The 70,914-nt window shown below is 42.9% G+C and overlaps 4 protein-coding genes and 1 long non-coding RNA gene across 6 annotated transcripts in view; 4 read left to right on the forward strand and 1 right to left on the reverse strand.

Annotated features, from left to right (window-relative positions):
• Positions 1–447: 447 nt before the first annotated feature.
• Positions 448–29,026, reverse strand: TTC9 (tetratricopeptide repeat domain 9). Its single transcript, XM_054635139.2, has 3 exons — positions 28,276–29,026; positions 6,703–6,885; positions 448–1,605 (listed from the first exon to the last, which is right to left on the reverse strand). Exons 1-3 carry the CDS (start codon positions 28,640–28,642, stop codon positions 1,526–1,528), a joined length of 630 nt encoding a protein of 209 aa, XP_054491114.1. The 5' UTR covers positions 28,643–29,026; the 3' UTR covers positions 448–1,525.
• Positions 29,027–29,842: 816 nt separating this feature from the next.
• LOC143694359 (uncharacterized) lies at positions 29,843–44,843 on the forward strand. 2 transcript variants are annotated; one of them, XR_013182793.1, is made up of 4 exons: positions 29,843–32,158; positions 32,625–32,744; positions 33,264–33,403; positions 44,708–44,843. It is a non-coding gene; the product is annotated as an uncharacterized LOC143694359 (long non-coding RNA). The 2 variants fall into 2 exon arrangements; XR_013182794.1 differs by lacking the exon at positions 44,708–44,843 and adding an exon at positions 36,530–37,975.
• A 607-nt stretch (positions 44,844–45,450) lies between these two features.
• On the forward strand, positions 45,451–58,452 carry MED6 (mediator complex subunit 6). Its single transcript, XM_054635120.2, has 8 exons — positions 45,451–45,564; positions 51,202–51,361; positions 52,536–52,627; positions 54,805–54,887; positions 55,620–55,728; positions 56,182–56,297; positions 57,060–57,087; positions 57,468–58,452. Exons 1-8 carry the CDS (start codon positions 45,543–45,545, stop codon positions 57,593–57,595), a joined length of 738 nt encoding a protein of 245 aa, XP_054491095.1. The 5' UTR covers positions 45,451–45,542; the 3' UTR covers positions 57,596–58,452.
• A 4,610-nt stretch (positions 58,453–63,062) lies between these two features.
• On the forward strand, positions 63,063–67,592 carry LOC129121853 (disintegrin and metalloproteinase domain-containing protein 21-like). Its single transcript, XM_054635363.2, has one exon. It carries the CDS (start codon positions 63,164–63,166, stop codon positions 65,474–65,476), a length of 2,313 nt encoding a protein of 770 aa, XP_054491338.2. The 5' UTR covers positions 63,063–63,163; the 3' UTR covers positions 65,477–67,592.
• A 1,614-nt stretch (positions 67,593–69,206) lies between these two features.
• SYNJ2BP (synaptojanin 2 binding protein) overlaps positions 69,207–70,914 on the forward strand; it is a 7,962-nt gene continuing 6,254 nt past the window's right edge. The window contains exon 1 of the mRNA XM_054634647.2: positions 69,207–69,502. Within this exon, the coding sequence (XP_054490622.2) occupies positions 69,436–69,502 (67 nt within the window). The 5' untranslated portion in view covers positions 69,207–69,435. The remainder of the gene's footprint in view (positions 69,503–70,914) is intronic.

The following is a 70,914-nucleotide window of genomic DNA, read 5'->3' on the forward strand; positions in this document are numbered from 1 at the left end:
AGCCAACTGTCTGCAGATACCAAGTCTGCTGGAATCAAAGCACACGGCACTTGGCCGAACTTTGTTTAGCTCTGTTTCAGTTTCTGTGTTTCAGCTGAGGGCCAAGTGAAATAACTCTGGCTACACTTACTTGACACTGACCACCAGGGGATGAAACCACTCATGTACATCCTGCAACTGGGAACATGTCCCTGTGGGCCACTGCTGGGGCAAGTCACACTGAGAATATGTTTGTGGCACTTACTGATCCCATTATTGGCAGTTTCAGAAAAGGGCCTTTGAGCCAAGGAGACAGAGCTTTCAGAGAAAATCAAACTGCTGGAGAAGGTCTAAACAGGCCCTCTGGACTGCCAAATAGGCTCCAAAGCTGTTGGTCCTGCCCTGTTGTCAGCACCACATTCTCCTACAAAAGAAAAAAAACAGGACACAGGAACAACCAACACAAGGTGGGAGAATCAAGACCTCAATCCAATGTACTAATAATACTTAGCACTGTACATCACTGTACTGTTACTTACAAACATTAACTGATAACATCCTCACAACACCCCTGCGAGGTAGGGAAGTATTATTATCCCTAGTGTACAGATAGGGAAACCGAGGCACCAAGAGGCTAAAAGTGACTTGCCCAAGATCACACAGCAAGGCATTGGTAGAGCCAAGGTAAGAATGGAGACGTCCCTTGTTCCCCACCCCATGCTGACCCCTCCCTAGATAATGTTTCCTGTCTGGACATGGGGAACCGAAGAGGCTCCTTTGAAAAGCAGTGCCCAGACTTGTTGCCTATGAATATTTTTTATTTGCCTTTAATGAATTATTTCACAGTTTTTCCCTCACACTGTACACCATGCTTTCATAGTCCATTCAGCGCTCTGTGGTGGCCCACAGCCTTCTCCTCTGGCACTGGGACAGCTCTGCAGGGGGTTCATAGGGTGCTCTGTGCTTTCATAAAGAGGATGTTTAGAAACAGTTTTCACTGACATTAGACTGGGAGCATGTGAGCTCTCACTGGAGACCAATAACACACACTGGAGAAGCAGGCAGAGGGAACTGATGGTAAAAAGGCATTTGCTGTTCCCTGTGGAATGACCAGTGGCTCTCTTGGTTTCTTAGCTCTTCCAAGCTCCAGTGATCACTCAGAGCAGAAACCCTCTGTCTCCAACTTGCCTGGTCAGGAAGTCGTTGTTCTGGGGGTTGCTTCCCTAATAAGTAATAGGCAGTCAGTTTAGGACCAGGCAGGTCCCCCAGCATTGCCTACTCCAGGTGTGTGACACTGTCTGGGAACAAGGCTGGCTGTAGTTGTTGTGCTCTTTTGCCATGGGGAAGGGGTATTACCATGGTTGGCAAGCAGCCATATCCAGCGTCCAAGTCTCTTTCATTTCAAAACTGGTATTCAATGAAGAGCAAGGGAGAGTGGATGGATGAGGAGATGAGGATGAGGCAGAGCAAATGGGAAAATCCACCAAATGAGCTTCTAGGAAGGAAATGTTCCCCCTTGGGCACTTCAGCTGAAGTGGCTTCATTTTCACAAGGTTTCCTTCTCTCTCTGGGAACATCTGCTGAGCTTCATCTCTGTCAGCTGGATGTATCGTATGACATTGGTATCTGCAGGGAAAGAACACACAGAGGTATGGTGGTTACACAGCTCCCTGTGGCAGACAGACAGAATGCACCCTCATCCCTGGGACATCACAGGGGAGCAGCACGGCTCCAGCGCTGTGTGCTGGAACAACACCAGTTGGAAAGGGCACTGAACCAAACTCAGAACCTTTGGTTTTGGAGAGCGTGGTCTGATTGCACTCACCATCCCTATTGCTCACAGTATTGCCTCAGCTAGTTTTTACTTTCTATCTGATTAGGCAGGTCGGCACAGTTGAAACTTTCCAGGTCATCCTTGCCTGTATTTGTGGAATGACACACGTCTAGTGGCTTCTCTTCCTGCAGTACCTGCATGCAAGCCCCTAAAGGCATTTTGTGTACAGTTATGCTCTGCCTTTTCACTCTCCCACTCTGTTTACAGCCTATTCCACTCTTTTCACATTTTTCCATGATGAATAGAATTGGGAAGAGCATCCTTCACATTGTCTTGTCTTCTTCCCTTAAATCTTCTGCTTGGATGTCCTTCCACCATGACACTCTTTCTGCAATTTTGTCATATGCAATATGCTGCATACTGCCTTGTCTATCTTGTCTTATGAAGTTCCTAGAGGTACAGAACAACTGATCCATCCTAGTAGAAAGCTGTGATATCCCAGCAGTGTGAAGGTGATAAGCTGAGCCTTGTTGTTCCTTCCAGAATTTCAGAGCATCAACACACCTCACAGACTATGTGAGTTTGGCTTTATCTCCTGGTCTGAGCCCTAGGGGAACCTGATTCACCCTGAATCACGGGTTGATCTAAATGAGTACATGTCTCCAGACAGAGCTAATGATTCTGCAGTCATGGTCAATCCTCTCTTTAACTCTTTAAGCTCTTTACGCTGATTTCTATCATGAGGAAAACTTCACACACTCATGGCACCCACAAAATGGCAAAAGCCATGTAGTACCAGAAGCAAGCAAGTAAAACCACAGCAACTTTCACTTCTGTATTAAAAAATGGTTCTTTGCTCACAGCCTTGCTCTGACAGCCAGCCAGAGTCACATTGGTCCCTGAAGTTATTAGATCCTGAGACACCAATCAGAAGTGCAATGCAGTCCAATCAGAGGACAATCTCGTCTCCTCCTCATTCAAACTGCAATGTGTTCCACACCAGCTAGGGAAATGAGAAGTGCTTCAGCTTTCAAAGTGATGAACAAATTACTGGGAACATGTCCAGCACTAGTGAGGGTGGGTATTGCACCCCCCAAAGCAGTTGTGGGTGCGAAGCTTCCTTTAAAGATGAGGACATCTCTGTTGTGCCCTCTGCCAGTGCTGAATCAGTGCCAGACAGATCAATTTCCTGCCACACAGAGCTATCCACAAACATGCCATGGGGCATCTGTGGGCCATGGCCATGCTGTTGTGACTTCTCAAGTTGTCTCTGGTGAGGTGGGTCTCCCTGCTGAGTCTTCTGCAGATTCAACTACATCATCCTAGGCACTCCAGAGGGTGGGATTTGATGACTAAGCTCCTGGACCCATTTGGGACATTTTAAATGAGTTAAGAATTCTGCTGTTGCTTCTGTCAACAAGATGCACCAGCTGTTTATGCATTAGCACTTCTTACCAGCCCAGCAAATTTTAAAGCAGCTCTTTAAAAAACAGAACTATTTCAGCTGTGCGGCCTCCTGGAACGAAGAAATTCAGTTGAGGTGGTAGTCCTGAATTTTAGGCTTAAAATGAAATGAGTGCAGTTGGCTGACTTAAAATGAAATGAGTGCAGGGCAGGACACACAGCCTGAGCAGGATCCTGCCATGCTGCCTGCATCTTACTGTGACCTCTGCTCTGTGCTCTTCTAGGCTCTGATGGGCTGTGCTCTGGGTACACATCCCTACCACCGAGTTACACGCTTGGAATGCCTGCCTGGTGCAGGTGAGAATGGATAACTGTGGGCATGTCAGGAGATCCCACCTGCCTGGGCCCGCAGGGACTGAGCATCTCACTGAGGGCAGAGGTGGGCTCATAATTGGGAAAAGCTGCCAGCCTCCTTTGGCTTTCAGGTAACATAGTGACTGCTGATGGCACAGCTTCACTCACCTGGGAGATTTCAACATGCCTGAGAAGCCATGGGCAAAATAATTTGTAGCCTGACAGAGGGTGGGAGACACTCCCATTGCAAGCTATTTATAGATCTCTCAGGCTGGTTTTGGCATGTTTTACTTCCTTTGTGAGGGCCATTATTTTACCAAGGAAGAATAATGAGAACAGCACTCTGTTTACAGGAGTGGAGCCCTGTCTTTGTCAAGTTTTTCTACCAAATACTATTGCATCATACTAGCTCTACCTGCAGAAGTATTTCAAAGTTATGTGGAAATGTTAATGAGAAAACAGATCCACTGATCTCTCAGTGCAGAAAAAGTGATCCCCATTGGCTGATGTGGAAATAGGTAAGAACAATTCAGATAAGGGGTCACACCCATGCAAAGAGGTACTGCTAGAGCTCCAACAGGAATGTGTTTCCTGGCTCTTAGGACTGTGCCTGTGTCTCTCCGCAGAGTGGCCTAATGCTATTTTAAAGGTCATTTCTGCTTCCCCTACAGCTTCAGAGCCCAGTTGCTTATCTGCTGTGCAGACACCATGGTCTGGGTTTTGTTCCCAGGATTTCTGAGTCGCAGGGGTGCAGGAAGGCAGTGCCTGAGTGCACAGCACAAAAAACATCTGGTCCGGGCTGCCCGCAGGATATCTGAACATGGGCTCCCAGCACAGGGACAGCAGGGACCACTGTTTGACAATACCAGGCCATTCCCACCTGATGGTCTGGTCTCAATCCCAGTCAGTCCCTGCCCTGACAATGCAGCCCCACTGGGAGAGGGCTGAACAAGGCTTGCAGCAAGGTGCATGTTTGGCTGCATGTGCTGCCCCAGCCTCTGGACACAGAGCTCATGGAGGGTCTATGCATGCTCTACATGACTTAACAGCAACTTCCCTCTTCCTTAGTAGGAGGGTTATACAACTATCTCGTGTTATTTCAATCTGCTTTTGTGATTTTTGTTTGGAAGTGGCACAAGAAATCAGGCCAAATCCAACCTTCCTTCACCCTGGGCAGATAGTGAATAGCCGTAAGGGATCTGCTGTGCTGACAGCCCTTTAGAAAACTAAACCCCTTTGCTAACTAATTTCTCTTTACCATTCAAAAGCTCTCCCATCAAAGAGAATAACTGCCAGTGATTTGTGCCAAAAACATTCCTTATTAGAAAAAAAAAAGAACACACAGAACATGACTGCAATAATAACCAGTGAGCCTGGTGAAACCTCAGATAAAGGAAAACAATCACACTTTGCAGATGGAGACATTTCAAGTGGAGACACTGACTTATTCCAGGTCACATAATAATTCTTGATAGTGCTACCTAATTCCTATTACTGCATTTTAACAGCCACATCCTTTCTTACTGTACATATTCAATTCTTTCCCCCTGAATGCCCTTCAAGTTTTCCATAATCATAAATAAAACAGTGGAACAACAGCCTTGAATGGTCTACAAATAACAGGAAAGAGTCTGATGCAGAGCTGAAGGCCAGAACTGGGTTTTGTATACATTAAGGGCCTTTAGGGACATTTTTTGGTATTTTTTTGTAGCAAGTAGTATTTGAAATTGTTGCTGTTGAATAAATTAGTATTTATTTCAAGAAGCAATGAGGAATACCAAATAAATAGTATCACAAGGAGAGGGTTGGTAAGGGAGCACAGAAACATATTTAAGAAATGGAAGCTAAGCTGTTCAGCTAAAAGAAATTTTTCACATCTAAATCTCGTCAAAACTTCAAGGTTAGGATAACTTATTTTCCACTGACTACTTTTCTCTTGCATATGCTTCTCCATTTCCTGGTTCTGGCAAGGGCTGAAAGCAGAAGGGCACACTGTAAACTAAAATAGGCTAAACTGAGCTTTGAAACACATTTGCTCAGGGAGTGTGGGGTGCACAGCTGTGCTGTCAGACTGCCCAGAGCCCATGGCCAAGCACAGCAGATGGGACCAAGCACCCTTAGGGGAGGTGGAAGAGGAAGGAAATCCCAGCACATTCCCAAGCACACCCTCCCTGATGGTCCTCCAGGGCACAGCCACTGCAGGAGCCCTGCAGGGCCAATGCCTGTAAGACATCAAGCACAGCCAGTCTAACAGCCTCCCTTCCCTCCTCTAGTTCAATGAATATCAGGTCCACCATGCTCCACCAGGACCCAGGCTTGCCCCTCTTTCCCACCCAGTTTTCACTCGTCTCAGATTCATATGAAGAGCTTCTCTGTAGGATTTTCTTTGCACATGACTTCCATTTTAATTTCTTGAAATTCTTTAATTTTGAGTTCTACAAAATTCCTTTATATTTAAAACCACAGTGTTGTTTTATCTCCCTATTATTTCTGAAAAATAAAAGCATCATCTCTGCCTCACCCTCTGGCCTTTCACCCATGTTCTGAGGCTGGTCAGGTTAGCATGGAAATGGTTGCGCTGGCAAGGCTCAGTTGTTTGGATACATAATTTCATTGCTGTCCCCAAATGAACTGTATGGTTTTAACAGATGGATGACAGACACTTAACAAGGAATTGGCTGATTTCATGGGAGAAGCTGAAGCATCCTGATGAAGCTTTGTGGGTAAATGTCTGTCTCCTTGATCAAAGCAGAATACTAACCCTTTACTGAGATGGCAGAAGGCTACTAAGGATGACAGTCTCCTGGCATTGCTAAGAGGAAAAAGCTTTTTCTCAAAAAGTCAGAAAATGTAATGGTTGGGGTACACTCTTTCCCTGCCCTGCTTTCTTCTTCAAAAATAAGTTAGTGTGGAAAAGAGAGGCAGGATCCCCTCCACACTCTCAGCATTCCAGCAATACTGTCTTCTTCCAGGTCATGCTGCAGCCTTGGCAGCAGTTAATCTTTGGGCACTGTGACCTTGCTGCACTGCCCACGAGTGCTTGAAGGGGAGTACAGGCAAAGACATACAGTGAGTCATGCATGCTCTTCCCTGTGGAAATCAATGCAATCAAGTCAGGGACAGATACATCTCATGGAAAGAAATACAAAAGCACTCAGGGCAAAGCCACATCCCTGCTCCCTTCCCCATACCTGTCGGCTGGCGGGATCTTGCTTCTTTCAGGTAGTAGAGGGCCTTGTTGAAGTCACCCAGGTGGTAAAATGCCACTCCCGATCGATAGAGTGCCTTGAAGTTCTCGCCTTCCTTCTGCAGCACTTTGAGGCAGTATTCCTTGACCCGCTCGTAATTCACCAGCTCCGCCTGGAGCAGGCAGGCTGCAGGGCATGGGGAGGATGACAGACAGGAAAACATTAGTGCTGGAGTTTCCTCTGCTCTTGCAATATGCACGGGAGAGCAGCTTAGGTGAGGGAAATGACTCAGCCCCGTGATTCAGAAAGGGATTGTTTGCCAAACCCGATTGTTCGTAATTTAAATACCAATGCTTCTATTTTTGGCATTGCAAAGCAAAGGGATTGTGTTTACTCCCGGGAGACACATAGGCACATGAAACACTGGGGGAGAGAGGGAAAATATAAACACCCCTCCACAGCTCTGGAATGCCACACAGTCTTGTGGCAGTGGCTGGCTTTATTTGTTGTGAAATCGCTTCCCGGACTGAGCTCTGAAAAGTACAAAAAGTTGGACTAACAATTATCCGACAAAGAGAAAGGGGGATAAATTGGATCAGATTTCGTATTTGGCTTAATCCAAGGCTCTTAGGTATAAAAATAATATGTAATTGTCTTTTATCCAGGAGATCCTGTACAGAGTTTTGCTATAGGAAACGACAAGGGGTTCTGCCCTGCTGGAATGTGCTGTCAGCAAACCAGAGACACCTGGAGTTGTAGTACAGGGAACAAATGTGCTATGCTGCCTGCTCTCTGCTAAGCACTGCAACACAAGTTCATTCTCAGAGGTGAGTTCTGCTGACTTCCTAAAGGAAAAGGCAAACAGTAAATAAACAATATGTTGAGAGTTCTGTGTGCTGAAGGACAATTGTTGCATAAATGTCTAGGAGCTGAAGAAAGTGCCCATTGTGAGTTTCCCACAACTAGAAATGATATAAAGGGGAAGATCCCTGAGCCACGCTTTACAGCCATGTTCATGGCTTTCTGTAGTGCCCACTCCAGTGGGCTAAATCTCATACAGGTGACCTGAGCATTATGAATGGCTTGGGGAACACTGACAAAAATAGGACATGATGCAGTCACAGTTCCAGGGAAATAAAGTTGTGCTGCAACACAAGCCCATCTAGTGCAGCAATCCAAGGCTACTTGGAGAATGACACAATTTGGGGAAGGAAGGCAGAATGCCACTGCAAGGATCAGTTCAGAGGCTGGCAGTCAAGTGCCAGGGCATGGGGAGAAATTTCCCATTGCAGGTGGTGTTACTCAGTGTGTCTCTGGCAAGGAGGAGACTCAGTGCTCCTGGAAATCCAAGTCATCACAGGTCAGGTGTCACCAATGAACAGCCAGATTTAATTTCTTGCATGGTAACTGCAGCTGAGAGGATACGGTACTGGGTCAGAAATGTGATGCACTTCTTCATCCCCTTTTCCCATACCCCAAGAGTAAGCCCTACAATCCTTTCTGTATGACACTTTACTTCATGAGAAGGAGGCTGGCTAGATGACCTCCTGAGATTCTTCCAAGCTAAATTAGTCCAAATCTATGATCACTTAATGTGGACAAAGTACATTTCTAATGCAAATACACCTTCAAAACTTAAACAGCTTACTGGGAACAATCATACACAGGCTTCTACCACCAGAGCACTGATGCTAGAGACATCAGTGCTCTGGTGGTAGAAGCAGATTTAACACGGATTTAACAGGGACTGCAGAACTTGTCCCATTGCAGGTACATTAAGTGACAGAGCCATTACTAAAAGAGCTTTGTCCTATTTGCTTTAATAATAGAATGGCAGTATATATTCTAACACCTCCTGCCATTATGTGCATAGGTATTTTGAAAGGTTCTGATTTGTTATTTGATTTCCAGTTAAAAACCACATATATTTCTAAAACTTTAATGGCATTTCCTTATCCAGAGTTTGTCCCTTCCTATTTGTCACACATTGATTTTTCTCACTCTGTTTCTAATGGAGCTTGAAATGACTGTGCCTTGTTTTTCTTTATTTTTTAAAGCTATTGAAAAGATGACTGTGTAAATTTACTGCTGGCTTCACTGCCCCAGAAACAGGATTGCTTTGTTTATCTGCTGACCAGTAACATGTACAGCAGTGGCAGTAGCTTTCTGCACACTGCCAATCTGAGCCAGCTTTTCACGTTCTGCCTTTCAGAGCTACTAGGGGGTGGATTTCAGTTTCTCTGTTCATTTGCTACTTGGTATTTCCAGTGAGAGTCACAGAAATTACTCTGGGAAAAATGACAGGTGGTCTATTAATGTATATTAACTCCGTAATTCCATACTGTACTTGCTTCACATATTCATTGAAAAGAGAAGAAAAACTTTCCCACATCCTGCTATTTCATAAACCCAAATGGGTTTCCAAATATCCAGCTGGATTCTTTCTGTGACTCATACTCACAGTAAAGCTTCTGCAGGGCATCCCCGCTAACTGTGCACGTGGCGGGGAGAAGTCAGCACCACATGGCCAGCATGAGAGACGTGTGTTTATCTGAACAAATAGAGCAGATGGATGTGCAGGAAACAGTTCTGCTGGAAGAGCTGGCCACTTGGAGAGCCACTGTTGGAAGCGGCTATTGGAAATGAACCTGAAGGGAGTACCTCCCTTATAAATATTTAGACATGCATGCTTCCAGTTCTTGGCGGCCTGAAATGATCTTCATCTACTGTGGTCCGACAAAAATACTGAGGCTGTTAGTAATTCAGCTTTCAGAAATGGAGAAGATATGGAATCTTTGAACTTCTTACCTAATTCAGTCAGGGGAGAATTGTTTTGAAAATGTGTTGTTTTCCTAAACAGATGTGTAACTCTGGCTGGGAGTGTTTCTTTACCATATCAAACACCTTATCACACTCCTTCTAATTTCATTTTAGGCCCTTGGTGAATCCCTCTGAGGAACAGAGCTCACTCAGAGAGACCAAATCTAGAGGTTTATCCAGATCATCCTCCTGCTTTCTTGAAACTGAATGGGCTTGATCCTACACAGCACCAGCTCTAGTAACTCTCTGGTGATTGAAGGGTGCTCTTTACTTGCAGAGGCAAACTATAGTTGCCCATTCCCAGCAGGTCTTGTCATTGTAATACAGCACCTGGGGATTACATCTCCCCCACTCAGAAAGGTTGCTTACCCTGCTTCCAGCAGCATGTGACAGTTATCCATCATATTTGGTTATCGGTCTCAATTTGGCAGCTGATTCATTGTGTCAGCTTAAGCTATAATTCTTAACTTTTAAGCCTATGTATGTCACATAGTGATGAAGAATCCCCATCTGCTGTAAAATAAAATCAAATCAAATAAAAGCCATCTTGAAACTACTGGGTGTAATGTGCCTTGGGAACAGGCAGAAGGTTAATGCTATTAGCTCCAGAGGAGGGGCCCTGTCCATCACACTTCCCAACTGACTGCTGATGTTTAAGCAAGGAAATAGAAAATGTGCCTGTTTTTCTTCACAAGAGTAATGTTAAACCTAGATTTGTACATTTTAATTAGTGGATTCAAATCTATGGCAGCCAGCTCCATTTTAGAGGTGCAGTACAGATCTGGTACCAGTAGATAAGTGAGCTAGTTTGTATAGCCCTGTTCAGCACAAGGTTGAGCAAAACCAAAGATTAAAGCACCTGTAGAGCCAAAATACATCTACACCTTTAACATTTACCAGCAGCTGTGGTGAGCAATGATGGGAAGTTGTAACTAAAATCCTGGCAATTCAAGGGTTTGGATTCTACTTTATTCCACCTTGAAATAATTTTGAATTTCAGAGTATCTTTCAGGATGCATCTAGGCTTGACAGGTACCAGTGAGAAGGAATCCATGACAGCTTTTTTATTTCAAAGGCTAATAACTTTAATGTTTAGGAAACATCACTACATTTCCATACTGATTTTTGTTTAGCTTCAATTTGCTAGCCACACGTTACCCTGAAAAGCCTGCGTATCCTTATTGTGTTGGTACTTTGAGACTCTGATCAAGTCCTTCATCTTCTCTTTATTAGCTTGTATAAAGTGTCATCTGGAATCTCTTACTAAAAAAAATTAAAAAAAAAAAAAACAAACTTATTTTTTCAGCTTTCCTTGCTTCTATAGCTACTCTCTGAACACTCAAAATGAAGTTCAACTGATAGTGCTGTCAGCGTCTTACTACAGAAACCTTTTCTGTGAGAATACCTCTGCAGGTTATGCAAGAAACTCAGTTTGGCCCTAACTTTTGGCTTCTAATTTTGGCTGAGCTAAAAACTAAGTCTGGGAGTAGCATGTCCAGGCTTTAACATGGAGATTTTGAACAACAACTTCAAGAGACTTGCTTAGCTGGGAATTTTCACCAAAGGGCAAATCTTCATTCCAGAGCAATTGTCCAGACACATTTTATGCCGGTGGCTAAATTCCCACTGTAGGTAAAGCTCAAGGCCTATCCATGTTACAGAAGACTTAAGAGAGTGGGCTGAATTGCTGTGCAAGCAGCATTAGGGCTGTGCAAGCATCCCTACCCTGTGGCATGTTCCTTGGGCTCAGCACACTGAGATGAAAATGCCTTCACCTTACAGGAAAATCTTGGGTTGCAAACTCATGTTTCACAAACTCCTGTTTTGTTTGCTTTCACTGAGGTAAGCTGGTTGCATTGCCTATTTTTAGGATTTTCTTGTGCCTTTCACTGAAAGAGAGAGTCAGCTGCTTATAAGCTGGTCCTTTAAGTTTATGACCTAAAATATTCCATGTGTGATATCCACCTTTGATATCTGCTTTTGGAAAATGTCGGACAAGACTGTTCAGGTATTTTTGAAAAACAGGCTAGGGAAACATGGCTTATTTTCCCCTTGTTAAAGATTTCTGGTGACTTCCTCTTTGAATGCATCTCATTCCCTCATCATTTGGCTTTGCAAACAGAAATCTGGCAGATATCCTTTGTGTCAAGCAAGTGCCTTCTGTTATCCCCAAGGTAATCTTGAGCTGGCCAACTGGTAACCTTCTGAAAATAAAACCAGTATGGTACTCAAATACTGTAGAGATATGCTTTAGAATCTGGTACCCAAATCCTTTGAATATTCAGTCCACCCTGGGCACAATCTGATCCAGAAAAATATTGTGATCTGAAAACTCTGAGATGCTAAAATACTGTTTTTGGCTCACTGGTCACAGGAATAAAGAGCAGAAAGTGGAAACCAAGCTAAGAGGCGTTGCTTCAGTTATGACAGAAAGATGGGGGGTCAGAGGCACAGAAAGGGGTTTCTGGTGAAAGCAGTGCATAAGTGAGAACTGAGGTCTATTGGGGAGGTAAAGTCTGGGTGGAGATGTGAAGTTAAGAGTGTGGGGCATTGTGCTAAGGACATAGCACACAGTGTATCCAGCCTGGAGACCAAGAGGAGCATTTATAGCAGTGCAATCCAGACAGAAGAAACCAATCTCCTTAGCTGTGTATGGCAGCAGCATCTCTAGCACACCACTTAGCCACAGTCACATCCCTGCTCTGAATCCCCTTTTCCTGTGCTGGGATATCACCAAGGGACACTAACCAGCACTGCTGAAAGGCTACCTTTGCAAGCAGGGCAAGGAGTAGGTGTCCTGTACAAAAGTTAATGATAAATCATGTGGTTGAACCACTCTTACATACCTGTGCAGAAAGGTCTGAATCCAAATGACCTTTCTTTTCAACCCTTAGAAGGAAAAAAAACATCCTGTATTGATTTGTTTAGTTGCAATGCAGAGAGAAGTAGCTAAACTAATTACTGCTTAAGCCTGAAGTGGATCTTCCCTCTTTACTGTATTTATTCTTGACTCCACCACTAGAGTTTAATAACATATGTGGATTGTTCCTCTTTAGCAAGTGCTAGGTACTCCAGCCACTACAAACTCAACCTGTATTTCACAAATTGACAGTGTCATTCCCAGAAATAACCGCAATTAAAAACTCTGCAAAATACTTCGCTTTTGGATATGATCTCACCTTAGGTATAGCAGCCAGCAGTTCACTTAAAATCTATTTAATTGCAGGAAGATGGTTCCTATTCTTGCTCTGGGGTTCTACTTTGGGAAACATGATTGATACTTTAATATAATTCCTTCAGGGTTTTATTCAGACATTTGATTAAGACCTTCATATATCATTAAACAGGCTTTGTTCTCCCATCTCTTTAAGGCTCAAAATAACAGGGCAGACTAAGAGAGTCCTGTATTTCAGAAGGCTTGGTGATGCTCTCCCTCAGGAAAGAGAAAACATGGTAGTGCTAAGTTCTAGTTTAAGCATTTGGGAAATTATTGGAATATAACAACAATAATAACAATAACAAAACCCAAATCAAACAGGAGGCAGCAGGGCGACAGGGGATGTGGAAAGAAAAAATATTTGTCTTGGATTAGACAGCAGCCTTCTAACCATGCCACTAGTGCACGTATCATTAATCTCTGTTTGCTGCAGACTGTGTAAATGGTGTTGACGAACAGCACATGGAGTTTACAATGTTCACTGGAAGAATTAAAATGGCTACCATTACTATATGAGACTGAAAATGTCAGTCATGTGTTAGTAATTTGAATATAATTAATTTCTAAAATAAATCAGGTAACATGTGACTCACAAGATGATGCTGAAAATGTAAAGGGTTATTTTAGATTTAAAGTCACCTTGGACTTAAATATAATTTTAATGTACAGCCTAAAAAGAACTGGCTACTGGAATGCTTATTCAAATTTCTCTGGATTCATTGATCCTGAGTTTGTAAACTGCACGGGCTACATGTAGAAGGCACAGCCCAAGCTTTAACCTATGTTTTAACTTGTGTTAAATTTTCAATAGATTGGCAGTAAAAGAAGCCATATAATGTGTGAATGTAAGAAGCCTGCAGCAGAGGAACTGAGAAAAGCATCCATATCTCCACAGAGCTCCATGTGTGCTGTGCCTTTCAAGAATGCAAACCAGCATTCCTCAAAAGAGGATGCTTAAAATATCTATTTTTTTTCAGAGAAATGCTGCATGCAGTTTCCCTACTAGACTGAGACACTAATTAGGACATCCAGTTTCCAAACAATCTATTCCATTAAATATTTCTCTTCTTTCTCTATAGTCCAAGCTTGCAAACAAAGAGAATTTTCTGGCTTCTCACCAATAAAAAGCTAATTATAGACAGCTTGATAATGTCTGACAATAATCTGGTCAGCTGACTCCTAGTTCCCAGACAACCTTAATGAGATGAAAAGGGAATATCACAATGACAGTACAACTTTTCAGCCAGTGGCTCTCATTTATTCCTCTCCAGGTACCAAAAAGGCCTAAACATACCCGTATGTTTCTGCTTGCAGGCAAATGGGTGGAAAATTAAAATCCAAACTGTATGACAGGTTGCCTCTCTCCATAGGGAGGGATTAATGCTAAATGAAGTGTGGATCCACAAATGTTTGTAGAGCCAAAGTGAGCCACCTCTTCCAAACAGCCTTCCCCTTCTTCTCAGCCTGACTCAATTTGTGAACAGATACCAACTGTTCCTCCCCCTCCTGCCATCCTGGCAATGCTTTCCTTCCAATACATAGCATGGTCTCTTTCAGTTCTCTGCTGCTCCTGAGTCCTTCATACCCATCAAGAAGAAAGATCCCAACTTCATCATTCCAATTAGCTCTTCCAGGAGAGAGAGAGGCAGTAGCAGTGACTGAAGTACGCTGGTGCTTCCACCATGGTACACATTAAAAGGTATTTAGTAGTTCTCAAAGGAGCTGCTGAGTCTGTGTGTTAGGCTTTTTGTGGCTGGCAGCCTACCCTAGGACTAATGTGAGCTGTCAGAACAGATCAGTTAAACTCCAGTCTGTGATAGGATGATCAATCTTGAAGATAAAGGAAAAACAATAGATATCTTGGCTTTTACACTAGTCTAATGACAAATTTTAGTACATTTTCTTAAGCAAGTTGAAGGAGCATAGTCTAAATGAATAGACTTCATTCTGTTAACAAAACGAAAGGCAACATTAAGTAGTTTGCACTGATGCGTCCTAGGCCCCATGGCATTTGGTATTGTCAATACAGACCTAAATGACAGACTGTAGACTGTCTTGTCATTTTGCCCATAACTTCTAGATGTGAGAAGCTAGTATCTGTTGGAAGGAAGGGGGCAGAATTCCAGAGGATCCCCACAAATTGGTGGTGGTGTTCTGATAAAAACAGGATGCAATTCGACAGTGGCAAGTTAAAAGTTCTACAGATATGCAGGAAAAGACCCAACTGTAAGTCAAGCAGAGGAACAGGTAGTTGGAAAGCAATTCTGCTGAAAATCCACAGGAGGACCCTGACAATAACAAGTGGTCCAGAGAGGACAGGGCCTCACCAAGACAGTGAGGGAAGAGAGGCTAACCTTATTCATCCACATAAAAAGAAAAGAAGCAACTCAAATGCAAAGAAGGTTATAACCAGGAAACTATCTGTTCTCCTTGTACTGAGAAAGTAAGAAGAGGGCTTGCATTTCAGCTAGGAAAAACTCTATAGCAGTGAAAAGAGTAAACCTTTGAAAGAGACTGCTTGGGAAAATTGTGAAGGTTCATAGCTTTGCAAATACTTAAGAACAGGTTAAGCAAATGTTACTTGAGATATGTCTTATCAGTACACTTGTACCACTCATGGGTATGGATAGAAGACTCTTGACAGCTTTCAGTCCCATTCTTGATTGTCCTGAACACTCAGAGCATGAACATCCTGGGTTGCCCTTGAGAGCTGCCATTTAGTTCTAATTCAAAAGGTCCTGTTGGAGGATGTCAGAGCAACATCCTGGCCAGACATGGGGACAGGTAAGCATTTAAGAACAGCTGGCATGACTGCTAACCTTTGTTATGTGATTATATTCCACTATCTCATACTTCTGTAGGTTTGAAGAGCCTATTTAAAAGTGTTCATTATTTCTGTACGATGGTTCTGAAGCTACTTGAAGATAAGTTCGTGATGCTTTTTGCTTCCTTTTTTTCACAAATTCAGGGATGTAGTACTGCAGTTTTCCTTCAAAGAGCCAAGGCTTTGAGAAGCAAGGAATTTCAGCCTACTTTTCATCTGATCCCCATAGCTTCTGTTTTGTAAGAGTATTTTGGCCTACCACTTCCTGTAGTTACTAGTCCTTCAAATCAAAACCAGAGGCTTACTGAAAAATCTTGGCAGTGGTAATATTAAAGCAGTAGTTAAAATCTAGATTTCTAGTGAACAAGAACTTTCTGAATCAAAATCTGCCTCTAGTTATGTATCAGCAAATCTTTATTTTACCAAAATAAAGAGCTTCACATGGAGATGATCTTCATATTGCACCTTTGTTTTTCTCAGCCAGGAGAGGTAAGAGCAAAGTCCATCAAAGCACGGATACAGCAAGAGATCCAGTCAGGTTTTAACTACTACAACATTTTGATTCTATAAACTCTAAATTATAGAATTCTATAAATTCTATAAATAAATTCTATTCTATAATAGCTCCTACTGCAGCCACATTAGAAGAGATGGAAGTTCCTTCTGGCTTTTTTTTGCCAAGGCTGTTATTGTTGATCTACCAGGTTAAACACCCTGGAGGTTTCCTCCTCTATGACTATCTAGTAATCTTTGACCTGTCTTTATCTTTTAGAGTCAGTGGTCATCTAATCCAGTCTAGTCCAGTCAACTAGACATGCTTGGCCTTGAGATCTGTTCCAGTTGCTATTTATTCCACTGCCTCTTTGTTGCTGTTTGCTTTTGCTCACCTTGTGTTGCTTTACTTTCTCACTGTGGCACCTTCTCTACACTGTTCCCTTTCCTCCTCTGGGTTCCTGTTGCTACAGACATCCACTGAAGGAATCTTGTCTCTTGACTTGTTTTCACAAGGGAGGAGTACACAGAATTTTACCAGAGATCAGCAGCAGCAGATAACCATCTAGTAAATGTCTAGTGTTCAGCAGCAGTCAACTCCAACAACTGCTATCAAATATTTATAATTCTTACTGTAATATATTAAACACTGAAATTAAGGTCTTAATGGAATTATGTTATTTTTTCAAAACCCATATGAGACAAAGAGGTCCTTCTGTAAATAGGGAAGCACTTTGGAGGACATGAGGGATTTCAAGCTGCTTTCTCTGCTGAAGAGAAATGCATACTTTGCTCATTGTAGGTCAGACAACGAACAGCAGTACTGTGAAATGCAGCTGGAACAGCATGAAGGCTCTCCAATGAAGTCTCAGACAGTTGTGCATGCCATGATGGCCTCAAGCCTGGCTTACTGCAGCATGCTCACTTTGGGATGAAAGCAGGCACTTTGTGCTGTACCATGAACAAGGCACGATGACGTGGCTGGGTAACATCTGTGTGCTGTGCCCTGTGGTGGCTCACGGTTCACCTCCCAGGACACAGGACAGAGCTGACCACTGTAGAATCTGCTGAGAGCAGGCTTACCATGGAAAATTGATTGGGACTGAAATGATTTTGGATTTTCCCTGAACTCTCCCTGGCTGAAATGATTCATCTGACAAGATGGAGATGTCAAATGAGGAGGAATATTTCCTTCATTAAATTAATTACTCATTCATATGTTTTATCCAGATCCAGTGTAGCCTAAAGCTTTTCCATTTTAATGATGTTTTGAAACAGAGAGAAACCTTTATGCCTTTGTGGGAGGGATGGAGAGAAGAACTGAAAGAATCAAAGAGGCAAATCAAAAGTAAACTGTTTTCTAACTGAAGAGAGGTATAAAACAAAGTTCTCAACCTTATTTTCCTTAAAAATGCATTAAACAAACTTACTGAGAAGAATGATTTGTCAGCAACAGCAAACTAACCCTGCCTGTGCCAGGCTGTCACCTGCCTGAGCTTTGACAGGCCACATAGAGGCAGTTAAAGCATCGCCCTGTCATGCAGTTGAGCCTCTAGTGTCCCTGCTTCTTCCCTATCTTCCATTTATACCATATTAGTTTAGTATCATTGATACATCTCTCTTCCTATCAAATCGAGCTGGCCAACAGCTTTGAAAGTTACTGAGAGGGGACTGACAGGCAGACAGCAGAAAACATATGTACTTATGACTCATTTCCTTTGGAAATCAGGCTGAAAACAAATAAACTTAAGACCAGAGGGATGATTCAGAATATTATTTGCTTAAAAAAGTCAGACTTTGAACTATGCAAAAGCATAAGCCAGTCCTCTAATAAGATGTTTGCTCTTTAATATAAGCTGTGGCAAAGTGCTTCAGGTAAAAATCTCAGATCACTCCCAAAGCCTTCATAAACCACATTTATGCAGTGAATTGCTGGCAGTGGAAGGATGAGGCAGGAGTGCATCTCTGACTGGGGATAATGTCCACCCCAATAGCAGCTGTGTTCAGGCACCAGGAACACCAAAATCATTGCACTGAACCAATACAATTCTCTGTCTTGACTGTGCCTTTTGGATTAAGCTGAGGAAGAGGAAGATACGCTGTAACAATTACATGATGAATGGGTTCTGCTGACAAGGATGCTGGTCTGAAAAGAGATCACTAGTAGGATATCTCAGGAATAATTTCAGAATGGAGGTTGTTTAGTGCTTTATTAATTGCCCTGTGCCAAAGTCAGAGTGACCTACTGACTGTCAAGTTCAAAGATACTGTCAAAAGGGATGAGGATGACAATGTCATATATAAAGAACTACATGACCTGGTACACAGAAGTAAATTTATTTGCAATAGAATTTGGTGATACAAAATTTAAGACCATACTAAGAATTTTTTGCTAAAATTTTTGAGCTCATGAGTTGGGAAAAAACGAAGAGGAAAAGGACGTGAATACACCAGAAGATCAAAGAATGACTGAGTCACTATGTGACATGGCCATAGATGGGAAAATTAAAATCTTAGAGAAGTTTATTCAAAAATTCAAACCAGTTAGCAGTGGTTCTCAAGCATGAAAATGTAATATTTGCTTTTCAATTTTTATCCTATTTAATAGGGCAGCGAATGTTCTGATTAGCTGTATGTCTAAGCCTTCTTTTCTAACCTTATTAGGTTCTTTAACTCCATGATACCTTCTGGCACTTTACTCCCAAGTTAATCAGACCTGAGGCTTAAAAATTATTTTGTATTAATCTATTAATTTAATTTACCACCCCACCCCATGAGCCACCTCACAGTGGAGGTGATGGAGTTTGAGCTCCATCACAGTAGTTAGGGAATGTAAAAAGGAAAATCAATCTATTTGCTTTGTACTTCCAGTATAGGTGAGGATCTTACACTGCTCTAGTTTCCTTGCAGCATGAACACACTACTGTGTCTTAAGCAATTAATCATTGCAAAGCATTTAAGAGGACAGTAATCTAGGATTTGAATTATGTTAGTATTAAAAATATATGGTGACTAAAGGAGTTGAGGCTTAACTTTCCCCCACATTGTTTGATGAAAGAATGATTGCTTCAGGTATGGTACAGAGATTCTGATTTGATCCTTTTTGAATCACTAGACAACAGAAAAGGTGCCTTTGCAGAACAACAGCTAGGGCTGACTTAGGATGATTTTCCAGAGCACCCTAAGACACTCCTTCTCTCATTCTTTCAGCTGATCTTGCAGTTCTGCTTCTTCATGATCAGCTGGGTGGTGTGATGTTCTCCCTGGGCAGCTCCTGTTTGCTTGGATTTATTCTCTGAAAGTGTGGATGAAATAAAATCTTTCTGCCCTCTTCCTCTCTGGAAGCAGAGGTGAGCAGAGGTATGTGAATTCTCACAGCTTCTTCCCTGCAGCTGGTTGAAAGATTCTTAGATTGTCCTTTATTTCATAAAGATGCTTTTCATATCACAGTACATTTCTGGATTTCATGGTGACTGCAGGGATAACACAGCACACTGGGGGTAGATGTTTGTTAGTCACATTGGTCCAGGAATAGACAAAGAAAACACAAAAAGTCTGGCATAAATTTTCAAGTCCCAGACATGTCCTCGGCTTTTCATTAATTTCAGGAGTAAATTTCCTCTCCCATACTCTAGGGAATGTACGGGGCAATGGATACCCCACTGCTTGTTTTGTATTCTCATCTCCTTCTGCTTCAGGTAGCAGTAAACAGCTTTGCTGTCTGGAGTAGAGTCTTTCAAACTGGAAAAGGCTGAAGATAAGCAGCATCCAACTGAGCTGATCTGAAAGCAGTCTTTACATGTTAGGCTAAACCTTACAGACTCATCAAATGGGCAGCAAATTTTCACCACTGCCTCATTGGGTTCTCCCAAGAGGGCCCTGAATGCTAAGGTGACATATACTCAAGGTAACTCATCTGAGTTTCATCAGGTAGGAAATGAGCTTTCTGTCAGATGTCTCTGATGTGGCCAGGCCAGAACAATGCCAGGGGCGTGGAAACCTTGTAATCGGGGCATCAAAGGAGCTTTGGAAGCAAAATTTGAGGAACACTAGTTTGGTGGCTCTTTGCTGGCTGACCCAGCTGTTTCTTTCCAGCAGCTCCCAGGCAACTGGTTGGACAGCTAGATTATCAGAGTTTTGCTGTCTGCCACTCTGATATGAAAGGAGTTGCTGTTGCCATCGATGCAGAACAATCTACATGACAGCCCTCTAAACTGGCAGCAAGTAAATGCAGTGGGCAGTGCTCCCACTAAAGAAAGAAAGGAATACTGAGCAGTGTCTATAAAAGTAGTTGCTTTAGTAGGGCAGAGATTTGATCTGTCAAACACAGATGTGCTGGAGAAGGAAAAATGATGAAGCCTTGAAAGCAACAATCAGTGTCCTGGGTCCTGAAAAGCTTCTGTAGCAATGTAAGTAAGGATGGTTGTTTTCTGCACAGAGGGACATATACAGGGTTGCAGTTCCTGCCTTGTTGATGGTACATGTGCGTGAAAAGGACTGAGATAACACCATAGTCAGGACCTTGAGACACAGGACTTGTCAAGCAATGTTTTTCTGGAAAATATCCACAACTACTAAAGGTGCAAACAGCATGGGATTGCTTTTTTCCCCCACACTTCTGTTGGGAGGCTATTGCAGAACTATTTATTGATGGTGACTTACACTGCCAAAGGCTTTCAAGTTAAGTATGTGCTACTGTGATGGGCAGAATTGTGGTCATGGCCACACAGGACATACATGTGTTAGAATTCATGGCCTGGACTGGAAGAGTTGGTCATTTTATCAAGGTGAGTGACACAGCATATAAAGATAGGGAATAGAGTCTCATGCTTGCACACATACAGTAGAGAGGTCACACAAAACCAGGTAACCAGCACCAACTGACTGGCTTCCATTTACATGTCACATCACCCACCGAGGGGATGAGAGGACCTCACTGGCATAACAGAGATGGGAGGTGTCTGGGAAAGAACAGAGCTTTGTGTGGGAGGTCAAAAAGTCTGACATAGCTGTGCTGCAACTGGGACAGCAAGTAAAGGAATTCAAAGGGTAGAGGCACAGACTATGCAAGCAGCCCTGACTTCTGTGCTGAGACATATGATGGGAAAACTGGGTACACAGGACAAAGACAAGGAAAAGCAGATGGTGCTATCCAGCCTATGAGCCTCAGGGCAATGGTGTGTCAAGAATTTTGGAAAGTGGGGAAAATGGGGCAGATTTTGAAGTTAAGATCATGACATCAGTCATTGCCTAGTAATAGATGAGTTCTGGCATGTCAAGCTATGACAGCTAAAGACCACTGCTCCCAGCTGCCACTTTTGCCATAGATTATCAGAGAAAAACATGACTGTGCCTAAACCATTTCCATGAACTGTCTTAGTGCTGTTTGTGGCAGTGTCCTAAACTCCAAATGGCTATCCTGAGATTGATTTTTCTGCTCCAGCCCCACATTCAATGGTTACCATTTTCAGCTGCATAGGCAAGTGTAGAAAACCACTACTACCACCTATTAGCTTCACTCAAGTAAGTGTGCCCCAGCTGGAGTTATGTTCAGCAATTCCAGCAAAGCTTCCACAAACTGCACTGACTCTACAATCATTGTTAGAGAGAACAGAATAGTAGCACTCCATGCCACTATAAGATTTACCTGCATTCATCCATCAATGTCCTGAGGCTACTGTTTGCCATCCAAGATGCAGTGCAGAAATGAACAAAAGGAGAGAGATTCCTCAGCAGCCATTAGTAACACCTTTCTAGTCAATGATAGTTAATTCTGACTTTTTTTCCAAGCATTTTTAACCCTCAATATTAGTCACTGGTATGGTCATCTGAGTAAGCTGAAACCAGAATTTATAGCAGTTGTCTCCCTTCCCTATCAATTTCTCATCCATGAAGCAAGAGAACAAATAAATAGTCAGTAATTTTTCTCAAAAGTTTATTACGTATCTTCTCCCTTTCTTCATTTTATTTCCTCCATTTCACAGTCCTTTGTATGTTACTTTCTGAGACACAACACAATGGCAAGAAGCTAGCAACATTTAGACCTCCCCTTTTATTTACACGGTATACTTTTACTGTTTCTTTCCTCACAGCAGCTCCTTTACCGTCCTAAAATCCTAATGTGTGAACTCCTGATGATCCTCCATTCTTGGAATATCTGTAGCAATGGCAGAGGACAGTGACAAGGAACTTGGGATGTGCTGCTGAACTGATATGCAGTTCTGAGAGAGGCTGGAGAAAGAGGCCTGGAGCTGGGTTAGACATTTCTGGGCCTGAGCCCAAGTGAACAGCAAGAAGAGAAGGATGTTCCACCTGCTGAACCACTCAGAAGTGGCCCAGCTCCCAGAAAAGGTGGTAACAATGGACCTCATGGGTATATTTACCAATTGACTGGGACCCAGATTTAACACTAGGTTTTACTGAACCAGCTGAACCATCTTCAGCACAGCACTGATGGAAACCTGTGGAGGTGTAAGAGGCAGTGACTCATTGCATAACTCTTGCTGAAGGAAACTCTAGGACAACATTTCAGAAGAGGATGGAGTAAAGCTGGAAAGATGTGCTACTACAGAACTCAGAAAACAGCAGTGTTCTCATGGTGGAAAACAAGCAGTACTCTTAGGTAAACAAATTAACCATTCTGTTCTTGGAGAGCTTTGTGATTTTCGGTATCTCCTGATTCATCTCCCATAGTAAGCTGTTGCTAAACTTTGAGGGATCTCAGGTCATCAAGACTGCAGCTCCTCTGGACAGTGTGGCCAGGCAATCTATACCTTCTCAGTTCTTTGTTTCAGGCTTATGCTGACAAGGTCAGCTGGGATAGGCTTCTCCTCATGCAAAGGGAATTAAACTTGAGGTAGAACTGGCTGCAAAAAAACCTGCAACCCACAGAGCCTTAAGTTTTGAAAAAGCCTGGGATAAATAGTGACATATATGGAGAAAAACACATCTGCCTCAGCAAGAGATGGTCTCAGACACATATCACTTAAACCAAGGTTGGTGGCAGCTTGCTATCCTTTCTCTTCCCTCCCTCACGCCCCCCTGGCATCTGGATGTATTTCCATCCCACCCTTCCAAAGCACAAGAAACTCCATGAACAGGGGAGATCTTTGTTATCCTAAATAAAAAGGAATAGGTGAATACTGAGTATTTCTAAAGAGAAATTCGTGACAATAGCTTTAAATTCCACATCTTTCTTAAATACATGTCAGAGTTTGGGCCTATCACTAAAAAACCACACACAGTCATTGGTGTTTATTCTCTGCTGCAGTTGCACCTCCCTGGAGCAGTAATTGCATCAGTCCTGTAAAACAAGGAGCTTCCAAGCATTTCAGGCTGGTCAGATGTATCTAAAACAAGAGTGTCAGGAAACACCCCCTACCAAGAAGTGAAAATGCAGACCACATCCTGCTGCTCTGTTTGCTGCTGCCCCTCTTTCCCACTGTATGGCATCCTTATAGAGGGTGTTTTTGTTGATGCAGTAGATTAAAAAAACCATCACATCAAGCAACAATCCAAGACTGCTTTAACACCCACAGCACCATGTGTCCTGGTAGAGTGTGTACTTGCTAACGGCTATATACTTGGATGGGCTTTTAGCAGAAACTCCTTTTGACGTCTCCTAGTGGGTGGTCAGTGGAAAGTTTTACCAGCTTTTCTCGAGTTTAGTTACATTTTTACTTGGATTACGTATTATAAGTATTTGTGTTTGGATTTCTCACCGGAAATACTCACAGAAGACCACGCAACTGATGGTAATTGGAAGTAGTACCTACACCCCAGCCTGAGGATGCTAGAAGGTTGCTATGCTGCTGGAAGTGTCATGTTCTGTGGGATTGTCACTATGACCTTCACATAGCCATTGAAATGGTACCAGTGCAAATTTCTGCCAGTGTAAGAAGCCAAACATCATTTTCCAGACTGAGATGTATCTAGGAGAGCTAAATTTTTAATACTCTTCCAGGCATTTGTGCCCTCCTGCCAAGACTCCTATAGTCTGAATGGGAATACAAACACTCTACACCTACTTTACATTCATGTAATTAACAGCTTTACAGTACTCCCAGGAGGTCAAAAATGCAGATGGATAAACTGAAGTTTACAAAAGATTTGGTGAACATAATACAACTGGTTAGCACAGAGGGAGGATTAGCAAGCAGATCCCCCAGTGCCACTTGTCATCCCCAGATCTCTCTCTGGTTCTGTTTCTCCTGCCAGAATTAGCTCTAGAATTTCTGCATGCTTAGGAAAATCAGCAGAGGTTTGCTTATCACACTGCAACATTCCCTCACTAGAAAAGCTTAAAACTGTGCTTACCCTTAGCATTTTGCTGCTCTGGAATGACTAGGACTTGTTTCTTTCTGCAGAGTAGACAGAGTGCTTTTAATCCTGTAAACTTTTAGGCAGTAATGGTGGCATAAAATAATCATTGCATTCAGTGGTTGCATTTGTAGTTGATAAATGACCCCCATCTGCATGCAGTACATAAAGCATTTGAGCTTCTTCTAGATCAAATATGCTGTATGAGTGGAAGGGAGATCAAGACCTGAGGTGTATTTGGCCAGTTTACTTTTCCACAAGCATTCTTTGTACATCCATCTGTTTTTTAAAAAAACATAAACCACTAACTTGTAGAAAACTCAGCTGAATGCACCCATCAGGATGCAATCGTGGTCCTTGTTCTTTATTTTTCAACAGGGCTGAGAGAGGCAAAAAGAGGTCAAATGACTTCCTCAAGGTCAGAGACCGCCAGTGAGTCATAAAGAAAGGACTGTTTGCATTACAACCCTGCATTCATTCCGGAAGGCTCTATGCTGCTGGTAGGCTTTTGTCTTTGCCTACCCTAGCAATTTCTGGGAGCCTTGGCCATGCTGCTGCTCTTGCCTCTGGTGACATTCATCAGAATGACTTGTGGTAAAATGACGGGGTATTGGCAGGCCCATGCAAGAACGCAGCAGCACAGTTGTGAAGGGCAGTCCCTTTAAGGCAAAACTCTTGGAGCTTAAAATGAAGCCCAGCTAGCAGCTTAGTGAAAGAAACATGAGCAGCTCTGCCAATGGCAAGTTCTGAAAATCCTTGGCTGATTAAAAATAGTAATTTTTAAAAATCACAAGAACTTAAGACCCAGCAGATCTGGGATCCTTTGAAATGGGCTAAATAGTTTAGGCTGTGGGTGTACCTCACAGCTCTACAACAGCAGACCTTGGAAAACACACCAAATATTGGGGGGCATTTAATAAATATGTGAGCTGGCCACCCCATCTTACAGTAGAATCGCCTGTTGAAGGTGGTCTACAAAACTAGTGGACCTAAACAAGAATCTGTGTGCATATCTCTGCCTAAATTTACCTTCAGCAGGCAATGACAGGCACTGAAAACCATTTAGTATTTGCCCACATGTGCCTACTCATGCAGTTGGTCAGATTTTAAAAAAAGCCAAACTAACAACACCAGCCTTTACCCATGAGATCACACAAAATCCCCTCTGGGTTTATTTCTCACCTATGTGTATATTTACCTATAGCTGATGCTCCCCTCTGACTCTCATGCTGCATCTAAACAAGTCAATGTGTGTGTGCATCTGTAGCCGTGATGCAAAGCATCTCTGACAGGTGGATGTGTGGTGCCCACATGAAAAACGGCAGTGCAAAAGCAAGGTGGGCTTCTTAAATGCCAGGCTTAGAGAGTAAGCGGAGGTGCTAAAAGAACTTGATAATAAGGACACCCAGATGACAGCTGGTAATGCTACCGGCTATACTTCAGAGCTAAGTGAAAAGCTGCCTTCTCCAGAGTTAACATGTACTGCTGTTATGATTTCTGCACTATACAGATTTATTTATTTTAGAAACAGCTCTAGGCAGCCAGCAGTGCTCAGAAGCAAAACTCCCTGCATCTCCTCTGCTCCCCATGTCAAGTAACACTGATTTCAGCTGTAACAGTACGTGCTGGTGCCTCTGCTAGAGCCCATGGCGTAAAGGAACTGGTGTCTTCTGCTGCATCACACTTAGAAAATGAAGTCTCACTGCTGCATGTCTTGAAGCTGCTATTAGAAATATATACTAATTACTGTTACATTTGTGAGGAAACTCCCTCTCCTCTCTTCCTTTCTCTTTCAATGTGAATTCACTGATCTTCCTGCTAGAATGGGAGCTCTGTGACTAGGAATAAAAACACTGCAATTCCAGTTTAACTGCACACTCCCCTCTCCAGCATGCAGGGCATTTCTTTAAAATTGCTTGCAGATAGCTCAGCAGACACACACAAAGCTGTGCATTTCTGAGACAAGTGCTGTTCTCTGCTTTGTGCATGCCATCTACTGAAAACATGTGACAACCGCCTGTGCAAAATGACAGCTTGACCTGCTGTGAGGTTATCCCAGGAAAAGTACTGCTTCTAAGTCCAGGGTTAATTATACTTACCTCCTCCTGTGTTCATACTGGTTAAATTTAGAAAAAGATCTGTTCATATTTAGGATAAAGATGGAGAATGTTTCTCACACCAATTGCTACTGATGACAAGATCAAATACAACCAACAGTGACAAAAATTCCTTGCACAAACATGAAACTGTAAAAAAGTGAGCTGGACAATGACAATGACACAGGACAACTCCATCAGCAGGAGTCAAGCCATTTCTAGCAAGTGGAACTTGTGTACTGGCAGAAAGTGCCTCAGAAGCAAATTCCATTTCTCTCTCCCACTTCATTTACCATCTACCTACCACATCTCATTTGTATCTAACAGAGATAGTGCCTGTGAGCCCTTTTTCAAGCCCAGGAGCTCACCAAGCTATATTGTTCAGAGTATTGTGGGTTCTTTGTGTAACCCTGCCAATCTAAATGATCCTTGCCAAATACAATCAATGGATATTAATAAACCTGTGAACAGAAATTTGTAGAGAGACAAAATTACATCTGTGCAATTAGGGTATCACTCTGAAATCTCACTTGCCTCTCTACCTACAAGATTTCAATAGGCTTTTGAAGGAAGAGTATTTGGAAACATGATGAAAAGGAGCTAAATTGTGCTCCCTATTTCATCCCAAAAGGCGTGTTGAATGTAAGAGATTGGCATGCATTATGACGAGGGGATGCTGGCTCAGTGTTTCAAACCATTCACTTTATACTGCATCTTTTCTAGCACTAGAGAACAGGAAACAAAGCTAACAAACTCTGTCTAGAAAGCCAAAAGCTAATGTCCTAATTTGCACCATTTTTACCCCCAAGGACATGAAGGGTGATGAGTGACCCTTCATCCTTCTGCAAAACAGCAGAGCTTTTTTAATGCTATTATTTTGTGTATCTTGTCCAAGTTATGAATGCTCTCTTCCCTGTATGTACCTGGGCACAAGTTTTTGTTGTAGAGATGCTTTCAGGTTTGGAAAGAAAAAAACCATGTGCTGCTGGGGACCAAAAATAACATCTGATCCTGCACTTGTTTGGATAAAGCTTCTTGAAGTCAACAGGAGTTCTGTTTCTGTAATGACTTCAGAATCAGACTACAAAGTAGTTAAACCCCCCACCACTCCTCTCCATCTTCCTGCAGCACTTCTAAACAGATGGCAAGGAGCAAAGGGAGGCATGATCAAATGTCTACTGACCACAGTGATGACTGGAAGCTAGCGAAAAGCCAGGACTGTATTGGCTTTCAACTTTCAGTGCTAAGGAGCCAAAAAATTCTTTTTATATCTGGTAGAACTATTTGGAGGTATTGCAGTTGCGCCCAAACCCTTCCCCTTCCTTACATCAAATGTGGTTGGAGTCCGTCTCTCTGTAATACCATTAATTACAGGCTCCAGAGCCGGAGCTGCGGCGAAGGGACTGAAGGACATCGCGGGCTGAGGGCACAGCGCAGCAGGCAATCTTGGCCATTTCACAAACCACGATTTCTGTCAGCCGGAGCGCCCCACGCACGCACCGCCGCCCTGCCACCTGTCTCCAGGGGCAAGAGGGCACGGATTCATCGGGGGCGGATGGAGCCGCCCGGGAGAAGGGCTGGGGGTCGCGGGCGAGCCCGAGCGCCAGATGCGGCCGTGCGCCCCCTCCCCAGCGCTGCCCGAGCAACGCGGCTGTGCCCAGCGGGAGCGCGGACGCGAAAATGGAAGCCAGCGGAAGGGAAGAGATGCGGTGAGCGGAGCGGGGCGGCAGCGCTGCTCTGCGGAGGGGGAGGGAGGTGTGCGCGGCGCAGGTGGGGACCCGCCGCCCCCCGCCCGCGGCCCCGCTGACCTGCCAGGCTGTTGTAGCAGTCAACCTCGATGGCCTCCACCGCCTGCCGCTGCTCCTCGCTCAGCCCCGCCGCCGCGGCGGCGGCGGGAGGGCGCTGCCCGGCCGGCTCCTGGCTCAGCAGCAGCAGCAGAGCCTTCAGCTCCAGCAGGGCGCGGTGGTACTTGCCGATGGCCTCCCGGAATTTCTTGTCCTTGTAGCACTGCGCCCCTTCGCTCTTGAAATCCAGCGCCCGTCCGATGAGCTCGCCCGGCTCGGCGCTGCCCGCCGCCGCCGCCCGCGGCTGGGCACCGCCGGTGGGGCCGTGCCCATCGCCCGCCCCGCGGCCGCCGGCGTTCAGCTTGCCCGCCGCCGGGCTCGCCCTCTCCATGGCCGCGCCGCCGCCCGGCTCCCGCGCCGCCCTACGCGGGCGATGCCGCGGCGCCCGCCGCCGCGCTCCCGGCCTTGCCCCCGCGCCGCTCCGCGGCTCCGCCGCTCGCTCCCATCCTCCGGCGGCCGCCGCTCCTCCTCCCTCGCCCCGCCGCCCGCGGGGCGCCCGCCTCCGCCCGCCCCCGCCGCCCGCCGCGGGCACCGCCGCCCCCCGCTCCGCTGCGACCCCTGCCCAGCCCAGTGCGGCGCGGCGGGGGCGAGCCTCGGGCGTGGGGATGCGCCGGCTCCGCTCACCGCTCACCGCTCACCGCTCACCTCACCGGCCCGGCAAGGGGCGAGCGTACGCCGGGACCCTCAGCGCCCCGGACTGGCTGAGCCCACAGACCCCTGCCCTCCGTCCTGCTCTCCCTGAGACTGAGCTCACTCCAGCCCCCACAGCCGTCTCCCTTCTGCCCTCCTGTCCCTTGCCCTCCCGTAGCTGAGGGTATCGCCTCCCTGTCGGCAGGCTGGGATTCCACCTCCTCCATTCCCCTCCTCATCCCCGTTTCCCAGCTCCATCTCGTCTCCCAGATCCCACCAGTGGCCATTCACCATGAACACCTGTTCAGGGTCCCTCGAAGTGTTTCGGTGTGTATACTCTGTATCACTGGGCAAAGAAGTGCCAGACCATGAAATTTCCTGTGTGCTCTGCATCAGAGCAGCAGAAGACAAGGACCAGTAACTGCCCTGGCACCAGTAACTCAGGGACTTTGATTTTCCTGAAACAGATTTTCCTATGTGCTGCTGAAAAATTGGTCGATGCTCATTGATGCCTAGAACATGTCCTGGTTTGGGGGTATCAGTGGAGAGTGACTCTCCTGCTGCAGACCAACAGCAGAAAAACTGTGTGGAGCATGAGGCATTGTTTTGTTAGGCCTAACACCATGTCTGCATTGGATATTAGAATAGTTGGATGTATTTAGGTGTATTGTTGTGCCAAGATATTTTGTAGGTCTTACCACGTGCTTAAAAACTAGAGGATGGATGAAAAAACCACAGTGTATTTTTTTTTTCTCAATAATATATTGGAATGGGTATTTTCATTACCCATGCAACTGTTACATGATAAGGCTGCAGCTGTGGTGCAATGTGTTCAAGCTTCTCTCTGCAACCATGAGAACATTTTAAAATGGAGACGAGTTTTTCTTTGGGGTATGTACAGCCTACTGTGGTGGCTTGTGGTGTTGCAGTGCTGGACCAACTGGGATAGCTGTGTGGCATAGCTCCATGTAAAGGTATTAATGCAGGTCTGGGACCAGTAGTTGGATAATTCCTTATTAGCAGGGCCAATGAGTTGTGCTTTATGCATTGGTAATGTTAGTCCCTGCTGCTAAGTTTCTGGACCTTGCTGAGGTTGTGGTCACAGCGTAGGACAGACACTCATCTACTCACTTGAATCCAAAAGCCAGAGCCACAAGGAGAAGCAAATAGCATCACACTGATTGTGATAGAAATACAATTTTGAAAATGCTTTCACAAGGGAAAATATAGCTAAGGCATTCAGCAGTGATTACATGATTTCAAGTGCTTTCATTTCCAGGTGCCCTACTATCTACATCTTCAAGAAATCTTACTTTATGAAAATAGATGCTCAGCATTTTCAGGTACCTCAAGCCAAGAGTGAGATAAATTACTTACAAATCCTGCTCAAAGTACATGTGATCTAAAATCAGGAAATCCTGGGGGGCGGGTGTGGTGGTGGTAGATATTAGTCACAGTAGCTAGAGTGGAATTGATGTGTGGAACCTAAATATTAAGGAAGGAACATTCCTGTTGGGACATTGTTTTAATCTGTCTGCTAGTCATATTACACAAAATAAGTTTAAGTCATTTCAGAGGTTTCATTGTACCATTATTGATTGCAGCTTGGGAGAATTCACAAGGACAACATATATCTCTTGTGCTGGAACGCTGACTTTGCCAGAGGAAAGGAGATTGCCACAGAGGATTAATTGCTGAGATCTGAGCAGCTGCAGAAGCTATTGAAGAAGGAACTGTTTTCTTGGAGGGTGATGTAGCAAAGTGACATTGGGAGTAGTTGCTTCCCTTTTTCAGCATTTGCTTGAGCGCATGGAATTACATGGCATAGGGGGCACTGAGACATAAGTGACTTTTTCTCCTCTTCCACCCCCTCTGCTTAAGGGATCTTTGCGATTTCTTCCTTTGGTTACAGATCAACAGTGGTAGTCTGAAACAAGCTATGAAAAGTGCAAGTTTTCTTACAGAAGAGTTTGGCAGTGGCCACTGGCATTATGGGTGCAGATCTGGTCAGAAATGGTCACAGAATAGTGATAAAACTGGGTGGTCCTTGCATTAGGAAATATACTGAATCCCAAATTCTGCCTAAGCACCCAAATGAGTTTTCCACCTTGTAGTTCTTGCAGAAATGTCCAAACTCTCTTCCTGACATTGCTGGTGCCTATAAGGATGAATGCCGCAAGCTTGTAAATCCCAAAACAGACCATAACAGAAATGTCGGAATGGTTGCTGTTTATTTGCCAGCTTAGACCCTTTGTTGATAGCAAAGAGTATCCCTCAGCTGAGAGCTGGATCTCTCAGCGAGAGAATTCAAACCTGCCATAAGATGTGCAGGATGACTGGCAAAGGTCAGTTTAGTCCACCAGATCCTTCTTCCTGGAGAGGAGTTAAGTAGTGTTGGCTGTACTAAAATATTTAGGAAACATCACACAGACATAGGTCACCACACTGACCACAGCATAAGGGACTGCTTTTGTTTGTTTTTTTGCTTTTCAAGAGGAATGTTTTGCTTGGAGGAAAACATGAGAAGCTGTCACCTTTCCAAGACGGACAAGATTTGTGCTTGAGAGATACCTCACATTTCATTTAACATATGATGTGATATTCAGGTCTAGATTTCAGCTGTCTCAGGCCCACTAGACTCCCCATACAGTCTTGCCAGTGGTCAACACCTTTAGTAATATTCAGCTTGAAAACATGACAGGAACCTGAAAGCATCAGAAAGAGTTAGTTTATATTGATGCACTGAACTGTGAAATAAAGCATACATACATTCAGATAAAATGAAGCCAGTTTGCAGTCATTACCTGTGTGCCATGAGATGAGGTCATGGTATTGGTCAGTATTAGCTATTGTGCCTGTCTTTAGCCCAATGGTGAGGGATTTTCTGACCATAGAAGCAGAACACACTTATCTCTCCCATTCTGTAATAGATGGGGTGTACCTGTCTATCTGGATGCCCCCAGGTGCTGTGAGTATCCAAAACTGCCTGAGTGTGCCTGTCTCTCCTCCTCTGCACTGAGGTTTCCTTAGCATGTTCCAAAAGCATACACTTGCATTGCTTAATTATTATTAATAGTAGTATTATGCAGAGGCCACATGCTTCATAGGATATTTTAGGATCTGTGACTCACTAAACCATAATTTCCTGTTCACAGGTTACCTGAAGAAAATTGTCTTTTTGGCGTCCTATTCTTGGCTGGAAGATGTGGGGGAAATGGTAAATATTGTGAAAAATACTGGATTTTACATATCTGTGAGCTGTCCCAGCCTTCCTCCAGGTACAATTGCTTCTGCCTGCACCTAAGACAATTAATTTACAGGTATATGGAACAGATTCTCTGCATTTCAGGATACTTCAGTAAGGAAATTGGAAAGGTTCCTGGGACAGTTGAGGAGGCTGGGCACTTGGTCTCTGGTGGGGCATGGAAAAGCTGGAGAATCTTTCCAATGAAGAGAGGCTGAGGGAGTTGGGGTTGTTCAGCCTGGAGAAAAGAAGGCTTGGAGGGAGGGACTTTATTGTAGCCTTTCAGTACCTAAAGGGGGCTAGAAGAGAGTTGGAGAGGGACTTTTAACAAGGGCAGGTAGTGTTATGACATGGGGGGATGGCTTCAAACTGAAAGAGAGTAGATTTATTGGACATAAAGAGGACTTTTTTTTTTTTTTTTTTTTATGTGGGGGGTGAGGCACAAGAACAGATTGCCCAGAGAAGCTTCTAGAGTACACATCCCTAGGAGTGTTAAAGGCCAAGCTGGATGGAGCCTTGAGCAACATGGGCTAGTGGAAGTTGTCCATGCCCATGGCAGGTAGGTTGGAACATGGTGATCTTTAAGGTTACTTCCAACCCAAACCATTCTATGATTTTTCTAGATGGATGTGAATCCACTGTAGCATTTATGCTGTTAGGTGAGCTTTTTATAAATTGGAACTCTAAAGGTTGCTATGAGGAAGCAAGTTTATATATATTGAAACCAGGTATCAATTTGGAAAACAGTATAGCATGTAAGACCTCAGTCCACTTTTTGTGCATTCATTCATGTTGATGGGACTGTTGGCCATGTGAGAGTTGTTTCATCAAATCCTTCCTGCCAAAGCACAAGCCTCACCTATTTCCTATTGTGATGAAAATGGTGTCAATCCTCTGTGAACAGAAGAGCTCCCTCATTGCCTTAATTCAACTGCAGAATTTTCAAACAGCAGCAATCTTCCAGCATATGCAGCTGCTGCTGCTGCTACAGTCTGTCACCAGCTTAGTCAATCATCCATTATTTATTTCCAAACTGTATGTAAAGCTCTGCAGCATAGCCTTTTATGTCCATATACAGGGAAAAGAAGAGAAAGAACTTCTGAAAGGCCAGGAGAACAAAAACAGAGAAGCCTCTGAAATCCTTTGTTGGGGAAATTTTCTTATGTAGTTGTATCCAAGGAAGAGAGGAAAGGGAAATAAAATCACCTTTAACAGCAGGTAACACCTTGGTACAAATATCTGTGATCTCTCTATATCATTTGTTGCAGTCAAAAATTCCTTTTTAAAGATGAGATCCTTTGTTTACAAGTGTCCATCAAATGCAACACGCTTAGAGAGTATTGTGCATGTCTTCTTCTACAGTCTGCATTCTGTGTTGGGTCAGTTCATCCTGCAGGCTGTTTGATGCCTGCTGACTGCCTGGTTGAGAATGGTTAATCAGGACTACAATGAATCTCCCAGGAATAGTATACAATCAAGGAAGAATAGCCCACAGAAATGTTTGCAGACAAATAAGAGAGTCTCCATGACAAGCTGTTGCACGTGTGTGTATATGACCAGCATCTTTGTCACAAAAAATGCTTGCTGACAATCCTAAGAGGTTAAACAGAGCAGCTGTTCAGAATTAAAACAACTGTTCCAAGTTCTGGTTTTAGCATTCTGGATTATTTCCTTCTTTTAAATAAATGTGGTAACAAATTGCTTACTAAGAAGTTTGCCCATGAACCCAGGACAGGTCAAATCACAACAATTTAGCACCATTCCCAGTGTTTCATTTTGCACTTTAATTAAAAGTAGTACTCTGATTTGTAGAACAATCATACTGGAAGGAAATGGTGCAAAAAAAAAAAGTTTGAAAAACACTTTTAACCTCTTAATGTCAGCTGCTGACATCCCATCTACAGGCTACAGCTATAATCTCTCAAGTGAACTCCAGTGTCCTAGGTAGCTCTTGCACTTTACTCAGGCTGGACAAAAAAACCAGCAGCAATGTTGATTCCTCTGTTGTGTGTGAAAAAGAGTAGCTCTGGAAAAAATCACATCCAGATCTTGCTTATCAGACGGATATTGAGAACCACAAAACAGGAACTCCTATATCTTTTAGCCCTCATTCTTCCTCTAGCTTATCTTCCAGCATCCAAAGCTGTCCTGATTCTGGAGGCCCATCTACACTGGGCAAAGGGGTGTGGTGTGAGGTTTTTGAGTTAGCATTGACCTAGATCTGACTTGAGAACAGTGCTTTTTCTGAGACCCTAAGGAAGCAGACCCTCACTCCACTGTCAGTCGCTACTGCCCCAGGAAGACTTACAGAACTGCCTAATGCCACAGCACAGCATTACGGGCTCAAGTTACTGCATATCAGCTGTTCCACCAGCCTGGCAGGGTGCCTGTTCCAACCCTCCATGGAGGTGAAGGCACTCATTCCCGTAATGCTGAAAGACTGCATATTGAGCAGCATTAGTGGGGAATAAGAGACTTCATAGAAGCAGTTACTGCAGGTCTGTTCATGTCTGGCATCCTCCTACTGCCCAGGTAAATGGCACATAGTTCAATGTTAGTAAAGATCACTTAACTCCAAGTGACCAGGTGACACTTGGTGTTCAGACCTGTACAGGAGTACAAAATAAGTCAACTCAGGTTTCAGTCTAATGAGAGTGTATGTTCAGTATGTGAGTGTAACTGGAAACTGAATTACTGAACAATACAAAAAAGAATCCTAAAATGCACTGACTCCCCATGAACTTTGAATTGCTGGTACTCTGAAGAGAAACGCCATCCAATGGTCACCAGTAGTAAAGCATGCTCAGTTTGTGTTTCCACATTAGGACTGTTGCCTAGTCTTTACACCATGCTTATATCTTCAGGATCACGCAGTGATTGCAACTGCATTCCAAGATAAGTGCATATTTATCATGCCCATTACCTAAAGAGCTCACACCAGCACCCTTGGGTTCAACTTGCACATACAGCTGTAAATCATAGAGCTGAATTCTTCCATGGTATCATAAAGGCACACATCAAAAGTGCATCTAACTACCTCTAAGCTGGAAAAACCCTCTGTCTCTTAGTTTTGTGGCTTAGTCTTTTTTATGAGATTAAAAATGACACATGGGAGCAAATAGAAATGCTTGTGCTTCTAATTGCTTGCTGTGTGTGAGACACAGCTATTCCCAACTTCCGCTGTACTGCAAGAGGAGAACTACGAGCAGTAATTTTACAGAGCAAGCAGACCTGCTAGAGAAGTGTCTGCCTTTTTAAAATCTGGTCTGGCAGTGTGCAAAGGAGTTAAGATCTCACAACAAACAGAGTTGTCTGCAAAGTTCCAAATTTGGCAATTTCTTTGAAAACCAGGGCTTACAAGAATTGTCTTGCATTGCCCATCCATTTTCATTGTCTTATGTCATGACACAGTCTTCACTAAGGTAATGGTTCAATGCCAACTAACTTTGTCATTCCTGAGGGGTAGCAAACCTTGGCCTCTTGGTAGGCTCTTTCTCTGCTAGACATACTTGATTGGGCTGATGTCAAAGAGAGAGTTTGTGCTGTTTTCCTGTCTGGTCTCAAAAGTTCCTGCAAATTGTTGATGATTATTAGAATGGCCTCTGAGGAGAAACAGGCTATTTCAGGAAGTGTGGCTGATGATACAGTAAATGGTACTGTCCCCTAAGAGAGCACTTAGCCACTCTGTTGGCAGACTGGCAAGCCCTGCAGCTCAGATAGCTGTGCTATCCTTGGAAGAGAGGTGAGACAAAGGTGTTTTATGGTCCTGACCTTTCACATGCCTGTCCTGTTATTGAGTTTGAAGGGTAAACTGCAGGGCCTGGGTCAAATTTCAGTGTAAATGCATTTGTACTTGCTTTTCCAGTTGGATGTAGTTATTCTGCTTCTCTCTCTCTCCTAATATGCTGAGTGTGTTGCAATGCACAGCTAAGCAGATGGCTCACTTCATCCTAGAGGCAGATCCATTTCTGAGCACGGGAATACTTGTATCTAAAGAAGTGCTCAAATGAAACCATTTGAGTAAAAGCTGCATGGAGATAGTTAAGCTCATTTACCACATATATGGGTGATTTGCTTACAAGAAAAAGGAAGAAAAACTATAAAAGAGGAATGCTTCTTCCTGTATCTCCAACATTTGTCCTGCAGCATATGGGGTTTTCCTGAGGATGTGCATTCCCAGATTTCCTACAAACAAATTTGTGAGGTCTGGTGAGCACAAAGCCTCAGGCAGTGTGGTCACAGACTCACCATCTGTGTGCAATCCCAGTAGCATCAGCCCTGCAGTTTACGTGAAGTTCTCCTCTTTCAAATTTTTTTACAAAAATGGTTCTTTTCCCTATCCAGACTGCTTTCCAGGCCAGGCCTCATCTTCCAGAACACTGCAGTGGTGGAAGGTGGCCAGCATTGTGTGGTATCAGTATAACTGTGTGTATACTGAGAGCTTAAATCAACGTTGAGTGAGGAAACATCATTGCTTCACCCTACAAAGAGAAGAGAAATTCTAATGGATCTTGATGTGTGAAAGACTTTCAAACTCATTTAGTTGGGCCATGTAATATTGCCAATGTAAGGTCTCAAGTGTGGACACGTAGAGATTAGTACTATCCCTATTTAATCGAAGCTCACTGAGGAGTTCATTTCACTGCAGAAAATTTATTTAGTGGTTCCTGAAACACACTGTCATTGCATTGGTAGGCTGTTTGAAAGGTATTTCTTTCCCCATAAGCTGTCATGCACAGCTTACATTAATGATATTGCCCTGAGGAGAGTCAGATGAGCAATCCTTATGGACCTACTTGTCTGTGGACACCTGTCACAATAATTTCTTAGCCCTGAGCAGGAGGAGTGTCATGGCAGCTCAGGAAATAAAGATTTCTTTGTGTTGAGGAGACTGAATAGAATCAAAATTGACTATTTTCCTCCAAAATGAAAATATCTGTATTAATATGTATCTTTTTAAATTACTCACTGACTGTGCCTCTACTTGATTTTTTGATTGCATGTCCTGCCAACTAACTACCCAATGACTGCAGTATCCTCACTTCATTTAATTCTTAACCCACTGGTTTTCAAGTAAGTATGGTTTGTTTATGAGGATCAGCCTAGGTTAATCTCTCATTGGGCTGTTGCCTTCCTTCATAAAGTTGTACAATTATTTGACTGTTTTCATCACAGTTTTAGGCTTAAACATACCAGTACTAAAAAATGCAGGGTAGTTAGAATAATAAGCTATGCTTGACCTTATTAGCAAGATTGCTTATTCTGTACTGGGAGGCTTTAGGAATTTTGTAAATTGTACTGAATAAATTTGATTAAAGAGAACTGTGGAACAGATAAACATGTGCATTTAAAAAATGAAATTTATATAGAAAGAGAAATATGGGATGAATGCAGCTTTCTATGTCTACTTTTATAAATGTTCAAAAACAGAGGAGACATTTGATCTGCCATAAAAGCCAGTATGCATGAGAAAGTAGAAAACCCATGAGCAACACAAAAATTCAGGCTACTGCTTCTGTGTCCTTGATACTCACCTGAGAATCAGTTTGGAGTGATCAATTATTCTGCCCAGAATAGAGTCCAAGGTTTCATCTCGAAGGCTAGTAAGTCATTAGCCATATAATGTTCCTCTCCACTCACCCTTCCTTTTTAGGAAGGAAAAACAACAGTGAGTTGAATAGATGGATAATATGGATGGAAAATATACTCCAGTATTCCTGGAGCTAAAATCTGGAAGATACTGATTTCACCACAGGTCTGATAGTAGATTTACAAAGGCAAGAAAACTCATTTAACCTACCCTTCCTTAAATTCAAATCTTGTTATGACTTGGAATTAAAAAAAATAAAATAGAGATTTGGTAAGTGTCAGACACTAAACAAGGATTATTTTGGAGCTGTACAGCTGTATAAGACTGTATAACTTGGTAAGGCTTAAGCTGTCCTGTCTCAGTACAAAGCCCCAGCTGATTATGTAAGGACATTTCCTGCTGGGCAGAAATGCAATTTCCCACAGATGCAATTTTTTACAGATGCAGCACTCTACATGTGAACAAAACACTTTGCTGCTGATTTGTCCCATACTGGGGAAGCCCATCCTGGAGAAACAGCCCTATTGATGAAGGGTGATCATTGCCTTGCCTTATGTTTTTTTCCCTTGGACAACAGTATACGCTTCATGGCACTGAATCAAGCTGTGAAGGACAGTCATGTGGTGTATGCTGATGGCAAATGTAAATTTTTGACAGATTTGTAGGTCATACAGTTTGTCTGTATTCATCTCCTGATGTTCCTATTACCATTATTTATCACTGCATTATGATAGCCTCTGAGTCCCAGTGCAGCCCCACTGTGCTAAGTACTATAGAAAGACATTCCTGCCTTTGCTGGTTTGGCTTCACTCCAGTAGATCAGCTATATTAATGTATCTCCTGCCTTGCTACTCTAATTTTTTCCTGTTCAACAAAAGGAATGTTTAAAACACTGGGGAGAAGAGACTGGAGGAATGATCAAATAAGATAATTTGATTTTTAATCCATAAGCATCCTTGGTCTACTCTCTATTGCACCAATAGAAAAAACATGACTAGTTCTTTGCTGGATGTGCAAATACCCCAGCAAATACCATGTTCTGTAAGTTGCCACATATCTGCTGACTTAGTATGATCTGCAAAGTAAAGAGGTGTTATGGCACTTTCCGTTATACAGACAAGGCTCTGGTGTCAGTGTGGGTTCATCACTTGTTTGGAGCAGATGCTGAATCTCTGTGATGTGAGCTTAATTAATATAACCTACTCTTTTCCACCAAAGCCTGGTGCAAAGTATTTACAGCTGGCTCACTCTTGGCTGATGTTGTTGAGAGAATATCCCAGATGGAGGATTCTAACATGTGCAAATATGTCCTGGACAGTGCCCTCCTGCTAAGCTACTTGGTACCAGCTTTGCACATCCTGAGCTCAGGGTCTCAAGTACAGGCTCTGGAAGTTTCTGTGAAGTGGCATAGCAGCTCTAAAACAGTCTGTGATGATGGACAGTGCAGCACCAGCATGATGGGCTGATACTGTTCTGATACCCAAGGGATCTACCTTGCTTCTTTGGGACCCTAATGAATCAAAGTATAAGATAACCTGTATTTGGATAGGGAAATCTGTAATTTTTAAATGTGGCCTGTGATAGGAATTTTGTTAATCCTGCAGAAGAAGGGATAGATCCCCCTGAGAGTGGGATTTCTCTATAAATTGTAGATATCAGAGCCCATGTTGATCACCAATTCACTAGTAATTTCCTGCTCCATAGAGGACCTTGCACCTTAGAGGCTATAGGGCAACAAAGTGAAGCCTATAATGATGCTCTCTGCATCCACTTCTGAAGGCAAGGGAAAAAGAACACACACTTTCTCAGCCACATTTGCAGTGACCAAGGAAATGCCCTCTCTGGAAATACCTTGATCAGACTAAGCAGTTAAAAGGCCACGTAGCTGTTGAGATGAAAGGCCCCCATAAACTCATGCCACCTCTATCAAACTGGGTATGTTGCCTTTCCTCTCTCCAGAACAGTGTCCTGCCTTTGATATATGCAGTATTATCCAGCAGGGAAGCAACATTTTATTATAGATCATTTTTCACAGGCCCAGCAAATAGGTCAGGTTGCCCACCTTAGACATGAGCGTAAAATTCCTGTTCGCTCTGGACCCAGGGATGAGCAGCCCTGGCTGTGCAGCCATTACCTGGACTCAACGCTTGGGCCACTTGCCTGCATTCAACTTTGGATAGTGTGGAGGCACTAGAAGAAGAACAATGCAGCCAGGATGGAAATAAAATGTTTTTTTCAGTACCTGTTGAAGTGGGGACACATAAAACTTCTCTGAAGGAAGCAAAGGTATTAGAGTTAACAGGCAACCAACACCAGTAAAAAGACAGCAGGGAAAAAGAACTCCAATTAAGGACCTGCCCAGCCCATTGGGTACCTGAGAAGTATGCACACTAAGATTTATTGGTAGGTGAGGATATCTGTTTTAGAGAGATGGAAAGTGCAGAGAAAAAGCATTTGTGCCTCAATGGACAGAGCAGAAATGAAAATTCTTCACTAAGTGAAACAGACCCCTTTTAGCATCATGAGGCCTGTGGTTGTTGAAGCAGAGATACTGCTAGACAGTTTCGTAATGTTCTGCCACCATTGCTGCTTGATGGATTTTGTAGCTCTGTCCAATCTTGAAATATAGAAATTAAGTGTTTCTTTTCACTTCCTGATCTGGTCAGCCTGTCCATGTTTTGCATCCTCCCACTGGGAAGCACAGGGCTCACTGCCAAACTGAAGCCCTCTGTTTTTCAGTAGCAAATACATTAAATCAGGAAAATAAATCTTGATTTCTTCATCAGACTAGAGAGACTCTATTTTATTAAATAACTCTTTCAGATCAGGCAAGTGCCTGACTTAATAAAAATCAAAGACTATGCAATTTGGCCATATTTGGGGTTACAATGCACAGTAAAATGATGGCATTCAAAGCTTACTGAGAGGTATCTACCAAACACTAAGGCTGTGGTGCATTCCAGAGATTGGGAATATTAGATTGCTAGACATGTGCAATAAACAGAATGTATGGTGAGAAGATTGTTTTGCTTTTTTCCCCTTCCCTGTCTTGGGCAAGCCTTCAGTGTCAGCAGACTCTGTTTGCTTGTTGGCAGTGACTGGACCACAGCTGTACTCCAGGGCCCTGCTCTGCCCTTTGGAAACTTGGGGGGAAATAAAACATTGGTTGACTAACCAGTCAACAGCTAACATCCAGCTAACAAATGGACACAAGTAGAGCTGTGTGGGAGGGAGGCCATGCTCCAGAATTGCCTGACAGCTTCATCTGCCTCTCGCTGGATATTGGCCTGCATGTGACCTGTGAAGCTCTGGGGACATGGGGCAGTTTCTGCTTCTCCCACCAGTCCCCTCAGGGAGATCCAACACCTGTAGATTGTACTTGCTGCATCCTTCTTTGTCACGGGCTTTTGTGTTGACAAAGCCAATGCAGCAGCAGAGATGGTAAGGTCAGAGTTGTCTGCAGAGACACAAAAGTCAGCAGCTGCAGTTGCTGGTTTTGATACATGATCATATGCAAGATGACATCGTTTGTGCTCCTTTGCTTGGAAGCTCATTTCCCCTCCTGCCTGCAGTTGTTAGCAGCCATGTGGCATCCTGACATTTCATCTTTATTAACTTCTTGACATCTTTATTAACTATCTTGACAGATAGCCTTTTGGGGCTTACTGGGAGATTAATTGTTTTCAGGAAGCTTTTAGACTGTTAGCAAGGTTTCATATTTTCTTTCCCCATTCTTTCAAACAGGAGACTCTAATAAAGCGCTATGAGACGTATTTAAATGCTCTGAGGATGCCAGGAACATTACTCCTAGTGTCCCCCTGTCCCCCAGTTCCTCTGCTCTTTGCAGCCCAGAGCTGAAAACAACAAGGGATGGGGGGCGGGGGGGGGGAAGGGGGGCGACACAGCTTCGAGAAGGACACTGGCTGCAGCCATCATTGCAGCCACTTTAGTTAGATTTTCCCAGTGGCATTTTTCCAGGGGGAAAAAAAAAGAGCTTACAAGCCTGGCTATTTTTTTTATAGTCAATGCATGTGATTAGCAGTATTTATAAAAACTGTGCAGAAAACAGCATCTCAGGAAAAGGAAAAGAACATGCAGATGCACTGAGCGAAAGGAGAAATTAACAGACTTTGAAGTCAGCAAAAGTGCCTGATTAAGGATTTAAAAATCAGAATTTTGCAATTTGGCTGTGCTGTGGGTTTCTAAAGCATAATGTAGTGATGGCTTTTGAGGCCTATGGAAGCTATTTTGTAAATGACTGCATGTGTAATGCCATCTGAAGATACCAGCAACATAAGTGTTTTCAGGATGGAAAGAGAGAAACTTCAGAAGCGAAAATGTAAAAACAGAATATGGGTGATGAACTCATGACAGCCCCCTCAAACATTTCCTTTCCCTCCTTTCACATTTTGTCATTTCAGCATTTTCTTTGCATTGCCCATACATTTCTCTTTCTGGTTTGTTTACATGTGTTTTCCTCAAGCCATGAGATAAGGATTTAAAGGAATATTTTCCCATTCCTATTTATTACAAACCAGTAGCAAATTGCTCATTTCATAAGTAATTCAAGCCCAGCAATTTTTCATTAGCAGAAGAATTTAAATTTCCCTTGTGCTTCATTGCAGAACTAGATTTAACAGAACATAGAATGGGACTTGGAGATATTTACTATTAATCTGTGAGTTCAAATGCAGGTGGGCAGAATCTGAGGTGCTGTGATGATATCCTTGTTCAGGAGCCTCTGTTGTGTTTTGGTAACCACCCAGAGTTTAATGATAAGGCTTGATAAACAATACAGTTCACCTGATGGCATATAGCTAGCTTATTTGTTCAGTCTCTGCAGACTGTTAGAAATGTGCACAGAGATGGTTTTCCATCCTTTTTTAGATGTAGTCCTCTCAGTTTAGCTGTGCTTATTCATAACTATAAAGGGACTCCTTGGTAGTCTCCCTGCTGTACACAAAACGTGGCTTGGAGGACTCAGTGATAACAATCCTGCATCCACTAGAGATAGCAAACATTGTAAATTAGGGACAGTCTCTTCTGTTACACATAGGGGAGCATAGTAGCATGAGATTCCTCATTAGCTCTGACCATAGAAATACAGAAAAATAATCCATTGCAGGGAGAGTGACACTAAATGACACTTGAACACCAGGACTTGAAAAGGTGTCAGTTTTTATACAAGTGTTTTATGTATTTTTAAAGCACACATATAGAATGAATATATCTAAATATTCATTGCTTAAGGTGCCTTTCTCTGACATCAAAAGCTGTGTGCATAAATTCCTGATTTTATGTGATAGCTTTCATTATCTCTCCATCTGTCTGGAGGGACAGAACTCCAATGCTCATTAGGACTCTCCCTTTAGAGGAAGCCAGGTGAAAAAGCTCTCGTCTTTTATGCTATAGTAGAAGGTGAAAATGTTACCAGATTAACAATTCTTTCCAGCAGTGCTTTGGCTAGTCTCACCATGCAATTGAAAATTCATTGTAAGCAATCAAGCCCCATTATTTCCCAACCAGTAATCTTTATTTTTCAGCCCCTTGCTCATCTGAAGACATGCTTGCTAAGGAGAGGTGCAGAGTCAGCAGGAAAGATGGGCAACATGAATGATTAAAATAGAGGTCAAGTTTACATTTGCTACTGGAAATAAATGGTTTGCACAAAAATATAATGAAACAGGGCATCAGAGATGCTCCAGAAGGACAGCTGTTATGTCTGGTGGCATTTTTCCCTCCAGGAGGATTGCTCATGACAGCATCATAGAGGTATTTGGTTTAGAATGGCAACCTATCGTAGTATGATTTTGAAACATTCTGGTGTGGATAACACTAGAGAAATGTGTTTGGCAAAGGTAGAAACTGCTAACCAGTAGCAGCTAACAAATGAATGGATCTGCAGTGTGCACACATGAGAATTACCTCATGGAAAAGAACATATTACACAAAATATTATCTCAGTGACAAAGACAAGGACCTAGGAATCATGAAATTGAAAAATTAAGGTTAGATTCAATTTTTAATCTATTTTAATCTATTTAATGCTATTAAATGATACCAAGTACTCTGTTTTCATGGCTTTCTTCTGAATTCGGTATTACAGTTGGACAGTGCATTTCTGTTCAGTACTTTTTCTTCCACTGCTCAATCCTTTTTATTTATTTTTACTTATTTTGCCAATTAAACAAATCTTTTGAAAAAAGATTCATTTTCTCAGAACACTTAACCTCCCAGCCTCATATTTTTGCAGATATTATTAAATTTATTTTCATTACCCACTCAGAGCCAAGGGCCCTGTTATCACCTTGTAGAGATGCAGCTGTGAGACACTGAGATTACAAAAATCTTATCTTGAATAATAAACTGTGAGAGATTTTAGAGACCTTAACTTCTCAGTGTGCAGAGAATTACAAAACACAAAGCACGACCAGTATTACTTTATTTGTATTGAGGGTTCAGCACCTCTATGAATCTTGAGTCTGAAAAAACTTCAATAATCTAATCCATGACTATACTACTGGCAAGACTAGAGTCCAGTTTTCCAAACCAGCATTTTTCTGTCTGACCTTGTCACTTTCTGTAACCTTCGCTTGGTACCTTCACATCTTTCAACACCTGAAACATGTAAAGCAAGTGTTTTGCAGGCACCTCTTCTTGACAGAAAACAATCCAAGAATATTCACAAATGATACAGTGACTTTAACATATTGAATGAGATAGGAATCCTGGAGGGAAAAAAATAAAAGACCATGTGGTTTTGCAATTACAGTCTGTCTCCTAATGCATTAGTATGAGAGGACTGAATAGGGAGCAAATAAGCAGCATGATCTCTCTTTTGCTCTAACTTCTTGATTGCTCTCGTACAATAATAATATTCCTTTCCCGTACTTCATACACAGTAAAGTACTTCCTCTACTTTTTTCACACAGGCCTCTAATGGAAGGGCAAGAGATTCCATCACCAATTATGATCATGTTCCATCAGCAAGGTGATAACTCCAGGCTCTCCTGGACTCTGCTACTGCCAGCAAGGGGGTGGCTGATCTTGGCAGCAAAGGCTCAGGCAGGGTAAGTCCCTGGAGGTACAACTAGCATGACACAGGTATTGGACACTCTGTACAGCAGATTGGTAGACTGTAGTTGTCAATCTAAATAAGGAGCTTATTAATCTTCAGGTTTTTGTATATTCCTCCACCCAACGAGTGTTGTTCTTCACTCTATAAATGACTGATGACTGACGATTTCACTTAAGAGCCAAAATGCCAAGGACCATACCTCAGGACTGGGACCATAACAACTATTATGCCCACATGGCCAACTAAATTAGGGCTACCCCAGCGAGCTCAAGCTGGATAGATGTGATGCTGAGCAGCAACCCGTGGCCCATATCTCTTTCACTTTGAAAGTGACCGGCAAATACCAGCAGGCCAAGGTCAGGTGAAAACGACTGCAAAACCCTGATATCTCCCCTTTTGAGCAAACAGCTCTGAACGAGCATGTCGATTTTCGGCACTGGCGCCGTCGTTCTGGTTATGCACCACTCAGGCGAACCGAAGTTCACTGTTACTTGTGGTGGGACGCCGTACAACCCTTCGGTTCAGGAAGGTGTTTCCCTGGCCAGCGACCAAGAGTCGCGGCGTGAGGGGCGTTCTCCGGGCATATGGCAACCGCTCCGCCCCCGCCCGCCCCGCCGGGCCCGCCTCCCCGCTCCAAGGCCGCTTCCTGCGCGCCGCCCCGCCCCGCTCCGGACGTGCGCGGCGCGGCCATGGCGGCTGTGGACATCCGAGGTAGGCCCGGGGCTCGGGCGGCGCTCGGGGCTCGCTCCCCGCGGCTTCGGGGCTCTGCCCGCCGGCCTGGGCTCAGCTCCGCTCGCGGGGCAGAGCCCTCCGCGGGGCGGCCGCTGGAGGGGGTCGGTGTGGTGGTGTGACGGTCTTTGGAAGCTGGAACGGCCGGGCAGTAAAGCTGCCCAAAAAGCAGCTTTCTTGGATGTGCGGCAGGCTGCGAGCATGTGCTCAGGGCCGCCTGGGAAAACAAGCTTCCTTCTGGTAGACTCTGCCTTTTCAGGGGGGATAAAGAGGTCCTGCAATGAGATGGCGACGTAAGGGAGCAGCTAAAAAAGAGAGTTCCCGCTCTGAAGTGTGGGGAAAAGTGGGAAGCCCTGGCTTGTGTGCAGGACTTGCACAGGACCAGAGCAGCGAGTAGGGCTGGTAATCTTAAGAGCACTTCAGGTGGATGTGGTGAGGCAGGCCACGTGTTAGGAAAGCCGGAAAGAAAGCTGAAGTTTTGGTGTGGAGGTGTGGAGTCAGGGATATGAATTAAGAGGGATTATGTTTTGAAGAAGTGATATTTGACTGAAGTGTTAAAGAATATTTATGTTGTAAACAAAATAAAAGTTAAATTGTTGCGAAGAATTAGAGCTTTCAGAGAAGTGGGGTTCAGAGTCCACAGGAAAGGAAGTTTTTTTTTGTCCATAAGAGTGTCTGGATGGAATAACATCAGAAGCCTGTGTGGTGGAGTCTCAGAGAATAAACAAGAGCAGGTATTTAGGGAAATCTCATGAAGGGTCTGGTTTGATAATGCCCCAGATGTTTTCTCCTTTTTTATCTTCAAATTTTTAATGATTATGTGTAGTCCTAGGTGTTTTGCTGACTGCCTTCTTTGAGATTTCACAAAGGAACTAGGTAGACAATTAATGGAGGAGTGCTGTATTAAGTTATTAGCTGCTGTGAGAACCTTCTGCCTTACTCCAGCTAATTTAAACTCCCTCCAAGTCTTTTATCTAATATAGTTCAATATATTGAGTAGATATCTTACAGACACCTCCACCACCCCCTTCTTCCTGGGCTTAACTTCACTCTGAAATTCTCTAACTTCTCTCCTTCAAGCGGGAAAGGTGAACAGGGAATGGGGTTGTGATCAGTTCATGCATGTTGACATTGCCACTCTGTCCTCCTCACCAGGAGGACTCTTGACAGTCTTCACTGCTCCATGGTGGGATCCCTCCCACAGGAGACAATCCTCCATTAATTTCTCCAATGCTGTTGTTCCTAAATGGGCTTTTTCACCTGGTAGAAGAAGCCCATCTACACAACAGAGTTGAGGTATCTGATTTACTGCTCTTAAATCCTGTACCAGCCTATAGGTCTGAGAACAAGGCTTCTTTACGGTATTAAGTTCATATTGATACTCTGAGCATCAATCAGTACTGTGTCCAGGATGTTCTTTTCAGGTTCTTTTGAGGTCTGGTTCATTGGTAAGCAGATTTGAGCTTTCCATGCCTTTTTCTTTGAGATGCATAGCTATACACAGTTCTCAGAAAAAGTTACTTGAGCATTCAGCTTGCATGGTAAGTCTTGTCCTGACAATGGAAGGGGACATTTGGCATATAGAATCTCATGAGTCAATTTAGTATGTCCAATTGGGACAGTCCATGAGCTGTAAGAATGGCCATAAAACCCTTTTTTCCATTGCCCCAGCAATCTGTATTGTAACTTTACTAAGCAGGACCTTGCCTCTGTTTATTACTGAATGTGTGGCTCTGCTCTTGATCAGAAGTCTGTTGTTCCATTTTCTGGTTGTACTGGAGCTATGAGGTCTGCCAGGAATGCCTTGATGTTTTCCACCAGTCCCCTCCTCTCATAGTCAGAAATAATGTTTACATCTAATTGTCCCTTCCTGCCTGCCAAGAGTACATTGATTCAGGCCAGAGGGTGGGAGCCCTTTCAGACCCCAGTGCCCCCTGCCTATTGCTCTCCTTTCACCTTCTTTAGTACCATTCTCTTCTTCTTTACTGTAAACAGGTATTGAATATAGCTTGCATAACTCCCCCAGTTAGGGTATTAGTCAACATGATAATTTCCAAAAGCTGATACATTCCAGTAAAGCAGATTTAAGCCTAGCCACTTTGATTAAGTATTTAAAAAATGAATGGGACTCAGGTAGGGGTGAAGCTGATAATAATATTCCCTGAATTTGGGGAACAGAAAGGTTAGAAATTAAGGTAGAGTGTTGGATGATCAATGGGTCTACCTATGAAAAACCATCCTAGATTTCTCTGCATGACACATCAAAACTAGTAATGAAAAATCCAGAATTTTGCAGCTCTGAAGAATTGTGTAATTTTACTGTGGATCCCTTTGGGCCTACCATCATGTGGGACTATCATTTAAATTCAAAATAGATATTGCTGAAACTACAACAACTGCATTTTCACCTATCCAAGAGTATTAAAATATTTTATCTCCACAAATTTTTGAAATCAGGCCATGTATGATCTAAAGTAGAGGTCATCAGGAAATTTTGTTTAATCCATCTTGGTGTCTGAAATTGGCAGAAGTAATAATGCCGATCATATTCAGCACTTAAACCAACTTGCTCACAATTTTTAAGTACCTTCTGTGCAGGATGGTTATCTTGCTTACACAGGCAATCCCTCACTTTTCCAAAATTACCAAGATTTCTGCAGCACCCAGAGCTGGGTCAGGATGGACAAGTGCCCATTGTCACAGTGAGCATGGCCTCTGACCTGCCTTACCCTCTGGGCCAGCTTTGAGGCTACTTTGCCCAGGTGAACACGACCTGGCAGCTCTGCAGGGCCTGGCAGCTCGTGAGGCTGCTTGACCTGGTTTGTATTGCACTTGGCATTGGGAGAAATGTGAACAAAGTGCTCCAGCGTGGGTCTCCCAGAGCGTCACAAGTCCTGCCAGCAAACCTGCTCCAGCTTGGCCTCCTCTGTCCAAGGGACCAGAGGTCCTGTCAGGAGCCTGCACCAGCGTGGCTTCCCATGAGGTCACATCCTCCCTCGAGCATCCACCTGCTCCAGTGGGGGGTGCTCCAGGGGCTGCAGCTGCATCTCTGCTCTGACGCCGGCAGTTTATACACAGACACAAATGGGATGGGGCTACCGGGATCAGCGTCGTGAGCTATTTTATTTTCAGCATCAGTCTCATTACAGGGTTATGGCAATGAAGAGATGCTAACAGCTCACTGGTCAGGCAGCAGGCCAAAGAAACTTAATGTTACAACATACCATAAATGTGTCTCAGCCAATTACATAGAGTAAAAGCATACTAACAGTAGTTCTGTCCAATCACCTTAAGCACACGTAGCTTTGGTTAAAACAATAGTGGCCTATTCTCAAACACAATGGCTCGTTTGTAAGAGACAACGAATAAAGCTCTATTTATAAGCATAACCTTCTAGATATATACTAAATAAACTTGTTGCAACTTAGAAAACCAAACTACACAGCCTTATTGTTCTATTTCTCATGTCTTCTCTACAGCTTAGATACCTTTTTCTGCTGTGTTCGCACTTCACAATTCCTGCTGCATCTGAGGCCTGTCTTTTTCACCACCTTCCCAAAACCCTCTGGTTTTTATAGATTCCCACATGCTCCACTGAGGGGGACAGCCACCTTATGGTCTGTGCTTGTCTCTGTAGGACATGGGGGAGCTTCCAGCAGCTTTTCACTGAATCCACCTCTGTAACTCTCCCTACCAAACCTGGTCAGGCAAACCCAGTACCCTGTCAACCTACTTTACTGTTCCTCTTGCTTTGTCAGAGCATAGTGCTGGGCTACCTAGCCAATAAGGCCAGGTTCAGCACATTGTGTGAATTACTCTTCTTTTTTGCCATGGATTGCTGACTTATCTTCCAAATTGTCTTGAAAATCATGACAGATTTGCAGTATTGTTACAAGCACTTTACTTTTGTATCTGTGATGCAAATTCCACAAGAAATGCTTTGCACAAGATGTCCTATTTTTGAAAGGAACAGGGAAGGAGGAACACCATCCTTTCTTATACCCAAAATAAACAGTACACCCTTCAGTATGACAGGTTCGTGGTTTGTTTCATTCTTCCTCTCCTCTTCCCAAGAATAGTTAAGAGAACAGTCTTTCAACTTACAAAGGCAATTATAAATACTGGCACTAAGCAGCTGTGGATAATTGAGTGTTAGACTCCAACTTTATGTTCCATTTTACGATACATTTATTAGTCTACATACTGCATGATAGCTATATATATATATATATGTATCTAAAGCTCGCCTGACAATCCTCTAAGAAATGCAGGTGTTGTTAATCATACAAACAAAGAAAGTTTGTATTTGAAGTATAATGTGAGAGCTTATTATGAAAAGAATGCAAGTGCTTAAGATTTTTTGAAAGGTGAGCTCTTTTGGATTTGAATGGCATTTGGAATAAACAGCATTACCATGACTTGGGTGCTTAATAATGGATCTTAGCGCTGTGTTTCTGAGATTTCCTTTTCTGTAGTGAGGAGATAGAGAATAGTCTGTGTGAAATAACTTAAATGCCTCTAGACTTCTCCATCCCTTTCCCTGCCTTGCATGAAACAGTTGGGCTAAAAATTCTGACATTAGTAAGGAAAAATGGTTTACATGTAGCTATTTCTGTTGCATTTTCCCTGGTTTGCTAAGCAGGTGGTGTTGCTTTATAACGCTTCCTCAGAGAAGCTGCTAGTAGTGTATGAGCTGACATTTTTGAAAGCAATCTTATGATCCTCGAGCATGCTGAATTGTCACAGAAGTAAAATATTCTCATTGGTATGATAACTGGGAGTTCAGAGTATGCATATAATGTGTGAACTTTAGGGAGTGATTCCTGTGAGGAGGGAATTTGAGATCTTCAGTCAGTTTTCAGTGATTTCTCATCACTTAGGGGTTTTTTTAATCTAAACAATGCACGTCTCTTCTTACTTTCTTGTGTCTAGGAAATTCTGTTTGCTGCTGCTGTGATTTAATATCAGTGAATTTCAGGGTTTTTTCCAAGGTTCCCCCTGGATCTCCACTGTTAGCAAATTTGTTGCCTGTGGAACTGGTTATTGACACTGGTTTCTTTGATGTGCCTGAAGAACATTTTGCTGCAGCGTGATAACAAAATGCAGGGACTTTAATTCATATTTTCCTAAATCTGTAAGAATTTAACTGGCCTTTTATGCCTTGTAGCTTATAAAGTATGTTTATTTAAAAAGCTTGCTTTTTTAATATAATTGTTAGTGTTCAGTAGTTTGATATACCTGTAATATCCACTGAGTTATGGAACAAGGAATTTTCTGTAGGCAATTGGCAGATTAATTTAATAGTCGGGAGTAGAATCTCTTGTTCAAGGTTACTGGGAAGCATCTGCCCAAACATAGCATCTTTGTGTTTGCTGTTGTTTTTTTCGGTTGTGTTGGGGTTTTTTTGTATTGTTTGTTTTTTGTATACTGCTAAGAAACCTGCAGAAGGTTAAAGGTTATCAATTATTATTTGAACTCTATGAAATACTTCTTTCTTTTTAACCGGTGTGTTTGTGTTCCATCTCCTTTCTCTGCTGTAATTGTTAACTGCTTTTACTCTTGGATGTATTTGTAGTGGTTTTGACTGCTTTGATACTCAATGTAGATTTATTTTCCCAGATAATCTGTTGGGGATTTCCTGGGTTGACAGCTCCTGGATTCCAATATTAAACAATGGGAGCGTGTTGGACTATTTCTCAGAGCGAAGTAACCCTTTCTATGACCGAACATGTAACAATGAAGTCGTCAAAATGCAGCGGATGACCCTGGACCATTTGAAGTAAGTTGTTATTTGCATCTGGTTGATGTGCAGTATCCCTTGTCCCTCCATTCAGAGGCTTTGGTGACTGAATGAAAGCATGCTGGAAAGCTCATTCTGTTCTGTTTTTAGTCCCACCACTTTCCAGCAAGGCCAGCTTTTTCTGTATTTGGATGTTTTCTACTTCTTCTTATGCCGAGGTGTTGAGCTTGAAGGATTCTGTGTATCTTTTGAGATTCCAGTAAATCATCCTTTAGATATTTCTCTGACATAGAAAAGCTGTCTTCTCTCATCCTCCCTGCTCAACAGCACCTGAGTAGTGTAATGTAGTTAAATGTTTTTTCTGCGGTGAATAGAGTTTATGTTAGGGAATATTTTGAGTTCATAAATAGTTTGTGTTTCCATATACTGCTGGCCATGTGCCATAATTAGTACATAATTCCTCCAAAGAGCTGGCTTTTTAGTACAGATAATAAGAGTAGTGAGTGTTGTAAATAAACTGGTCACATATGGTTGTGTATTGAGATTGCATGTGCAAGTTAACTTTCTTTTCAGTTCCCCATCTGCTATGCTGAGCACAAGCGAGTTGTTTGAGAACTATTTAAAGACTCCACAATATGATAGGGAGTTTGCAGTCAGAGCTAGAAGTCCATTGGTAAAGTCACTTGTGCTCAGTGTGATTGCAAAAAGGCCTTTACATCAGACACACAGATGGTCACATCACACACCAGTTCTTTGTTGCTGTATTTAAATGACATCTCCATGATGATAGATTGTTAACTTCCTTGCTATTTATCTGTTGCTAATATATTCTACTTGTGTTGTGTCAGGTTGTTTGTCTATGCACCTAGGGTTTGATAGCTCAGGAAAATCCTTTGCCTTTATTTACATTAATGTAATGTATTATATTGTATTATATTATTATGTGTATATATGTATATACATATATATATAATTATATATGTATTAATATATAATTATATTATTATTATATTATTATATTACGATATTATGTAATGTATAATGTATTATATTATAATGTAATGTAATATATTTATAATGTACTTATGCACATTATAAAGGGCTTTCAAAGCATCAGAACTTTGTTGGTTTATTGCCCGGCCCTTTAGTCACTCTTCATGTCCTACAGATTTTACTTGGAGGAAAATGCTTACTGTGGTTGTTTCTTTCTCAGCCAGATGGTTGGAGTGGAGTACATCCTTCTCCATGCTCAAGAGCCCATTCTCTTCATTATCCGAAAGCAGCAAAGGCAATCTCCAACACAAGGTACCGTCACTCACTTCTTGCCCCTGTTGAGAAGCCAAATCAGTCAGTTGTTTTTATCAGTTCCTAAATTGTGTCTAAGCATTTCTGCTTCCTCTTTTCTCTCTTAATCTCCACTCTAACTGGGAGGGTATGAGGCTTTGTGGTGGAGAGATCCTTTCTGCAGCAGTTCCCTGCAGTGTCCCAGCAGCAGGGAGTGCCATCTTGTGGGGAAATGGGAACAGCAAATGAGAGAGTGCTGCCCTGTGCTACATTTTCCTACTGGAAATTGCTAATAGCATTCATTCCATTTATCTGTTAGGCCATGCAAGAGTGTCCATATCTTGTTGTGATGGATTCTTGTGGTAACAGCACCATTCCTTCCTACAGTGTCATTTTCCAGTTTTTAAATCAAACACCTTAGTTTTTTTCCCCATCTGCATGCAACTGGCTTTGTTATTCCTTTTTAACCTTGAGTTTGTTTGTGTATGTGTGATTAATCAAACATGTAGCCATATTTCAATAGTTATTGGATTATCTTATCTGTTTACTACATCTTCATATAACATAATTTAGGTTATTTCAGAGTAAGCTTTGTTGGAAAGAAAGGCAGGGTTAGTGCTAATTATTTCTTCTTTTTGGTAGGGGTTTAGGTTCTGTATATGCATTTTGGTCTTTACAGGGCTTTGCCTTGTCTTGTAATGTTTCTTATTTGCTTATATCAAATAATAGTCTGTTTACATTGCAGTTCCAAATTGAGAAAACGTGTATGATTGATTCTTTAGTATGTTGTTTTATTTCTTTATTAGAGATTTTCAACATAGCTTCTAAAAGTGAGTAGAGAATTATTATACAGCCCTTAATTTCTGGCTTTGACACCTTTCAGATTGAGACTGGAGTTGGAGCTACCCACGATATGTGTGTTTAGACTTATGCTGTAAGGCAGATGTATGTTTTGTGGAACTTAACTGTTTTCCCACTGTGACTGTAAAGTTTGTGCTGGGTACCTTAATTCAGTTGCATAGTTCCCTAGCTGAGATGTTACCGTGAGTTTTGTTTCATCAGGGTACAAAAATGAGTGTATTTGAGACATGGGAATGGGGATGTTAAACTGAGAATTATAGAGTTCATAGCTAGTGTAGAATACTCAAATACAACTGATGCAGGCTTATCTCATAACTTCTGTGTGTTTTTAAAACAGATGTATTTATATTTGAAATTCTTAAAGACTGTTTGAAGTGATATTAGAAAAATCTTTAGATGAATGATTAGGGAGAGTTGCCTGTCTAGGAGAGTAGGCCCTGGTACAGAGCTGTGAGACAATAAAACTGCAGTTCTGTGTCTTGCTCCATTTGTAAAGAAGTGCTAAGCATCCTTCTTTTTTCAAGGAGAAATGAGTACTGGTTGTAATATGCAACCAGCTGTCTGGGACTGCTAATTTAAGTAGGTGTCCATGCTTCATAAAATGCCAGTACTGGATGAATTGTTAGTAGAGATGGAGGAACTGGAACACATGTGCACAGGTAATGTCCTTAGGAATGTGAAGCTGGGAGCATTGCTATGGTTTCTCAATTGAACAATGTTTGGCAGAGTTACAGAGCCAACTGTAATGTTCCTCTGCACTGCAGCTCTAATGAACAAGAATTTTTGATTGGTCAGTAGAAGTTCCAAATCTGATTTAGCAAATGCCTTTGGAAGGTAGTCTTTTTTGGCAGAATGTTACTAATTTAGAAAAGCACGCTCTGTGTGTGCTTCACTCCATTGGGTCTGGGAAATCTAGCTGAGAGAATTGTAGAAGTTAGAGAAAAATGAGTCCAGAACAATGATATCTTACATTGTAGTGGGCTTATATTGGTTGCCAAGGCTAGTGGAATTACTTCCAGAGCAGTTCACTTGACTAGTAGTAGCTCTAGTATACTCTGAAAACCCCAGTTCTGTGAAGCAAATAATTTGCTTGCAATAGGACAGGACTTTACAGCACATGCTGTAAAGCAGACATTGGTTTTTTCTCCCCTTATCAGTCTGTGCCTAAGGTGCAAATAAAGCACCTTGAAGGAAAAGGTTAACAAGAGAAAATTTTGTGATAAGAGAAATATTGCAATTTCTCAGTTGCTGCTATGACTGAAATTCAGCAACAAATACACAGTCTTTGGCCAGAGCTTGAAATTGATTCCACATTTTTCTTCTTTTCCTTCCCACAGTTATGCCATTGGCTGACTACTACATTATTGCTGGAGTGATTTATCAAGCACCTGACTTGGGATCTGTCATTAACTCCAGAGTTGTAAGTGTTCTGTGCATTTGATGCATACTGGTTTATATCAGTTTTTACTTTTGGTTGTCCCCCAGGCTGTTTAAATATCTCCTTCACTATTCTGAGGAAAGTTTTAAGTTACTGTACCCTTACATGTAGTAAGGGTGCAGTAACTTAAAACAAACACCACTGGTTAATATTGTGTGCATCCCACATGAAAATGCAAGTTCTTGTGAGAGTGCAGTATTGCCCAGAAACTAGGATACATTGTTTAAGGAGGAGGGATCAGAATAAGCAAAGCTACAAAATTGGCAGAACAGCATGAAGTTTGAATAATCAAAATTTTAAAATTATTTGACGTATGTATGAAATAGTAAATAAATACATAATCAGTGAAGCTTGCTTTGGAAAGTTAATGTTAAGCTAATATTATATTTATTTTTAAATGAGGCTTGTGTTTTTAATTGATGTGGTATTTCTTCTTATATTGGATGCTCAAGTTTATTTTGATTCCTTCTGTTCTTGTAAATTATTGGTTTTTTGCAAATTTTTCTCTGTCAGTTTAAAAAGGCACTCCAGAAGAGCCTTGTGAGAACCTGTTAAAGAAATTACATTCTCAGTCCGAAACTAGATATTCCAAGTTCCCTTCCCAGAACAAAAATGAATATAGAGTGTTAATTTTAAAATACCTATATTCAAAAATTTACATTGTGTTTTCTCCTTGAGTTGTGAACTCAGTGCCTTACATTCTTGTTCTGAAAGCTCACTGCAGTGCATGGAATTCAGTCTGCTTTTGAAGAAGCTATGTCCTACTGTCGCTATCACCCATCCAAGGGCTACTGGTGGCATTTCAAAGACGAGGAAGAACGAGGTATGATTGCTAGTTTCTCCTGCATACTTTGGGAGAGGAAAGGAATGTAGGGAAAAGCTTGAGGCAATGCACAGTGATGGTGGACAAGTGAGATGAAGTTTCTGAAGGGTAAGTTAGGTCACTCTACCAGGTGAAAGGAATTTTGCCCTTCTGTGCTGGTGGGAATGAACATGGACGCATAGGTGGGAGCTGAAAATAATGATCTGTGTGTCAACAAAGTGGGCAACTCTTGAACCCACTGGGGACCAAAACACATTTTCAGAAGCAAACCAGTTTGTCAGGAGGTAAGAATCATCCTTAATCTGTCTTCCACCAAAATAAACAACCTATGACAGTAAGAAAATGGAGGAAAAGTTCAGAGGAGAGACAAATACCAACTTGTCATACCACAAAGAGCTGCTAAGAGAAAATAAATTTTAATATGTCTTTCTCTGATATTTCTGTGACTTGCAGAGAAAACTAAACCAAAAGCCAAGAAGAAAGAAGAACCAAGCTCTATTTTCCAAAGACAACGAGTAGATGCTTTGCTCTTAGACCTAAGACAAAAGTTTCCACCCAGATTTGTCCAGGTATGACACTCAAAAGCCACAGTTTTACTGTAACTTAGAACTTAAAAGACAGTCACATAGGTATTTAAACAGGGGAAACTGAATGGGAATTTTGTGTATTTCTGCAATAGTAACATGGATTAGACCACAAATTTGACATGGAAGGCTCGTAATAGTGTGTAGGATCTCCATTTGTAATCACTGGAGTCATTAAGGCCTTGGCAAAACTATGAGAGTGAATTTTATTATACACCTTCCTTATCTGATCTCAGAGGGTCTGTTCTCAGCTATCTGATGTTGCTGATGCTTCCAGTTTCCTCCTTTGTGAACTCAATCAAGCCCCATCGCAGTATTTTTAGTTACTCCATTGTTCTAGAGACTCATTAGTTAGCATGGAAATTCTTGGCATTCTGTGAAGTTGTTGTGGTTACCTCTGATTGTCTTTGGTAGCCATTTGTTCCACCAAGTCTTCTGCTTGGGAGCAAAGGAAATTATGTTTACAACATCTCGCAAAAGTGCTCCTCAGCCAGTCCTGGGAAAGACTGGCTAACTGCATATTTTTTTCTTTAATGTTTTTCACTTGTCAGAGGAAAAACTGGATGTTATACAATATTAACTGGATTTTGTTTAAAGTGTATATAGGGACCCATTCTACCCTCATTTCTTTAATATAAGAGTGCAAAATGCTTTTGATTTTAATTAATTCCTAAATTAATGGCAGGAAGTGTTGAGAATTACAACTTTGGTTCCACTGATGTGTTGGTTTTTTTTCTTCCCTCACAGCAAAAGCCTGGAGAAAAGCCTGTCCCAGGTAAAACTGTAATATTTTCACAAGACTTAAAAAATAGACTCTGTATGCAGTATCTTTCAGTTGCCATGTAAGCTCTTGCTGCTGCTGCTGTGAGGTGGTTTGGAATTCTGGCATTACCAAATTGTGCAAAGTAATGGATAAGAGTAGAGACTTTGAGTTGATCATAGGCAACCTCAAAACAGAAAATGCATGAATTGTATCACTTCAATCTCTTCCACCTTTTAACTGATATAAGTATGAATTTATTCTCTGCTTATCATTCTTACACCTTTGAAATGAATGTTGCCCTTGTGGCATTAACAATATTTTCTAAATACTCTGAAGAGTGTTTTAGGAATGAAAATCAGAGGTTTAACTTTCTTTTCCTGTTACATCTTTAGTGGATCAAATCAAGAAGGAGCCAGAACCAGTCCCTGAAGCTGTCAAGACAGAGGAAAAAGAGACTGTAAAGAATGCTCAGAGTGCTGGTGCTAAAGGACCACCTGAAAAACGAATGAGACTCCAGTGAAGGGAAAATCTATTGCACATCTGGATTTGTCAGAACCTGGAAAACATAGGATTCTTGCTCTCTTTTCTTTATATTTAAGCTCTTCCACTGAGACTGATAATTCAGGGACTGAGATCCCTGTAACAGCTTTTTCTGTAGAAACCTCTCATGCAAATGTTAACGTCAGGATGTGAGATGCCTCAAAGGAGGTAGTCATCATTTTATTTTGAATGTTGACTTCTGAGAATGGGTTTTACATGGACATGTTCAGCAGCCTCCTGAAGACTTTACAGACTCCTGCATCCTTTGTGTCTAGGTTTCCTATGTGAAAAGAAAAAAAAACTTTTATATATAAAAAGGAATTGGAATTCTTGGCAAATAAAATTCCTGGCTGCTGGAATTGGAATTCTTGGCAAATAAAATTCCTGGCTGCTGGAATGCTTTCCTTAAATGTACACCTTTTTAGTAGCAAAATATATAATATGTGCTGGCAGCTGCTTTTTTTTTTTTTTCTTTCCTACTTGGACACTGGAATGTATTGTCTTCTATTCTGAGGAAGAAAAGTTAATTCACCCACTACAAATTGCTGTGCCTCTAGTGTGCTTGGGATAAAGACAGAAGATTTGCTAACTGGACCCTCAAATCCTTGTAGTTAGATGTCAGAAGGGTCTCAGGTTCTAGATATTCTTGGACAAGGATTTTACTTAATGGTTAAGCTGATAGTTTATTATAGAAGTTAGTGTTTTGGGAGAGAGATTTATGGTGTAAAACAGGCTAAGATTTCTTGATGTTGCACACTCAGTGAAGCTGTTTATATTTCTGATTTTCCACTGTAACTCAAATATATCAGTCACGTCTCTTCCTCTGTGCTCCTGGCACTTCCTTGTTCCTTTATTGGGCATGTGCCTTTCAGACTTGGGGAAATGGGACAGTGGAACAGAAACATCACTGATACGTGTACACTTATTTAAGCATATTGCTTACATAAACCTTTTTTTTTTCTCAGAAAAATTAGAAATCATCTGTTGAAAAGAAATTACTATTAGTTTTGTTTTGGTTTTTCACTGAAGTAATGGAGTGAACCTTGAAATAGTTTGCTTTCTTTCCACAACTGTCACCTGTTTTCAGTAAGTAAACTGTAGTTAGCAAGAAAAAGGTTTGTACACAGCAACCAAAATGTAGATAGGCAGAAAGACTAAAGTATGCTTAGATAGCTGTGTCAAATTTATCTTCAGGGTACAAGACACTCTTTTTCAGTAGCTTAGCTCTCCAGTCAGATCTGTTTATTACTGAATGTTAGAAAGACCTGTCAGGTCTGTTTGTTACTGAATGACAGAAAGATCCATGTCAGTTTTGTCATATAATCCAAAGCTGAAATGTTAAAAGATGCAGATATGCCAATAGCTGTTCTCAGTTAATGCAGATACGGATCTGAAATTCATTTATTCATGTACTTGAGTGTGTATTAGGTTTATTTCACACCTGGATCATGTTTGAACAGCCATTTCTCAAAATGTTGATAAAAGTAGATACGAAAATAGTGTGACTATCAAATCAAGTGAAAATATAGAAAGCAGTTACTCTGGGATGCTCAAAACCAGACAAGATGGTGTGAATATACTTAGAACAAAAGGGGTTTCATTCTTTCTTGTATTATAGAAATTCCTCTGAAAGCAAGTAGTAGAAGAAGCACAAAAGCCATTCCCTCATCCACCCCCATCAAGGAGATGCAGGATTTCCAGAAATAAGACATGAATGGTGAGGCACCTCAGTGGTCCTTGCTGTTGATGGCCAGAAAAAAGTCCTTGGAAATGGCCATTAAATGAGCTGAGAACCTGTATGTATTTTGGGAAAAGTTAGCAAGACAGATGACAGACTGCACTTAATGAAGATCTAGGGTATTGGGCTTCAGTTGTGTGGGGTTTTTTTGTGTTTTTCTTTGGTTTTTATTTTGTTTTGTTTTGTTTTTTGGTTGGGTTTTTTTGTTTTGTTATGTTTGTTTTGTTTTTTAATGGAGAAAATTATCTATTCATGCACCAAGGAAATATTTAACACTACTAGCAGAAGAAAGCTTGCTTATTGGTGAAGGCACATAAAGCTGTGGCAAAAAATGTATGCTGCAATATAGTATGAGCAAAATATTCTATCAGTCCCTGGACTTCACCTGAAATAAAGTGTGTTGTGCAAGTCAATGTCTGAAAAGGAATTTCCCTGAAGTAGAAGGGTTTGATTAAGGGCTGTAAAATGAGTAGGACAGAGTTTCTCCTATGATGGCCCCGGGAAGACAAATATTAAGTATTTATAAAACTGAGTAGTGAAACAAATAGGAAAGTAGAGGACTCTTTTTCTGTCTTGTAGTACAAGAAGAGAGGGACATGTAAATGAAAGTGAATGGGAGTTACATGTGGACTGAACCATTATACTCCATGCTCAGAATTTGAGCTGATCAGAGATGAGGGTGGAACATGAAGAGGCAGACTGTCCTCTCATTTATATCAGCAGCATTTCTGTCTTCTGTAGAAATGCCTGGTGTTGGCTGGTGTCAAAGGGCATTAAAAGGGATGTATTCCTGGTCTGATCCCGTCTGAGTTAAAGTGCCAGCATCTAAGCTATTGAGAGGATTGCAAATGGCTTCCATTCATGAAACAAGCATTTGAATGGGATAAACCTTTTCCAGGGGAACAATCTTTCCCTAAGCAAACTACATTTTAAAACAGTAAGAGATGTTACCAGTGTGTTGATTTCCTAGTAGCTGTCCAGTGCTGAAGGTTTGCTGTATGAGGAACTGAAAGATCTGATCCTGTTACTCGCTGACCAGATATTCGACAATAATTTCATCACTTAAGTGAGCTGAGATATTAATTTACTGAAGTAACATTATGTCAGATATTACTGTTGAAATGTTAAGCAGATTCTTCTTGTCAGTAATGTTTTTCAGTGCATGAGAATCTCAACCTTTTCTCTCTTGGTATAGAGTCTGACTGTGAAGTCCAAAGTCTTTCCAAAGGACCTTCAGTATTTCTAGCTTGTAGATGAAAGGGAAAGAAGCAAGCACTTCTGAAATCTGTTTGTGCGTCACTTACTTCTGTATAAAGGAGAGATTTAGATGAACAAGAGAACTATCTCTACTTTTTGCTCTTAGTTAATAACCATTTAGACTTCAAAAGGGCTTTTCTTTGCCTAAATCATGGAGTAGCAGGAGCTGAAAATTACATGGAACTCTAGCAGAAACAATTCTCCTCAGAGCCTGAAAGTACATATAAATGTTTGCATACCCATGAACAGCTACGCATATTTGTATGTACACGTGTGTATGTGTACAAGTGCATGCAAAAATCCAGCCAGATTGTAGGAGAGGGGCCCTCTGTCTGCCTCAGTTTACTGTGTAAAGGTAATGGTATCTCAGGTGCAGCAGAAACACTGTCTGTAATCTTTTCATTAAGTAAGGTCTGACCAGGCTATATGTTGCTCTCACACATTCCTCTTTGCCACTCTGCCCCCATACTTCATATTTTGGTAGCCCTTTCCTAGGAAAGAAAGTTAGATGCCATCTAGTCAGTCATTATGTTTTGTTTGCCAGAGCAAGCTGTTCTTAGAGCAAGAAGGGTATAGGCAATAGGAGGGACAAGGCAAAGGGGAGAGATAAGCTTTATACTAATACTTAGAGACCTGAGTATTTTCTACCCTTAACTGTATAGCTATGTTTATATTAAAAAAGGAAGTAAGTAGTAGGAAAGTTCATGTTGAGGGATGGAAGGGGTGATAAGGCATGACTCTTGCAAATTGGCAGAGTGATTTAGTAGGGTCTTTTGTATAACTTAAGCAGTGATCGCACAGCAGAAGTTTGTATTTAAAAATAGCACTAGACTGCACGCAGATTATGTAACAGGATTTTCTCATTACTGTGGTCTGAGTTATATTTATTTCAAGAGACATAATCTGATGTAATACTCAATACTGAAATTCAAAACTGATAATTGAAAAATAGTGGACAAACATTCAACAACTAGCTGCACATAAAGGACCCCACCAGAAACAGTTCCTATAATTTTAAAACCAATAGGAAAATAAATCTAAGGCTAAAATAGATAGGTCATGAGTTTGGATGGATATCTAGAAAGATCTTCCTAGATGGATCCTAATAGAAGCAGGCATCCTATATTCATTCTTTTAAACTGAGGTAGTGTATTACAAGGTCTGTGCTGCTAATGCTGGTCATGCTTGCAAGGTACCAAACCACAGAATCAAGCACCTTTGGACAATAGTTGGTAATCTCCACAGCTGTTAGTTAGGCCTGCCATGTGCACAGCATAAGGTACCAGCCCTCTCAGGACCTTGGGCATAAGGTAGCAGAAGGAGGTTCTGAGCATTCTGCCAGCTGCTGCTCTCTTTCTTGCCCAGCCTCCAGAGGGGCAGTGCCTATCTCCAGTAGTTTGAAATGTTAGGTGTTGCTGCCTGTGCCAGGGTGATGGCCAGCACACAGAAGTTGGTGACAAAAAGCAGGATTCCTGAGATCCATATGGGATGGTAGAAGGATACACCTCCTGCAGTTGAGAAAAAAAAGGGCCGTAGCAGGTTGGACTTCATCTCAAACATGTTTGCAGTGCTGAAAAGAAAGGAAAAGAAAGTTGTAAAGAGTTCCTAAAAGGTAATAGCTGTGGCTATGTTGAATCCCAGCACTATGTGCTAGAAAACCAGTGTGCATATCTGTGTTGTGCAGGACATCCTGTCTTACCACTACCCAGATCACTGTCTTATGGTTGTGTCTTGCCAGAGCTGTACCCAAAATGGGGATGGTGGTCAGTGGTAGATGTACCTGAAAGTGTTCTCTTTCCAGTGCTATAAAATCACAAGTCTTTAGAGAGAATATGATGTCCTCTGCTGCGTAAGGAAAATGGCTGCTGCATAAGTGCCGTCTGTAATTAATGTGCATTGTTGTACAGCACACTGTGGTGTAGATAGGGTTGAGGATTTTATACTTGGTACTATTAGTTTCCATCTATATTCTAGAACGTAGTGGAAGTGAATTCTCCCCTGGTTCTACGTTTTTTCTTGGAGGGTGTGTATGCTGTAGTAGGGACGTGCTAAGGTCACCAGAGGGAATATTTCTGTACTTACTCATTTCTGACTCTAAGCCTTAGCCCATTTCTGATGTCCACTCACAAATTATCCTGTAATAAAAACAGCAAAACCCAACCTTTTGAGATTTTTAAACAGATTTTCCTGCTTGTGATCTACCCAAATGATCCCTTTGCTCAACACAAACATCTGTGACAAGGTGTGTGAAGCTGAACCGGGGGTTGTCCTTGCTATGTCTGCTCAGGAGGAGAAATACCCATTAATTTGAAATTAAGATTATTAGAAGCTGGGAACGTGTTTGTGAGAGGCAAATTTACTGATTCCTTTCCACAAGAGCCTCTGTTCTGGCTCAAAGAGCACGGTGGGCTGCCTGGAGGCGCCCGGGCAGCGGGCGATGCCGTTTCCCGGCCGGCACGGCGGCAGTTGGAGCCTCGGGGCGGTTCCGCCCGGGCTGGGCCCTTCCAGGTTCTATCCCCGCTCGGGCGGGGGCGGCCGGTGCCGGCGGCCGCGATGGGGCCGCTGCCGGGGCTCCTGCTGCTGCTGCTACTGGGCGTGGCGGGGTGCCCCGGGGCCCGGGGGGCTCGGCCCGCGGAGCCGCGCGCCGCGTGGGTGACGGTGCCGCGACAGCTGAGCCCCCGCGGCGGCGACGACGCCCCGGCCCTCTCCTACTGGCTGAACGTGGGCGGGCGGCCGCGGGTGCTGCGCCTGCAGCCCAGGAGGGGCCTGGTCTCCCGCCCCTTCACCCTGGTCACCTACGGCCGCGACGGGGCCCGCCGGGAGGAGCACCCCTTCGTGCGGGACAACTGCTTCTACCAGGGCGACGTGGTGGGGAGCCCCGGCTCCCTTGTGGCCCTCAGCACCTGCAGCAGGGGCCTCCACGGCGTGCTCTGGGTGGAGGACGATACCTACCAGATCGAGCCCGTCCCCAATGATCCGGCCTTTCGGCACATTCTCTACCGTATGGAGGGAGACAACAGCTCCGAGGGAGCCAGCTGCGGACTGACGCCGGAGGTGCTGCAGCAACAAAAGGCTGTGCTGCCGTGGTTTAAGGCTCCCAAGTCAGCGGGGGAGAACGAAAAGCTGAGGGACTGGTGGACGCACATCAGGTATGTGAAGATGGTAGTGGTCGTGGACCACGTGCGGTTTGTACAGTCAGGCAGGAGCAAATCCAAAGTCTTGAAGGACGTCATGCAAGTCATCAATGCTGGGGACATTTTGTGCAAACAGCTTTCTGTCCGGCTGTTTCTTATAGGACTGGAGATCTGGACTGAAAAGAACATTATAAATATCACTAACTCTATTCCCCAGGTACTTAATGCGTTTAACAGCTGGAGAAAGTCAGACCTGTTACCTCGGATGTACCACGATGTTGCTCACTTATTTGCATATCAGTGGTTTGGAAGCAGACTGGGATTGGCATATATAGGGACAGTGTGTAATATGCACTGGGCATCGGCTGTTATTTCCTTCACTGAGAAAAAGATGTTTTCAATTATTATCACATTTGTCCATGAGCTGGGCCATAATCTTGGGATGGTCCATGATAAACCAGAATGTAATTGCAGACGCAAGACGTGCATTATGTATGAGTACAATGCTGAGACTGATTCGTTCAGTGACTGCAGTTACAAAGAGTACTTTGAGCTGGTTGTAAATGGTGCTTCATGCCTTCGTCAGCCACCAGCGCTTGGCAGTTTCTACACCGGGATAAGTGAATACTGTGGGAATAAAATAGTAGAAAGAGGAGAGCAATGTGACTGTGGTTCAGCAGCAAGCTGCCGAAGGGATCCTTGTTGCCGCACAAACTGTACATTTACTGCAGGTTCAAACTGTGCGTCTGGAAGATGCTGCAAGAACTGTAAGGTCCTTCCAGCAGGAACACTCTGCAGAGCAAGTACAGGCAGCTGTGACCTGCCAGAATATTGCAATGGGATTTCCCCTCAGTGCCCACTGGATGTATACCTACAAGATGGAACTCCTTGCAATGATGGTGTTTATTGCTATCGAGGAAAATGTTCTTCCCACAATGAAAAGTGCCAGCGTCTCTTTGGCAAACAAGCCAAGGCTGCCCCTTTAGATTGCTTTAAAGCAGTGAATACTCAAGGTGACCGGTTTGGGAATTGTGGTATTCGTGACAATATCTATTTTGCAAAATGCAGTACTAAGAATGTCTTATGTGGTAGGATTCAGTGTGAAAACATAGTCATAATACCTTTCTTGCAGAACCATGTAACACTAGTCCAAACTCCTGTTCGAGATAAAAATTGTTGGGGACTTGACTATCACATAGGGGTGGCAAGAGCAGATGAGGGAGCTGTGGAAGATGGCACACTGTGTGGTAGTGATATGCTTTGTATCAACAGGACGTGTATGAGTGTATCAGTGCTGAACTACGACTGCAACATGACAAAGTGTCATGACAGAGGAGTGTGTAACAATCGCAAGAACTGTCACTGTGAGTATGGCTGGGCTCCTCCATATTGTGAATCCGAAGGATTTGGAGGTAGTGTTGACAGTGGACCCCCTCCACCTAGGAGGGCTGAGAGAGCAAAAGTAAGACTAGGACTATTGGTGTTTTATTCTGTGTGTTTCACTGGAATAGCCCTTTCCATCTGTTATAGGCAGAAAGTAGAGGGATGGCTTGCAAAGATAAAAGCCCCATTCCATAGAATATTGCAGTTGTTTCAAAGACCAAAAAAAAAAGAAGTTCCTAAAGAAAAGTCGCCTGCTGGTAAGTTAAAATCCCCCAAAGATAAAAAAGCAGTATCTTGGGATACTATTGAGGAAATATCCTCAGAGCCATCTGATAACTCATCAAAATAATTCAGCAGGTTCTGAACAGCTCTAATCTCATGTGATATCATTAAATGCAGAGTAAATCTTATCTCTATATATTTTCTTTTAAGTTAATAAATGCAGGCAGTAAGGCATGCTGTTCTTTGTACCCTGAGCTCTTAAACTGATGTAGTTAAGTAAACTGCAGGTATTGTGTTTATACTTCATATCAACAGTATAAAAATGCAAACTACTTAAAACAGGTGTAGATAGATGACTTATATGGTAGGATTCAGTGTGAAAACATAGTCAAAATACCTTTCTTGCAGAACCATGTAACGCTAGTCCAAACTCTTATTCGAGATAAAAATTGTTGCGGTTTCAACTATCACATAGGGATGCCAAGAGCATATGTCAAACTACTTACTACTCTACTTGCTTCAATTTTCTCCTTCACCTAATGTTTTCTTCAATTCAGTGAGAGAGATGTTTATGAACATTGTTTTGTTAACAACCAAAGAGAAAAAATTGCACTTGCAGTCTCCACTGGTTCTGTGTCTCTATTTAATTCACATCTATGACACACAAACAGGTAAGGAACAGGTATTGCAGTGAGATACAGCTGTCTGTTTCACAAGTGCTTACAGCTGTTTACAGGGAGCAGCCCTTCAGGAGGGAGATAGATCATAGGGAACAGGGTCTTCCTTTTGTGGAAGAGTAGAGAAGGATTATCCAGATCACAACCAGTAAGCATTGCATTTCTGAACTGTAAAATATATGTCAACAGGGTAGTGACACCAAATCTGGCATTTCACAAGAACAAATAGTTTTTATTTCCTGGAAATTTTCCAGTGTCTAGACTGCTGACTGCTTCTGAGAAGTGCTGTGTATTTTATTGTCTCTAAGAGGAGCTGTCAGTGGGGCTCCCGAAGTTAACTGAATTTCTAAAGTATTTGGAATTATTCTGCAAGTGTCTCCTACCTAGAATACCTGCAATATTTGATAGATACTTTATCTGACTATCTCAGGGGGTTTCTTTTGGCTTATTCTCTGATTCTTTCTTCAGCTATAACAGAATGTGTCCTTGCAGCTCTATGGAGTGCTACACAGGAGCATTGTCATTTTAATTTTTTTAACACAACATAAAATATGTCTAACTTCTGAAAAATATTAGGGACATGGAAATACCATTCAGTAAGTTTTATTGTTATTATTTCTATTACAGTAGTAACTAGACCGTTCTATCAGATCAGCATTGAGAGGAGTCTGTTATCCAGATCACAGTTAAAACTTTTTTTTTAAAGGTGTTTCAGGATAAAGGGCTATAATGCACTTGTCTGCTAACAAAAGAATTATCTGTATTTAGAAAATAAAGAGCACACTTTTAGCAAACATTCTGTAAAGGCAGGATAAGTACCCCAACACTTGGGAACACTTGGGAAGAAAGATATTGGTGACTCTACAAATTATTATGGTCAACTCTTGCTGCGTCCCAAATATATATGTTTTTAGAATATGCATTTTCCTGTAATTTTTTATGTGTATTTCTTTGGTGTCCTGTATCCAAAAAGGGCCAATTATATTATGATGGGATGTGAAATAGAAAGCATGTGATTCACAGTTTTTCCCAGCTTTTTGTGTAGAGCAAATGGGTCCTTAAATATTTATCTATGCTGTCGCAGAAATGAGGTAACACATTGTTTGTTTAGGCTGTGCTTATTGTCATGATAGAACATGGATGGTTTTGATTAGATGATGAAAACTTGATCCTGCATTTATGTCAAAAGGCAAGATACTGCCCTTGACTAACACCACATCTATTCCTCATGACCAGAGACCTCCTTTGGGGGTTGGGGGAGTGGGAGGGGTGTCCTCTAAGAAATAACAATTGTAATTCAGGTGTTGCAAACAAGGGATCGAAGACAGACAAGAGAGTTGTGAATTAATTGAAAGACGGAGATAAAAAGTAACAAAAGCACTACACCCAGCACCTTCCAAGTACCTGTGCACATCTAGTACCTACTAAAACTTTTTTTATTTTGCTTTTTAAATACAAAAAGAGTGGCAGAAGTTTCAGGTTGCTACCTTGATGGCCTGCTGTTGTTGATCAATAGTATACTATAAATTTCCAAGTATGCTCTCTCTGTGCTGAGACAGAGAAACACTGGAGTCAGTGTTTACAGAGCTGCACACTGAGGAGACAGAGGTGTAAATGAAAGCACAATTTAGCCCAGAAAGCTTACTTGCAAATGCAGTTTTGGGAAAGATAAAGTAATAAAATGCTGTAGGTTCTGTTTTTCTCTATGCTTAAAGATTGTTCTGGAAAACCAGGACCTCCATAACTGGGAAGAGGCTTTCAGTGAGCTTTGGATAAGAGTATTTTTGTATATTTTTCTCGCATTTCTTCTTGGGCCATATGAGCAAGACAAACATGTATCTCAACAAATCCAGTTTATGTTTCATAAAATGTGTAAGCTCCCTTTCTGAGATTTTTCTCCTTGAAAATATTAATATTAGTATTAGTATTATTGAGAGTTGAGAGTAACAGAACTCAACAGAAACAAGTGAAGCACAGTACAATTGCTCACCACATGCTGCCTGATACCTAGCCTGTCCCAGAATGTGTTGGGCCCCCTTACAAATATCTTCCCCAGCTTATATACGGGACATTCTGTGGTATGAAATATCCCTTTGTCCACCTGTCCTGGCCATGGTCCCTCACAGCTTTTGTGCACCTCCTCACTGGCAAGAGTATGAGACACTGGGAAGTTCTCAACTTAGGGTGAATGCTACTTAGCAACAACAAAAAAATCTATCACATGAGTCACGGTTCTGCTCATCATTGCAAGTGTAATTGGACCTTGAATGCCTGTCTCCCACCTCTGAGGCAGGTGTTCTAACACTCAGTTTAGCACTAAGCATTAATGTTGTAGCAGTCAGAGATCCAGTGCCCAGGTTGTCTCTCCCTGTTAAATTCAGGAATCCGGAAGTGCAGATAATCTTGGAACGAATGCAGTCAAAAACATCTGTTATTTTTACTGCAATACCAAACAAATAAAATGGTAGTGTAACATGGAGGACCAGATAAACTGGTCCTCATTTTCATCAGAGAGGTTCCTGCAGCACGTAGATGTGGCTGTCCTCATAGTGCCAAGCAGTCAGGTGGTTCGACTGACATTGTTCCCTGTTGTCATTGTCTATATTGATACACTTATAGCATGTGCTGAAAGAGATAAGGATAAATTTTTCCTTGCTATTTCCTGATAATCTATTGGTTCAATAAACCCTGAGGTGCAGAGTTCCAGGTTCAAGTGGCTCCTCTGTTACACAGCAAGTTGAACTACTTAGCCCTTTATTGCTGGGTAACTATCTAGAGTTCTGTAGAGTTCTGAGGAAATTTCTCAAATCCTCAAACCAAACACCTTCTACAGGATGTAGTTAAGTATTTCTTGCCCCAGCGGCAGCACGGTGTTTCTATGCACCGTTTGTGTTTCTGAATCTAGATCACTTTATTGCACCACAGGGTAACTCGGCGTTGGCATGGATGTTCTCTGTGCTGCTTGCCTGTATTGGGCTTTTGCTCCTGCCCAGCATGGTCTGATCTGTTTTTCAGTTTGCTGTGAAGACAGTTAAAAGGGCCGGGAACAGGTCATATATCCCCCGTTCTTCTCTCCTACGCCTACCGCAGATAACTATGGCCTACTCCTTAACCTTCCTAGAGGAAACCAGCTCCAGCCTGGGGAGCAAGGCAGGGCCAGGCACAGATGCCGCGCAGGGGCCTGGGAAGGTGCGGGGGCAGGAGGACGCTGTGGTGCGCTGGGCTGGGCGCCCCTGGGCCCGCTGCTTTACCGCCTCTGCGGTGAGCGCCGGTGGCGGCTTTGAGCGCCGGTGGAAGCAGCCCCATCCCGCGGGGACTACAACTCCCAGCGCTCCGCGGCGCGGCCCGGCGGCGGCCCAGGAGGTAAGAGCGGCTGCCCCGGGAGCCGAGTTCTCCTTCAGGCCGCAGCATGAACGGCAGCGTGGCGGGCGGCGGCTACGCCGAGGAGATTATCCGCCTCACCCGCAGACCCTCAGGTAAGGCAGGGGCGGCCTCTCCGCGCTGCGTCCGCGGCCCCTCCCGGGCCGGGGCAGCCGCGCCGAGGCCTGCGGAGCCCCCGCCGAGCCGGAGCGGAAGCCCGGGGTGGCGGCGGCCGGCGGGTCGGCCGTGACCGGCACCGGGGCGGCGGAGGGAGGGTCCCGGCAGCGAGGATAGAAGCGCAGCGCCCAGAGGTGCCGGGCCCAGGGGCCTCCCCTGGAAATAGCCGTGGCGGATACCCTGCTGCGGGAAAAACTCGTGAGGGAGAGCTGGCCGGGTCAGAGTCCGTCCTCTGCGGGAGCTCCGGTGGAGGCTGGTGTCCCTGCGGACAACTCGCCTCCGGTTTTCCCTGGAAGTTGCCATCTCTGGTGGAGCTGTGCCGCTGAGCGCCCAGCCGCGTTGGACACCCTGAGTGAGTCAGGGGCCATTCGGAAATCATGTGCCCAAGTGGCCGTCCCCTGTGTTGTCAGCTTGGCGTTCATGGTGCAGCGTACCTTGAGACGCTTTGTGGTGTTTAGAGAGAGGAGCATAGGCTGGAAGAAATAGGGAATAAGGCAGTTCGGTGGGGCGTTTTTTGGTTTTGCTTTTCATGTCTCAACAGCAGGTGTGCTCATGGAAACCGTACATTTTTATAGGATTTATGGTGCCATTCAAATGACCTCGCTTTCAGAAGTGAGGCAAGTAAACGCGAAATGTATGACTCTGGAGCAAAATCCTGGCTATAGAATGGCAGGCTTCAGGAAGGCTTTTGGAGCTAGAGTTGTACTTTGGTGTTTGAGGCCTTCTCTTTAATTTAAACGAGTAGGAACGAAAACGTGGCAGCCCTTCTGTTCTGCACAACTGCTGGGTGCAGCTGCTGGCCAGCCTTGGCTCCAGGGGCTCCCCAGAGACCCCAGCAGCCGCGTTGTTGGTGGGTGTGTTTCCTTTCTCTGGGGTGGAGGTAGGTCCCGTGCAGGGCTGGGGTTGGTCCTGGCCCTCATGCTGGTGATCAGAACCCAGAGAGTGTGAGCAGTGCTTTGCCTCCCCTGCTCACCAGATTGGCCTCTGGTCTGAAAGGTGTGTAGCCCTACCTGCATAGCCATGAGCTTCAGCTAATGAAGCTAATGTGCTTGTCAGGGAAAACTGTGCCAAATGAAGCTGGTTCTGATGGGAATGCTGTTTCCATACATCTGGGGAGCTAAAATTTTAAGGAAGGTGTAAGGGAATGTTAAAGGGCAGAGTTGAGAATGGTCTTGAGTATGACCACTGTGATTTCAGTCTCGATTACCATGAGCGGCATTTGTCCAGTCATTGAGATGGGCTGTGCATCTTTAGATTTAGATTTCTAACTATGTTATTTGATTTGAAGGTCCTACATCCCCTTCCGGCCTTGTTGCACTTTCCATGTGAATTATTACTCATTTCTGTGGAA

This window comes from Agelaius phoeniceus, chromosome 6 (assembly GCF_051311805.1).
Source record: "Agelaius phoeniceus isolate bAgePho1 chromosome 6, bAgePho1.hap1, whole genome shotgun sequence".
NCBI classification, from domain to species: Eukaryota; Metazoa; Chordata; class Aves; order Passeriformes; family Icteridae; genus Agelaius; species Agelaius phoeniceus.

Bases quoted from the DNA above. Each gene is read 5' to 3' on its own strand.
- LOC129121853 (XM_054635363.2), top strand. From the start codon at position 63,164: ATGGGGCCGCTGCCGGGGCTCCTGCTGCTGCTGCTACTGGGCGTGGCG.
- MED6 (XM_054635120.2), top strand. From the start codon at position 45,543: ATGGCGGCTGTGGACATCCGAG. The intron at 45,565-51,201 runs GTAGGCCCGGGG...TTATTTTCCCAG, and splicing joins GGCGGCTGTGGACATCCGAG to ATAATCTGTTGGGGATTTCC. The intron at 54,888-55,619 runs GTAAGTGTTCTG...TTGTTCTGAAAG, and splicing joins CTGTCATTAACTCCAGAGTT to CTCACTGCAGTGCATGGAAT.
- TTC9 (XM_054635139.2), bottom strand. From the start codon at position 28,642: ATGGAGAGGGCGAGCCCGGCGGCGGGCAAGCTGAACGCCGGCGGCCGC. The intron at 6,886-28,275 runs GTCAGCGGGGCC...CATGCCCTGCAG, and splicing joins CTGCTACAACAGCCTGGCAG to CCTGCCTGCTCCAGGCGGAG. The intron at 1,606-6,702 runs GTATGGGGAAGG...CTTTCCCTGCAG, and splicing joins AAGATCCCGCCAGCCGACAG to ATACCAATGTCATACGATAC.